This window comes from Rana temporaria, chromosome 4 (genome assembly GCF_905171775.1).
Source record: "Rana temporaria chromosome 4, aRanTem1.1, whole genome shotgun sequence".
Lineage (NCBI taxonomy): Eukaryota > Metazoa > Chordata > Amphibia > Anura > Ranidae > Rana > Rana temporaria.
The window spans coordinates 279,632,653-279,704,741 of NC_053492.1; the positions used below are offsets into that span (position 1 = coordinate 279,632,653).

The window sequence follows — 72,089 nt, forward strand, 5'->3', positions numbered from 1 at the left end:
CTTGGTTTCACTTATCCTTGTTTTCACTTTTCTCACATATTTAGCCCACAGGGCGTTTTGCACACTCTCCTAGAAACCTGTTTTCTGGGCAGCAGCTTTTTGGCAGAAATAATACCTGACACATGTAAAAGTGTGTATTGTGTTTAGGCGCATTGACAGGTGCCAAGCACATGGGCATTTATTAATTTCATTGGGCAGAATAATAATTTATTCTGGCCACTGAAATTAATTGAAGCTCAAGCTCTAAACGTGCCTATTGTTAACACGTTTATTCACTACTATTCAGTTCTGAGTGAGTGAATAACTTGTATAGCGCTACAAATGCGAACTGAATCGCCTCAAGGCGCTTGGTACCCATTTCCTTCTTTTTAGCCTTCAGAATAGGTGGGTCTTGAGTTTTTTTTTTGAAGGCCTTGTGATTCACTTCCGTTTGGATGTTAGTTGGTAACGCGTTCCACAGTCGAGGTCCTTGGACTGCAAATCTTCGTTCTCCTTTGGTCTTGTAGCGGGCCTTGGGGATTTGCAGTAGATTTTGGTTAGTTGATCGAAGGACGCGATTGGGGTTGTGGTACTTTATTTTCTCACATAAATATTGGGTGATTCCTTGTACACATTTGTGCGTCAGGCAGAGGGCCTTAAATGTGACTCGGTCCTTTACGGCCAGCCAATGGAGGGACCTTAGGGAGGGAGTGATTGATTCCCAAGTTTTTTTTCCTGTTACCAGTCATGCCGCCGTGTTCTGGACCACTTGTAGACGAGCAATCTGGTATTTTGGGAGTCCGTGGGAGACTGCTGTGTCTTCTTTCGGGATGAAGGGAACGAGTCTTCGTAGCAGACGCAGAAGATGGTGAGATCCGCTGACTACTGATTCTATTTGTGCATCCATTGTCATGTCAGAGTCAAAAGTGACTCTAAAGGTTTTTGACTTTGGTGCTTGGGATGATCGTTTGTCCCAAGATGGGCAGTGGCGTCCATGTCATCCTAGCAAGTCTCTTTCGGTTTCTGTGGAGTAGAAGGAGTTCTGTTTTTGATCCATTGAGTTTAAGGTGACTCTCCATCATCCAGTTGTCTATCAAAGTGAGGCATTGTTCTAGTATGGGGTATTGGTCCTTTTTGTTGCCGATACGAAAGTAAAGTTGAATGTTGTCAGCGTAGGAATGGTAGAGTAGGTTCTGGTTACTTATAATTTTGAGGAGTGGGTGGAGATAAATGTTGAATAGTACAGGCGACAGGGGTGATCCTTGAGGGACTCCGCATGACACGGTACGTGCTTCAGAAGTGAAAGGTCCTAGTTTCACTGTCTGGGATTGATTTTCCAGGAATGATGAGAACCAGGGTAGATTCGAGTCTGCAACTCTAGCTACTTCTGCGAGGCGAGTCAGCAACATTTTGTGGTCTACTGTGTCAAAGGCAGCACTAAGATCCAGCAGTATCAGAAGACATGATTCTCCTTTGTCTGCTGCTTCGAGAGCATCATCCCAAATTTTGAGAAGTGCTGTTTCTGTCCCGTGACCTGGACGAAAACCCGATTTGTAGTGGGTCCAGTAGTTTGTGGGTGTCTAAATGGTGTTGTAGCTGTTGTACTACTGCTTTCTCAATAACCTTGGAGAAGACGTTGAGGCCGGTTATAGGTCGACGGTGGTTTGGATCTTTTGGGTCGAGTTTTTTTTTTTAGAAGGGGTTTGATTATGCCTTGCTTTAGGGAGGTCGGAACCATACCTTCCTTAAATGAGTTCTGAATGAAGAACGAGAAATTAGGCACCACATCCTAATATTAAATAGAAAAATATAGGAGAATTGGGGGACTTTAAACGTACTTATAAACACAAATTATTTAAACGTTTTTAAACATTTATTTTACATCGTTAAAAATCAATTGATAAAATTGATGGGTTCACTTGACACATATATCACATTTCATATATCACAAAATTGATGCTTCTACTCGACATGTTTTGCCAGACTTGTTACACAGCTTTTTCAGGAGTATATGCACCTAAAAAGCAGTAAATAATTCATAGGAAATGTGTACATATTGTACATAATCAACTTTTTTAACCTTACATATAAAATTATTCACTTATTTTATACTATATACAGCCCTCAAAATTTCCGCTCGCCTACTAGCATTTGGCGAGTGGATTTAAGCTGGGGGGCGAGTGATGACAGGGCTGCATGACCAATCTTCCTCCAATCTGTGCCTACACTTAGGCCCCGTACAGACGAGCAAACATGTACGATGAAACCGGTCCGCCGGACCGTTTCACCGTACATGTCTGCTCGGGGATTTCTGTATGATGGCTGTACACACCATCATACAGAAATCCGCGCGTACTCGATATGCGGCGACGTGCGCGGCCCTGCCAGTTCAATGCTTCCACGCATGCGTCAAAGTCATTCGACGCATGCGAGGGATGGCGGCCGCTCGGACATGTACGGTAGGTCTGTACAGACGACCGAACATGTCCGACGGGCAGGATTCCAGCGGGCGTGTTTTAAAACATGTTCAGAAATATTTGCCCGCTGGAAAAAGGCCCGGCGGGCAAATGTACGCTGGAATCCTGTCCGCTCGGGCCTACCCACGACCGAACATGTCTGCTGAAACTGGTCCGCGGACCAGTTTCAGCAGACATGTTCGGTCGTGTGTACGGGGCCTTAGAGTCCCAATGAGATTGGCGGCCGAAGAGAAAAGGTGCATGCTCAGGAAAAGTAGTCTGTTGAGCCGCGCACAGGCAGAGCAGTACACAGGTGCTCTCCTTACAATTCTCATTAAGCCATGGGACCTAACAGTATGACCTCTCTGAGCCTGCCCCCATCCCCCGGGCACAGACCAATGTAGCTGGAGAGCAGAAAGTAATGAGTGAGGTGGAGGATAGCAAAAATGACCACTCCGGTGCAGCGCTCACTGAAAGTTGCCCTGACATGAGAGCAGCAGCCTTCTAGTTTGTGCAGTTTTCTCCTCCTTGTGCTCTATGTAAGTGTCCAACAGTTTAGCCTGAGCACTGTGAACAGACTGGTCTCAATGTGTGCTGTGCGCTGTCAGTGTGCGCTGTGCTATGGTGTCAATGGCTGTGCAGTTGTGTGAATCTCAGCGCTGGATTGTACTCCCTCCCGCTGTGCTGCAGCTCCTCTCCTCTCTGCCAGCCTGAATAAAAGGGGGAAGTGGGGACATGCAAGCGTGGAGCCGCACACACAGGCTCCTGATTATGAGATGAGAGAGAGAGAGGATGGATGGGAGTTTCAGAGGAGACAGCAAGAGAATGGGGAAGAGACCCAGTTCTAGTGCCCTGTCCCTCTGGTCTGCCCCCAGTGCCCTGTCCCTCTGGTCTTCCCCCAGTGCCCTGTCCCATTTTGTTAAAGTTGTTGTTGGTAATATTGAATTTTGTAACTTGATTCTGCATAAAACATTGTCATTCCATGAGATAATCTACGAGGGCGTGTTTACGGGTGCAATTAGGCGCAGGGCAGTGTATGAATTAGGTGGGGCAACTGGTGGCGAGTAACTCTTGAGGCCTGGCTAGTAGCGCAGGACTTGAAATTTTGAGCCCTGATATATATATATAGAATGTTTTAATTGTATTGTGTATCCAGCAAAACATTGGCAATTTCATAGATAATATCTACATTTATTACTACATACCTGTAATTTTTTTTTTATGATAATTGATACCCATACAATAAAGATTTGGACAGCTGAATAGGCAACCACAGAGGGGTTATAGGGTCCAAGCTATTTGTAGAATATTCAAAATTGTGCTTATATACACACTCCACAATATTCAAACACAATTATATAAGATGTAAACTTACAAGGAATCTTGAATTCCTAAATGAACCTCAACAGCAAGCTGAGACTTGATTTAGTATCTCTCTGAATTACCCAACCCATAGGGTATGAGGATTCACAGACCTAACCAAAGTGTACTGAACATTAATAAAGACATATGCTGCCATTATTCACAATTACATTTATTATTAGTAAGTTGTATAGTTTACATATATATATATATATATATATATATATTTATTTATTAGGGCTGTTACTGATAAAAAAAATCGATTAATCGAACACAAAAATTTTAATCGACTAATTTCGATTAATTATAACGCACATACATTTTCCGTACCCGGAAGCAGCGGATATTTACAAACAGCAATACACAAAAGTCCGGCGCTTATGGAAAACATATAGCAGACTGTCTCAGGATGGTTAAGAGAAGAAATAAGTAATTTATTCAATCATAATATAAGTAAAAGTGAATGAAAATGATTCCAATTAAAAATGAAGCACTTGAGAAACCACCTGTGATCCCTAGAGCAGAGGGAGGGGGCTGATGGGTCCCAATATGAGATATGAGAATGATGTGACTTGAATGGGAAAACGGGCTAGCCGCCGGTACCTTTTAGCTAGATGTAACTCGAAAGGCATGCGATCCAGCATGTGGGGGGGCCCTCCAACATGCGGAGCGCGGATTCCAAAGCCGTGTCTTCGGGAGAGGGGAACCAGGAAGCTCCGTTCCGTCCTGTGGGATGACGTCAGTCCCGCTGAAATGCCAACCCAAGTCCTGGGGAAGCCGTAGAGAGATGAGGAGAATGCACCGTTGAGAGCTCCTTATCGCCAGGGGATGGATCACTGCTTCTCTTTGCTGGTCTCTGGTGAAGCGCCGGACTTTCATGTAGTGCCAGGAGGACCAAGATGAACACCGCTCCGGGAGCTAGGACGAAGTCGTGGCCTTTCCTATGGCCGAGGCAGCAGTGGAGCTTCGCGGATTAGTACCGATCAAAAGAATTAACGATTAATCGAGGAATTAATCGTTAATTTCCGCAGCCCTAATATATGTCTCTCTGAATGGGGTAGCTAGGTTTGTCAACAACAACCTCGATTGTAGAGTATCCCCAGCAACATTGCCCCCTCCAGGTCCAGTAAACTGTTTATTAGTTAAAACTATTGTAAATGGCAGTACATGATCAAAGAGGGTCTCTCTAATTACTATTTTTCTGTCTATCAGCTTGTTTCCTCGTGGCTCCAGCACAATGGCTGTTGGCTGGCCAGCCAGCCTCTTTATACACTCCATGCCACCCAATGTATAAAGTCAGGAATGGCATGCAGATGCTCAGTATCCCATAGTGCATGAAACCTAGAGTAACCCGGTCACCAAGAGCGAGGCTTGGATTTGACCAAGCCTCACTATCAGGACAAAGGCAGAAAGAGGCCGTGTTATGCTCAAGGCTGACCCTGCACCCCCATCTATATGTAAATCCGATAAGGGACATCCTGCAAGAAACACCACGCATATAGAAGCAGGATAGATGCCACATCATTGTGCCAGTATATAGCTTGGACCCTATATCCCCTCTATCCAGCTGTCCATATGTTTATTGTATGGGTATTAATTATCATCAAAAAAAGTACAGGTTTGTAGTAATACATTTAGATATTGACTATGAAATTGCCAATGTTTTGCTGGATACACAATACCAATTGAAACATTCTATCTAGATGTGTTTAATTACAGTTACACGCGTTTAGAAGCATCAATCGTTTTCTCTATCCTGCCGCTAAATGCCTCTACCTCTAAACTACTCTAAAAGCTTAGGTGTGCATAAACACATAGGCTAACATGCAGGGGTGTTTAAAGGTAGGGAAAAAAAAAGACTCCCCACACCAGACACTCCTAGGAGCAGCTGAAGTAATGTCCAGTGGGCATGATGCCTTAGGGCGTAACATGGAGCATGTTGATGTCTTCATTAGGACCCATAAGGCTGCATTTTTTAGGTGTGAGCATCAGATGAGCAACCTAAAATAAAAAGAGAAATAAAAACAGTCTGTAGAAAAAAAAAAATCTGTAAAGCATAGTATAACATGATGTGTGTGTGTAAAATATATATATATATATATATATATATATATATATATATATATATATATATATATATATATATATATATATATACGGTATATATATATATATATATATATATATATATATACATACATACACATGTGCATCTTATAAAATTATAATATCATCAAAAACTTAATTTATTTCAGTAATTATATTGAAAAAGTGAAACTCCTATATTTTATATAGATGCGTTACACACAGATTTATATAAAAAACAAACAAAAAGCTGCGCCAAACTAAAATAAGTAATAAACCCCTACTTAAAAAAAAACAGAGATTAGCAGAAAGTCCAAAAGAGTCCTTATGCTCATAAGCAGAAGCTACTGATGTAATCTTCAAAACATTCAAAGACAATGGTTCCTTAGGAAGTTGCTAGTGCTGAAAAAATGGATCTTTCAATCACCCGGTGACATGTATACATATCGTGAAGTCCCTCCACCGAGAATAATGAGCCTCTTACCAGATGGCAAGTAACCAGAGCAGTTGGCTATAGCCCAGCCACGGCCTTTGGGTTCCCCAGGGATCACAGGAAAAAACCAACAGCGTCACGACCGTTTGTGAATCAATCGCTCCAGTGCAGGGAATTATATAAAAGAAAGGACGCATATAGCGTAATACCGCTGGGTAACAAGTTTTAATAAAAAGTATTGTACTTACAGCAGGTTGAAATAAAAACAGCATGTGTTTAAAATGTAAATGCCGGCCGGCATGCAGGAGCCCTCCTCCCGAGCGTGGTGACGTCACTGGCGTAGCCTCCCAAACGCGTTTCGTCACAAGGGGACGTTCTCCTTGTGACGAAACGCGTTTGGGAGGCTACGCCAGCGACGTCACCACGCTCGGGAGGAGGGCTCCTGCATGCCGGCCGGCATTTACATTTTAAACACATGCTGTTTTTATTTCAACCTGCTGTAAGTACAATACTTTTTATTAAAACTTGTTACCCAGCGGTATTACGCTATATGCGTCCTTTCTTTTATATAATTCCCTGCACTGGAGCGATTGATTCACAAATGGTCGTGACGCTGTTGGTTTTTTCCTGTGATCCCTGGGGAACCCAAAGGCCGTGGCTGGGCTATAGCCAACTGCTCTGGTTACTTGCCATCTGGTAAGAGGCTCATTATTCTCGGTGGAGGGACTTCACGATATGTATACCGGGTGATTGAAAGATCCATTTTTTCAGCACTAGCAACTTCCTAAGGAACCATTGTCTTTGAATGTTTTGAAGATTACATCAGTAGCTTCTGCTTATGAGCATAAGGACTCTTTTGGACTTTCTGCTAATCTCTGTTTTTTTTTAAGTAGAGGTTTATTACTTATTTTAGTTTGGCGCAGCTTTTTGTTTGTTTTTTATGTTTACTGTGTACTTCGCACGTTAGCTGCTGCCTTAAGATCATTGTGTTGCAGCACAGTTTTCTTGTTTTTTCCTACACAGATTTATATATTTCAAGCAAAGTCAGTGCAGCCCTCTACCAGGAAATTCTATAGCACTTCATGCTTCCCTCTGCTGACCAGCTTTATGGAGATGCTGATTTCATTTTTCAGCAGGACTTGGTACCTGCTCACACTGCCAAAAGTACTAATACCTGGTTTAATAATCATAGTATCACTGTGCTTGATTGGCCAGCAAACACGCCTGACCTAAATCCTATTGAGAATCTGTGGGATATTGTCAAGAGGAAGATAAGAGACACCACACCCAACAATGCAGACGAGTTGAAGGCTGCTTCTAAAGCAACCAGGAATTCCATAACACCTCAGCAGTGCCACAGGCCGATTGCATCCATGGCACGCTGCATTAATGCAGTAATTCATGCAAAAGGAGCCCTGACCAAGTATTGAGTGCATACTATACTGTACATGGACACTTTTCAGTGAGCCAACATTTCTGTAAAAAACTTTTTTTTTTTTTTTTTTTTTATATTGGTCTTATGTAATATTCTAATTTTCTGAGATACTGAATTTTGGATTTTCACTAGCTGTAAGCCATAATCATCAAAATTAAAAGAAAGAAATGCTTGAAACATATGACTCTGTGCGTAATGCATCTATATAAAATATATAAGCGTCACTTTTTGAATAGAATTACTGAAATAAATGAACTTGATGATATTCTAATTGTATGAGATGCCCATGTGCATATATATATATATATATATATATACATACATATATACACACACACACACATACATATTCACACACACATACACATACATACACACACAGTATATAAATATAATATATATATATATTCACTATTTACACACACATATTTACACACACATATAAATATATAGGGCCAGATTCACAGAGATCTGCGGCGGCGTAACGTATCGTCTTTTCGTTACACCGCCACAATTTTTCAGCGCAAGTGCCTGATTCACCAAGCACTTGCGTGTAAACTTACGGCGGTGTAACGTAAAGCTGTCCGGTGCAAGCCCGCCTAATTCAAATGGGGCGTGTACCATTTAAATTAGGCGCATGCTCCGTTTTGAAATTTCCCGCCGTGCTTTGCGCGAAATGACGTCGCCCCGACGTAATGTTTTGAATGGCGACATGCGTAACGTACTTTCGTATTCCCGGACGACTTACGCAAAAAAAACAAAAAATTTAAATTCGACGCGGGAACAACGGCCATACTTTAACATGGTCTGTCTATTGTTACACCACCTTAATAGCAGCCGTAACTTTGCAACGCGAAAAGCCGACTAGCGACGACGTAACGAACGCGCGTACCTTCGTGGATCGCCGTAAACAGCTAATTAGCATACCCGACGCGGAAAACGACGCGATCTCCACCCAGCGGCGGCCGAAGTTTTGCATCTTAAGATCCGAAGGCGTACGCCTGTCGGATCTTAGCCAAATGCCGTTGTATCTTGTTTGTGAATTACAAATTAAGATACGACGCAGCAAATTTGAAAGTACGCCGGAGTATCAGCAGATACTCCGGCGTACTTATTCTGTGAATCTGGCCCATAGTATAAATTCAGTGTTAACCACTTGCTGCCTGCCAACACAAGATTTACTGCTAGCGAGCGGCAGCTGCAGGCACTGCAACATACTGGTACGTCATGGTGCACATGGTACTGCACACAGCGGATCGTGTTGCTCAGTAACTGGCCACTATGAGTGGCCAGGTATCAAGTGAACGCTATGATTGGGCATACCAATCACATGATTATAATGAAAACAAAACAGTCATGAATGGATGCCATTCATGATTGTTCTGTTTACTATTGCGATGCTGTGATTCACCGACAGCTATCACATGGTGCCAGTCACAGCATCCTGTACGATGTGATTAGGTGTAGCCAATCACAGATCACAATATTAAGCAAGCTATCATGAATGAGATGCATTCATGACAGCTAAAACTATTGCTTACAACAGTGTTCATCAAACTTATAAGCAATAATAATAATAAAAAACACCCAGTTAGTATCTCTGATCACCGCCACACCAGTCAAATGAGTAGATTGAATTGCACTGGTGACAGTATTTATAAAAAAATATATATATTTGAAAAAGAAAACAAATTTTATTTCTTTATTTCTCAAAAAACTGTGACAAAAAGTTACAACTCCAAAAAACGCCCCATGCCTCTTACTAAATACCTCAGACTGTATACTTTCCAAAAAGGGGTTATTTAGGGAGTGTTTGTACTGTTTTGGCATTTTAGGGCCAAGAAATGAGATAGGCCGTCAGTACATCAGGATTGATCAATTTTCAAATACCGCAGTTTGTGGACTCTTTCACACGGACTAAATAATTTACACATATTTGGGTTATTTTTAACAAAAGATATGTAGTAGACTACATTTTGACCTAAATTTATGAAGAAAGATTATTTGTTTGCAAAATTTTATAACAGGAGCAAGGAAAAAAATAGTTCATTTTATTGAAACAAATGGGTGGGAAGGGTGTGATATGCGATATTCACTGGAATATCAAGGAAGTATACTATCCATTGGGATGCTAGGACGATACATTGTATTCTAATCCACAAAGTAGTTTACACTACCAACAAGAGCTGGAAAAATACAGTACATAATACTGTGAAACCAAAGTTTTAGCAATGCTATTTACAGTGCCTTAAGACACTGTTGATATGTTTTTTTTTTTTTTTTTCATTTGTATGTAGCTTAATTTATGATAGTTCTACCTATGTGAATAACAATAAAAAAAATATTAAAGATAGGAGATTTAATAAATAAACGAGGTACAGTCCATATAAATCACAGCTGATCTTTAGACAGTGGCATATGACTGCCTGTTAAAGTGATATTAAACCCAAAACCAAAAATGTATTATACAGCTTTCCAATCATTAGATGTGTTGACCGCATTGGTTTCTTTTTTTGGCCATTTCCCCTCAATTTTCTTTTTTTTTTAAATGTTTTATTTAAGAAAGTGAGAGAGGCAGCTTTCAAATATACATACATATGCAAAATAGGAAGTATACAAGGGATACAATGACAGTGAGTTACAATTGCAACAGATTTGTGTCAAAGAGGGCAAATAAGAGGACTGGAGCCAATCATCAAAATGTAGAGGTCCGGACAAATATCAGCCGTGATGTAAACCGGGAGCCTGGGTAACGTTTCCTAGAGCTAACAGACCAGCATGTTATAATTTAATTCCAGGAGGTGTTTTGCGCATGCGCAGTAGGAAACCGGCTGTGAAGCAGAAAGGCTTCACTGACAGTTTTCCTTAAGATGAATGGCAGCAGCAGCACTCCACAGTTGATCTGAAAATTGTCTGGGGTGCCGACATTGTGATCTCCCTGGACAGGTAAGTGTCCTATTATTAAATGTCAGCAGCTGAGGGCGCATGCGCGGCGCGAGACGGGACGGATGCAGAGAGAGTGAGCTCCGTCTGCCCGACTGAACCAGGCATAGATCCCGGGGCTATCTAACGGCGAAAATCGCCCAAAATTTCTCCATCACCCCCGCGGAACAACGTGAATGCCCTCTGGCAACAAGAGGCGAAATCGCCGCTCTCCACACCACTTTACCAGCTTCTTGCTGGAACAGGAGAGAAAGATGTCCCAAGATGGCACCGGCCCACACGCGGCCTCCTCCAGCTCCTCACAGGCTCCTGCCCTGCCTTCACCATACAGTGAGTACTCCCAGCCACTATCTAAGGCTGATCTGGATGCCAGCTTAACTGCTGTATATGAGAAATTAGTGGGCAAGTTTGAGCAGGAGATACACAAATCCACCTTCGCCCTCTCACAAGAAATAGCTAATTTAGGAGGCCGCACTGACATACTGGAAACCAAACATGACGAACTAGCTCTCGCACACAATGATCTGAGGAAAGATTATGAACTTCTAGCAGATAGTTTCTCTTTCATGCAGGCACACATGGAGGATTTGGACAATAGAAATCGTCGCAATAATATAAGAGTGCGTGGTGTCCCTGAATCGATCACCGATCTTACCCAGGCCATTAACACACGATTCCATAACTTAGTACCAGACAAACCAATATCTGCATTTGCCTGCGACAGATTGCACAGAGCTTTATGCCCTAAACCGACTCCTGACAAGCCTCCTAGAGATATAATTATGTGCCTTAAAGACTATCTCACCAAAGAGGACATAATGAGGGCCTCCAGGAACACCCCAAATATTAATTTAGACGGAGTCAGACTACAAATCTACCCAGACATCTCCCCTGCAACTCTGGATCGCAGACGCAGGATGAAGGAGGTTACCAGTGTCCTCCAATCCGCCAGAATAAAATACAGATGGGGTTTTCCATTCAAACTGTCCATAATGCACAACGGATCCACGTACACTGTGTACAATGTAATTGAAGGAAAAGACCTACTGATCAAACTAGGTCTCTTAGAGCAAGAACCCCAACAGCGCTTTCCTGCGACCCCAAGATCATCTCCCATCTGGTCGACCCCGTCCTCAAGACGCAACCACAGAGATCAGAGGAGATGGATGCAGCACCCTATTCACAACCAGGCTGCATAGTCTGCTCCAACTATCACAGTCCTGTTCTATTCTAGAAGCTCTACTGGACCTTCGTCCTTCCATGCCTACACCTTCGCCGTGACTGCACATGAAAACCCCTCTCTCCTCCCCTTCTCCATTTCCCCCCCCCCCCCTTTTTTTTTTTTTCTATTTTTACAGATACTTCTTCGATGTGAGGAATCGTCCTGAATCATTACCTTGGGGACTCCCTCCTGCTGACCAGACCTTGGTAATGAACAACATAACAAATCTGCCTAATGACTGAGAACTACGCCTACATACCAGCTGTGAGTCTACTCTACACCTCCGTGGCTCACTCTGAACTATGTTGTGAGTCACTCTACTTCTCAGGTCTGCTCCCTTTGCCAGCAATGGCTTCCTGATCCATTCTCCCATGGATCCCCCCTCACAGACTTCCTACCCAACCTAGCTGGCGTCCCCCCTACATCCCCTAAGTGCCACCTGGCACCTTTCACGTCAGTTTCCCAATGGGGCATCTCCTTTACCCTACCACCACTCCTTGCCTCCCCCCCCCCCCCAGATATCCCTCCCCGCATCCTATAGCACACCGTTGATAAACACGGCCAGGTGCTCCCTTCCTTCCCCTCACCCCTGTTTTTCAATGAGGTTGCCCTTATGGGCCTTATATTATACATAATTGTTCCTGGTGTTCCATGATATAATATTGTGATTGTCATTTAAGCCATTTTTGTAGGAAGTAAGATTTATATTTAATTATTACTTATTAATTTTTAATGTGTAATTTTTTATTTTTTATTTCTTATCTATCTTGCCCTGCAAGGATTGCTTTCTCACTCATACACAGTAATTATAACAGTGTTTAGCATCCGTCTGCCACCTAGTGGACACAATTGAGTTTCCTGCTTCTTTAAGGTGAAATGATCTATTATTAAGATCAAGACTGTTCTTCTGTTATTGCCTTTTCCCCTGTTATGGGGATATTACTGTAGGTCTAATATACTATAGCAATTTTTCTTGCTGCACAAGATTAAACTTTTTCATGCATGGTGCTATGCATTACACCATGAAACTTACCCATGCTTACATATTATACCAACTGTGGATGTCAATGCGCTGCCAGAGGAGTAATCTATACACAGCAGTACCTATTGGGAACCACCGGGTGGCGCTGTCTGAGCGGCAGCTTTGGAGTAAGTGAGGCCGTTGATCTGGCTGATCTGGATGTCAGTTCATCCATATAGACTGCGGCGCATGCGCAGTACGGCCGTTTCCGGGCCCATCTGCGCATGCGCGGCAAGTCAGATCAAACGGATGTGATGTCAGGGGTCATTAGACCCTTCACGTCCGGGTCACCCTATGGAATTAAGCACCGGCGTGTGTGTTTCTTTCACACACGCCAGGAACCTGGTGACAGAACCCCACCACCAGAGAGGACGCTTAACCTGCATATTGCAATAGGTATGTTGAACCAAGTGCCTTTCCTCCCTTATTTTTGCTCCTTATTCCCTGGTTCCTTTTATGTGGCATGTATATGGCTTATTATCTGTGGTGCCACTTTGCAGACCAGGATCTCCCCCACCATATGACTATCTCTCTTTTTGAGTAACTGATATGCCTTAGGCTTTCCTTTTGTATTAGGATACCAGCCTTATTATAAAAGATACCTGTTTGTAATTACTTATTATTTATTGGGTGAGAGATATTGTGGTCCTGCCATGACGCCCCGGTCTCGCCAAGCCCCACACCAGGGAATAGGGAATAACAATATAATCTCTTTTACTCTGCATTAACTGTGCAGTAATATGTATTACTATCAATTTAGGTGTGTGACTTCCATATGTATGCCACACCAGGCACTACAGGAGCCTCTGCTTCGTCATAACCTCTCTGTATCCATCACTATGGTCATATAGGAATCTAAGCGTTGCTTAACCACAACAATAGGTATGCTACTTAATAATTAAACCATATCTATTATATACTAATTACCTCTCTTTTTTCTTTTGGGACCTTTCCTATTTAAGTGTGCTGATGGATAAGTTATATTTCATCAGTAACACCACAGATATATATTTCTATGACTGTGGTATTAGTTCCCTTATGCGCATATATATATGCATATATATATATATATATATGTTCTAATATATATGACCCATACTAGCTATTCTTATTATTATCCTTTTAGATCTTGTTATCCAATCTTGTAAACACTGCAACCTATCAAGGGTACGGCCTTACTCAGAACCCTGTGGATCTGACTCCCACAGGGGGTGAAGTTGTTGCCCAGACGCGCTTTTGCCCGGTGTATTTTTCCAACTTCCCTTAGTCCTGCTCCGTGTGTATCCACTGGCGTTATTTGACATTCCACAGTTACTGGTGAGCATCTATATGTATATATAATTTTTATGTATTTTTTCATTCTTTATGACTAATGAATCACATGAAATGTACACTATATACCCTGTTTAAATTATATGTGACTAATTTATTTTTGTTTACATATTATCAGATAAGAGTATGTCATAGATGTGTGCGGCGCCCAGAAGACGCGTAGTGCGAAACATGTCGGCGACCAGCCCTCTACTCATCTAATTATTGTCACATCTTATCTGCAACAGGGCAATCAATGATTTCTGTCATTGTATTTTTTATTCATTTTGTTTTCGTGTATTTATATTAAATTTTGATACTTTTCTATATATGTTTCTATGTTACATTATTAGCTCACCTATTTCTGACACGAAACACCACTAAAAGTCCTACACTACTGACATGGTTTCATTACCTACTCAGTGCGTTTTTCGCTTTATATGTGATGTTTGTTTATACTCATATATATATTCGGCTGAAACTAATACTTACCTATTATTGTCAGTTCATTTATTCTCACCCTATTCGCCTGGTTCATCCGCCGTTGTTGGATTGTCCCCCGATCCCCCTGTGTGGTTTGCGGTCTGGCCCTAGACATGGGTTTGTCCGCTGACCTCGCCGGTGGATTTTGGACATATTTGTCCACTGTTCTTTTTTTGATAGTACTAGGGGTCCCCCCTTTCCCTAGTCCCCTTCACTGGCACTTTTTATCAGCCAGCTTAATTGCCTTTTTGGCATTCCTTTATATAAGAGTAATCTCAGGAAGACTTTATTTTGTGTTGTTATTTTTTCTCCATTTCAGTGCAATGTTCTTCTCATTGATCATATCGATACATACTATGTTTAATATTTCTGTATACTGTTCTCCCACCAACAATTACTTGTATAGACTGCTCTTTCATTATCTGATGATTATAAATGTATATATTTTGGGTTGTTCTCACGTCCCAGTCCCCTCCCCCCCCCAAGTCCATGACATCATCACTATACGCCTACAACCCCCCCCCCTCCAACTTAATGGGTCTCAAAATATTCTCTCATAACGTCCAGGGCTTTAACTCCCCTAATAAGCGCAAAAAGGCCTTTAGACACTACAAAAGATTGGGCGCTGATATTATTTTAATGCAAGAAACCCACTTCGCTACTGCTAACCACCCCCAATACTTCGATAAAACTTTTAATCAGCTTCATTACACCACATTCTCTAATAAATCACGTGGAGTCGCAATCTTTATAAAGAATACTGTTATATTTGAAATACACTCTGTTTTTAAAGACGTAGAGAGCCGATTCATTATTTTAAAGGGCAGTATTAACCGTCGCAATATAACCATTGCTTCATTATACGCCCCTAATGAAGCTCAAACCTCTTTTTTCACTAAATTTTTTGACACACTTGACCTCTTCACCTCCCCCCACATGATCATTGGTGGGGACTTTAATCTAGCGGCACACCCCACACTTGACAGAAACAGAACATCCCCTTCCTCAAAAGCATTTACTAAAACCATAAATAAAATTCTAAACAAATCCCAATTGATAGACACATGGAGAGCCCACAACATTGGCATCAGAGGCTATACACATTACTCTTTCCCCCACGACTGTTTTGCCAGATTAGACTATGTATTCTGCACCCCTATCCTTTTGGCCAATTCCTCCAAAGCGTCCATTCACCCCTGCCCTTGGTCTGACCACAACATTGCAGCCTTCGAGACATCCCACATCGGACTTGCTCCAACCACATTCAACTGGCGTCTTAATGACTCCCTCCTTTCTGACCCAACTACTTACCAACAGATTAGAACCCACATTGAAAATTATTTTCAAGAAAATATCCCTGGAAATGCTCTCCCATCTTCCACCTGGGCTGCTCACAAAGCGGTCCTGAGAGGCCACATTATCAGTATAGCGGCGGCAAAACATAGATCCAAACTCACAGACATAAAGTGTCTCACCAGAGAATTGAATGTTCTATACAATAAGATTAACTCCTCCCCCTCCAAATCCTTAACGGATCTTATCTACTCTAAACGTCAGACCCTTAATACTCTCCTCTCCGAGGACACAGAAAAATCACTCAGATTCTCTAAAGCAAAATTTTTGCTTCATGGTAATTCTGCATCCGCAATGTTTGCCCGCAAACTAAATCAAGATGCCAAACCCCCTCACGTTTTTAAACTAAGAGACCCAATGGGAAATATGGTTACCCACCCTCAAGATGTCCTACAAATCTTCACTACATTTTACAAAAACCTTCTCTCTGGCCCCCAATCTCACCCAAAAGTTTCGGCCATGGACTGGCTGAATTCTTTACATCTCCCTAAACTAAACGAGGCCCAATCCTCCTCATTAAATGACCCATGCTCAGAGACAGAAATTGCAGACTTAATAAAATCCATTAAAACTTCAACGGCCCCTGGCCCAGATGGTTTTTCAGCCACCTATTATAAAAAATACTCCGCCCTACTTGTACCTAGTCTTACTCGTCTCTTTAACTATGTACTTCAGGGAGGCTACTTTCCAGAAGAAATGTTGCTAGCAAACCTATCCTTAATTCCCAAACCCCAAAAAGACCATTCCCTTCCCCAGAATTATCGCCCAATCTCAGTCCTAAACAATGATCTCAAACTATTCGGTAGACTACTTGCTAACAGACTCTCCTCAGTAATCACTTCACTCATCCACGTTGACCAAACGGGTTTCATCCCAGGACGACAAATCGTCGACAACATTAGATTAGTCACTAACGTTATACAAGACGCCAACCTTCGGTCCCACCCCTTATGCCTTCTCAGTCTCGACATCCACAAGGCCTTCGATAGCGTTAACTGGTCCTACCTCAACCACCTTCTCCCTAAATTCGGCATCTCACAAAAATTCATCCATGGCTTTAACGCTCTATACCACTTCCCTAAAACCAGAATAAAAATCCCCGGCAGTAATTCCGACTTCTTCCCTCTTAGCAGAGGTACTAGACAAGGTTGCCCCCTATCCCCCCTCCTCTTTGCTCTAGCCATTGAGCCTCTTGCCCATGCTATCAGGTCAAATCCAGATATCCAAGGTTACCTTAAAAACTCCCACCAATATAAACTAAGTCTATATGCAGACGATGCCCTTGTGTTCTTAACAAACCCACACACCTCCATCCCGAATCTCCTCTCCGTTCTCAACAATTTTCACAAACTTTCTGGCCTATCCATTAGCACCAACAAGTGCTCCATTCTCCCTATCAATTGCCCCCCCAATCTTACGAACCTATTGAAACAAAACTTCAATTTTATATGGTCCCCCACCTCTTTTAAATACCTCGGGGTCAACATAACATCCTCTCACAACCAACTCTACAAATCCAACTATCTCCCCCTGTTTTCAAAGATCAGCGCTTTACTCAAAGTTTGGTCCTCATATCATATTTCCTATCTAGGTAGAATATGTGCCTTTAGGATGACTATACTACCCAAGCTTTTATACTTCTTTAGGGCACTGCCAAATAATGTCCCCAAAACCCGTTTAGAAGCTCTACAAAGAGAAATCAATAAATTCATATGGTGTGGCAAAAAGCCTAGATGCAGCTACTCTCTCATGCACCGTTCCCAGACCAGTGGTGGCCTTGGCCTACCAAACCTATGGCACTACTATTTAGCAGCTAAACTAGTACAAATAGCCCAGTGGTTCTCCCCAGATGCAAATATCCCCTGGCTCCGTTTTGAAATATCCTCGATTCAGCCCTTGTATCTTAAAGGGATTCTGTGGTCTGGGGTAGCACACTCCCAAACTCTTTCCAAAAAAAACTCTATAGTTGCTCAGATGTTTCAGACATGGAGAAAGATTAATGTTAATCTACTCCTCTCCTCCTCTACCCCTCCCCTCGCATCATACCTAGAAGACCCCAGATTTTCATCTTCCCCCACAGACATGTCTACTTTCAATAAGTGAATTGCTGAGGGTCTTACCACTCTCAAATCACTCACCTCTAACTCATCTTTTCTCCCCTTCTCTACACTGCAGACCAGACATAATTTCCCTCCCTCCGCCTTGCCTCAATACACACAAATTCATACATTTTATACCAAATACTTCTCCACGTGCATTTCCCCTCCTAGCACCTTATTCGAACATATCTGCATATCCAACCCCAGAGACAAAGGCCTAATATCCTATCTCTACAAATATCTCAACTCCATGCACCAACCTGAAAAATCAAGCCCCATGGAGCGTTGGGAACTCGAGCTCAACTGCTCCTTCTCTGTAGACCAGTGGTTGGTCATGACAGATAACCTAAGGAAAACTAACCGTGCTGCAGCCTTCAGGGAGACCCCCTTAAAGATCTTCACCAGGTGGTACATGACCCCTGCTAAAATTCACTCCTTTTACCCCAATGTCCCCTCGAACTGCTTTAGAGGCTGCTCTGACATTGGCAATTACTTTCACATATTCTGGGAATGTAATAGATTACAACATATATGGCAAGCAGTTGTAGACAGTCTAGAGACCTCTCTTAAGAAAAAAATTACTCTTACCCCTCATGTTTGTCTATTGTTTGCCACGGTCCCTGATGTCCCCACCCCTTGTAATAGATTGATCCACTCCCTTATCAGCGCGGTACAATGGATGATTGCATGCAACTGGAAATCACAGTCCCTCCCATGGCCTCAAGTCGTTTCCAGAATGGAATCCATCAAACTCTCTGAACGCATCCACCACACCCTATTCGATAGCATGCATATTTTTACTAGTAAGTGGCTCTACTGGTCAACACCTTCTATATAATTCTCTCTATAATCTCCTTTCACATGCAGCACTTCTAAATCAACATATCTACCCTCCCCCATGATAATACTGACTTAGAGCATTCTATATTGATTTACCCTGCTGTTCTCTGCTGCATATTTGATCTCCTTTGTCTTAAAGCGGGGGTTCACCCTGTTAAAAAAAAAAAAATGTTTTTTTTTATTAGACCATTACTTTCGGCATCGTAGCGCGAGCTACGGTATGCCGGTCCTAAATTTTTAATCCCCGTACTCACTGTGCTATCGTTGATTGAAGAATCCGGGGAATGGGCGTTCCTATGGTGAGAGAAGGTGATTGACGGCCGGCCCTGGCACGTCACGCTTCTCCGGAAATAGCCGAAATAGGCTTGGCTATTCACGGCGCCTGCGCATAGCCTGTGCGCAGGCGCTGTGAATAGCCGAGACCTACTCCGGCTGTCTTCGGGGAGCGTGACGTGCCAGAGCCGGCCGTCAATCATCCTCCCTCTCCATAGGCACGCCCATTCCCCGCGGGAGTCGGATTCTTCAATCAACAATAGCACAGTGAGTACGGAGATTAAAAATTTAAGACCGGCATACCGTAGCTCGCGCTACGATGCCGAAAGTAATGGAATAATGAGGTGAAGGAGGGTGAACTACCGCTTTAAGTATACAAGTTGTTGTTCTCCTCCTTGTCATACTCTCTATATGTCATCCCCTTGATCATTGTCTCCATCTTATTACTCCCCTAATTGCTGATCCCTTACACACTGCACTGTATTGTACTGTTTTATTACCTGTCTTCCAAATAAAACTTTTTCGTAAACAAAAAATAAATGTCAGCAGCTGTATTTGCAGCTGCTGACTTTTATGAATTGTTTTCCCCAGGGGGAACACTGTTTTAAGAAATACTTATAGGTCTCTTCACCACACCCACCCTGAAAGTTGGCAGACTCATGAGCTTGTCTTTCTGCCACTATGCTAGGACTGCAAGCAGCTGATATAAAGTTAAATAAAAGATTGGCACCATATTGAACTTCGAAATACATTTAAGGATATATTAATCAACATAGAGCTGCATTAATCTGTGTGTCTTATTTGCTTGGAGTTTAGGTTTAAAGGGAACTTACACAAAGAGTAATTTACAGGGACTACCAATGCTGACCTCCATCTAAAAGTACTAGTTGTCTAGCTGTCTCTAAACGTTTTGAGTGAATGACCTGGAATAAGAATGTAGCAAGTGAATACCTGATTTTCAAAACATACTGTCAAGAAGTTTAAATGATTAGAGACAGCAATATCAATTATTGAATTCATTTATATACAACAGTGTCTTCAGCCTTACAGGGTGCAAATTAGCATAAAATAAATTTGTTAAATAAAACCACACAGACTTGATTAATTTCCTGAGTTATTTTAAGTCTATGAAGAGATTTTTAAACATAATAAAATTACCAATAAAAGCATGGACTACTTGATGATAAAATAAATACCAATTTATTCACAGTTTAGTCACTAAGAATCATATATATATATATATATATATATATATATATATATATATATATATATATATATATATATATATATTTATATTTATATACACACACACACACACACACAGATACACACACGAAATCTGATTTATCGCAATACATACACATATAAATGTTGAGTCAACAGTAATCAGTGCTATATATTTAGGCCTAGGTACTCATTCAGTACGTATCATCACCACTGTCTAAGAATACAATTTGGACTATACAGGTAGACAACAAGGTCCACCCCAATCAGTCCCTCCCCTCAAATTACCTGGAGCAGAATGTAAGGCTCAAGCTTATATCACTTGTTACACTGACAAAGCCCAACTGAATTACTTGATTTCTTCAGTGGAGATGACACCAGTGAATCGGATTTAATGCCACCAGTCTATCATACACAACGATGAAATACGCATTCAGTAAAATTCTGAATTGAGATAAAAATTGAATATTTTTTTTTTTTGCATAAGTGGTTATTAAATTTTACCTTACCAGCAAAGATAATTGTGGTGGAATATATGACCACACCCAGGGATACATAAGGGTCGAGAGGATGTTTAGATCTAGAGAGCATGTGTGTCTAAGAAAGCGTCTTTCGTTTGAAAGACTGTCCTCTTTGGGTCGAGAAAGTGATTCTTTTCCTCTCTGATCTTTCCACTTTTATTCCCAAAATTCCCTTAGATAAGGACTAGTCTAAAAGGTGTAGTTCAGAATATTTACACACATCTGATTGAAAGGCGTTGTTATTGAATCGCCTAAAGTTTACTTAGATGTTGACTGTACCCGTTTACCAGATGGTGCTCAAAGACCATGAATTCCTCTTTGAAGACTCTGAAAATTAGATCTCCTCTGATCAACTCTATCTGGGACATTATATTTTTACCCATAGGTTAAATTTAGATATAATACCCTCATAATAGTTGGAATGGGGTTCCCCATTGGATAATATCACCTGTGATGTTAATTTTTAATATACCTTAATTTCAATCAAAGGACATTTGCTTAAGATGCATGACATATCCAGAGATCAATTTTGAGGTAGTAATAATATATAGTAATAGTATATTAATAATATTATTGTAATAAGACATAATTATTTTTTATTTTAAGTATTACAATATACTGTATACCATAATTCTTGTCATAATTGGGTCCTTTATATAGAATGTTGCTCTGTATATAAAGAAATTGAAAAGCATTTAAATACCTTATATGTATTTATATTTTTCCAATTGTGTCCCTGAAGTCTAAACAATTTTTTTTAAATTCAGAAATTGTTCTTAGTTGAAATATTGAAATAAAATCAATTCCACCTGAACTGACCTCTCCAGATTTTTTCTTCTGCGAAGAAATTCACAGAAACGTTCATGCTTTGTATACCAACTCAGTTTGTTAGCCATTTTATGACAGAGAAACAATGAAAAAAGCTGCACAGGCAAAGAGTATTGGTTCTTGCCAGCTAAATACATTTAGTCTTTCTCAGTTATAAACTGGTGGGTGTCTGTTTGAATATCCAATATTCCCATTGTTCATCAGCACTGAGTGTCTTTGGTTGCAATTGAGCCTTTCTATGTTTTTGAAAATCAGCCCTTCAAGGACCTTTAGCTTTCAGACTTGTAAACACCTGGGGCTAGATTCATAAAGACTTACGACGGCATAGCAGTAGATACGCTGTCGTAAGTCCAAATCCGCGCCGTACGAGCGGTATGCTCAAATTGAGATACGCTTCTCTGTTGCTAAGATACGACCGGCGTAAGTCTCCTACGCCGTCGTATCTTAGATGCATATTTACGCTGGCCGCTAGGGGCGTGTACGTCGATTTACGCAGGGAATATTTAAATGACGTAGATACGCCTATTTACGAACGTATGCTCGCCCGTCGCATGTAAGATACGCCGTTTATGTAAGGCGTTTTCAGGCGTAAAGATAAACCACCAAAAAGATGGCGCAGCCAATGTTAAGTATGGACGTTGGACAGCCGTCGAATTTAACGTTGTTTACTTCGTTTGCGTAAGCCGATTCAGAATGGGGCTGGGCGTAGGTTACGTTCACGTCGAAAGCAAGGAGTATTTGCGACGTGATACTGAGCATGCGCCGTACGATCGGCGCTTCATTTACATGTATGGTAATGAATCGTGAATTCATTACCATACAACATGCCCCCTACCTGCCTATTTTGAATTAGGCGGGGTTACGCCGGGCCATTTGCGCTTCGCTGACGTAACTTAGGAGGCAAGTGCTTTGTGAATAAAGTACTTGCCTCACTATGTTTCGTCGGCGTAGTGCAAATGGGATGCGCTACGCCGACCTAAAGATATGCGGCTGTACGTGAATCTAGCTGCTGTTGTTTTGGGTTCAAGTTAAAGCGGGGGTTCACCCTATCGACGGGAAAAAAAATATTTTTTTTTCTTTTACCTTTAAATCAGGCATTGTAGCGCGAGCTACAGTATGCCTGTCCCGAATTTTTTCCCCCCATACTCACCTTGTAGTCGTCCATCGAAGATACCGGGGAATGGGCGTGCCTCTGGAGACGGAGGATGATTGACGGCCGGCTCTGGCGCGTCACGCTTCTCCGGAAATAGCCGAAATAGGCTTGGTCTTCACGACGCGTGCGCATAGCCTGTGCGCACGCGCCGTGAAGAGCCGAGACCTACTCCGGCTGTCTTCGGGGAGAGTGACGTGCCAGGGCCGGCCGTCAATCATCCTCCCTCTCCATAGGCACGCCCATTCCCCGCGGGAGCCGGAATCTACGATGGACGACTACGAGGTGAGTACGGGGTTAAAAAAATCGGGACAGGCATACTGTAGCTCGCGCTACAATGCCTGTCTCGATGGTAAAATCAACTACGAGAGGGTGAACTACCGCTTTAAGTCAGGCTGCATATTTCATTAATATTATTTTAATTAATAATTTTATGCCAGAAAAACTCTGACAATACTAAAGGACTTTGATCAGCCAAACAGCTCCGACTATTTTTTGGGAAAAAAAGGGCTCAACAATGTCCTTTTTACAGAAAATACTAGTTGCATTTTTCCAACAATTTTAATACAAGCAACTTCGTATTCTCCCTTCGATAGATACCTAGCAGCATAGTATAAGATATAATACTGTAGTAGAATTTACCAATGAAGATGGAAGCCTCAGTATGATAGTATCCATCAGGCTGTCTTGCCTTGTCCATTGAGCAAAGATCAAGTCTGGACACTGTTTCGTCTCCAAAATAATGTTTCCTGAAGGTTCTGTACAAACTAGGGTAAATTATTACTCCCTAAAAAGAGAAAAATTAACATCACTCCATGTATCTTTTAAGTATGAAAATACTGTATACACAGAACAGACATATAATTCTGACCACCCACCTAATTTACAGTAGGTGTTGATGATGATCATCGCGGCGACGGCGCGACACGTCAACGCGGAGGGAATTCCGCGGGGATTTTGATCTCATGGTTAGTACAACCATGAGATCAAAATCCGCCAGAGGATTTATCCGCGGAAACGGTCCCCCAGACCGTTTCCGCGGATCGATCCTCTCGTGTGTACTAGACCTTAGGGTCAGGACCTAAAAAAAAAAGGGGCACTGCAATAACACACAAAATGAACATGTAAGAATAAAGGGCCAGATTCAGGTAGAAGTGCGGCGGCGTAACGTATAGTAGATACGTTACACCGCCGCAAGTGCCTGATTCACAAAGCACTTGCGATGAAAACTACGCCGGCGGCCTCCGGCGTAAGCCCACGTAATTTAAATGGGCGTGTGCCATTTAAATTAGGCGTGCTCCCGCGCCGGACCTACTGCGCATGCTCCGTTTCGGAATTCCCGCTGTGCTTTGCGCGCAGTGACGTCATTTTTTCGAACGGCGACACGCGTAGCGTAATTCCGTATTCCCGGACGGCTTACGCAAACTACGTTAATTTTTACATTTCGACGCGGGAACGACGGCCATACTTTATACAGCAATGCGATTGCTGTGTAAAGTTAGGGCAGGTCAAATAACGACTAAAATTGCGATGGGAAACTTGACTACGGACGACGTAGCGAACGCGAAAATCCGTCGTGGATCCGCCGTAACTGCTAATTTGCATACCCGACGCTGGAATACGATGCAAACTCCCCCCAGCGGCGGCCGCGGTACTGCATCCTAAGATCCGACAGTGTAAAACAATTACACCTGTCGTTTCTTATGGATATCTATGCGTAACTGATTCTATGAATCAGTCGCATAGTTAGAAACAGAGATACGACGGCGTATCAGGAGATACGCCGTTGTATCTCTTTTGTGAATCTGGCCCATAGAGAGGGCAGTTAAATTTACACTTGTATATTTTAGGCCAAATTTGGCGTGTGATCTACCTGATCTGCTATGATGAAAAGCATCCTCTGCATTTTTCCTTTTCTCAGCGAGTAGATATATAACAGTAATAATACATTATTCTATTTTCTAATACCAAAAGGGGGTTTATTTAGAAAAGGCAACTTTATGTATATGCTGGCTATAATATTGTATCAACCATTTCCTTTCAGTAAACTATATTTTTTACAGAACAATATTGACGGGTAAAACTTTTCCAACAACAAAAAATTAAAGAGTGAGATACTTTCGCTACTGAAGTCTTTTTTTTCTTGTGTCAGATGCTTGTACACTTACCATGCACACAACAGCAGGTTGCATGTCAGGGCCCACAATATACAAAGATAGCTTTAGGGAGGGCGTCTAACCTTTTATCTACTGGATATCCTTCATGGGGTCCATGAGGAGCTAGATACGGTCATAGAGGGCTTAGCTGATGTGTGGGATTTTAGGGACCCCCCTACTAGACACTTTAGGGTGAGCAGGCATCGGCTAGAAATAGCCTCCCTGCGTTTTGGAAAAATATCTGTAGCAGGCATGCCATCCTGATCAAATTCCTAAAAAGGAGAGGATTCTTCCCCAGCAGATTGCTCCTCCTCTGGTACTGCATCTGGCTCAAGGGCAAAGTTAAAGACTGAACTCATAGGGCAGGTAGATGAGGCACCGGGGTGATCTCAGCAGTCTAAGGCCTTAAAAGGGGTTGTAAAGGTATTTTTTTCCCCCCTAAATAGCTTCCTTTACCTTAGTGCAGTCCTCCTTCACTTACCTCATCCTTCCATTTTGCTTTTAAATGTCCTTATTTCTTCTGAGAAATGCTCACTTCCTGTTCTTCTGTCTGTAACTACACACAGTAATGCGAGGCTTTCTCCCTGGTGTGGAGAAAGCCTCTTGAGGGGGCAAGCAGGAGTGTCAGGATGCTCACTAACACACAGCTCCTTTCTTTGCAAAGTAGAGAGTGTCCTGACGCTCCTGCTTGCCCCCTCCCCCCTCAAGAGGCTTTCTCCACACCAGCAAGAAAGCCTCACATTACTGTGTGAAGTTACAGACAGAAGAACAGGAAGTGAGGATTTCTCAGAAGAAATAAGGACATTTAAAAGCAAAATGGAAGGATGAGGTAAGTGAAGGAGGACTGCACTAAGGTAATGGAAGCTATTTAGGGGAAACATTTTTTAACTTTACAACCCCTTTAACAAGGGCAGACATTCTGGCCATGAACTTACACTGTGACAGAAAATGCCTCTTTTCAGACGGGGGGAGAATGAGAGTAGCGTTAAAATGGGTTTGCAGAAGGGCCAGTGGAAGGCAGAGAGTCAGAATGGGGGCAACTATCAGAGGAGAGGGTACCAGGGCCCTGAACCGATGTGCTACAACTCCTAAAGGCTGCACTTTTCAGCCCATGTGATCCCTTAACTTTTGGCTCCAGGAAGCTATGCATGTGAACAAAATGTCCCCAATGGGGTACTCATGACCTCTGCAGCAGTGGTGTAGGGGGGATGCCTCAGTGTAAGCACCTGCAGGCTGCTGTAAACCAGGATCAGCAAAAGTAAATCACTATTAATGTGCTCACAGGAGATGTTGCTTGGCCAGTAAACTGAATCCAAACAAGAAGGGGCACAGTGCACATTTGCAGTTAACTCCCTCAAAACAAGACAGCACATGTTCAGATCAGCTTCAGGAACAGTACAAATTCATAGAGGAAAGAGTGAATGGCACAATAGTGGCACAATAGTGGCACCAACAAAAGCCTTCTAGCAGATCACTTCAAACTTTCTCCAAATCCCTTAACTCTGGTCATCCTAAAATGACTGACCATGTCGCTATAAGGGTTGACGGAGGTTTCTGCACATCTCAAATAGTGAAATCAAATGGGCGCCTTGGGTGAATGTTTAAGGGACTTCCACCCTATACTTATGTTCAGTATAAGTAATTTTTATAGGATAAGTTCACCTTTGGAACATGCCCAATGCTGCAGCTGCTGCCTGATCCTCCTCCCTCCTTATGACAGCAGTATGGGGAGAAGTTCTCTGTACTAGCTGTCACACTGTGTGTGAATGAACTACAAGCCCCTACACCCTTTGCGGCTGTCGGCTTGTAGTTCTCAATGAACAACCACAGGATTGTGGAGCACTGTTGTAGTTAATTGATTCTTCTATCAGTGTATCTGTCTGCCCATATTGGATGTATGGGTACACAGATACACTGACAGATCTGCAGCAGACCTGCATGGCACCAGCTTATTGTTTTTTTTTTTTTACCAAAAATAGGTAGAAGAATACGTATCGGCTTAAACTGAGGAAACATTTTTTTTTATATATTTTTGGGGGATATTTATTATAGCAAAAAGTAAAAAATATTGCATTTTTTTCAAAATTGTCGCTCTATTTTTGTTTATAGCGCAGAAAATAAAAACCGCAGAGGTGATCAAATACCACCAAAAGAAAGCTCTATTTGTGGGAAAAAAAGGACGCCCATTTTGTTTGGGAGCCACGTCGCACGACCGCGCAATTGTCAGTTAAAGCGACGCAGTGCCGAATCGCAAAAAGGGGCAAGGTCCTTTAGCTGCATTTTAGTCCGGGTCTTAAGTGGTGAAGGTATAACTAAAGGCAAAACTTTTTTTTTTATTTGTATAGAGTGGTGAGGGATTAGAACAAATGTCAGGTTTTGACTGCTGTGTGTAACACCATTGGGGAGATTCACTCCCTTTGGCTCCATTTACACTAATGCGTTTTTTGATGCATTTTGCAGAAATGCAGAGACATTTTTTAACATGGTTTTCTATAGAACGATTTTAGAAAGGGTCAGGGACTTTTTTCCTGCAAAAAGCAGCGTTTTGCATGTAATATAATTCAACGGACCCACAATCAAAACGCATGTACCGCATTTTTGCTGCGTTTTGTGGTTTCCTTTTTTTTTTTTATCTGTTTATAGTTGGTTGTTAAAAGGAAATGTAAAAAAAAAAAAAATGCAAAACGCAAATTGTGGTAAAAACGCTCGTTGAAAAACGCAGCAAGCACCGCAAAAAGCACTGCAAAAATGCTCAAAAGCAACATGCATAGGTGTGGAAATTTTTAAAAAGACTGTCTAAAAAGAAACCCTCATATCGGAAAGGGAAACAGCAGGCAAAAAAAAAGAAAAAGAAACATGTTCTAACCCTCACTATGTAATACAAAATGAAAAAACAAATTTTCGTTTTGGATACTGTATACTTTTAGGAGAAATCCAAACACAGAGTAGGAATACATGAAAACAATCCCTTCCTCTGTTCTAGATTCAGACTCACATTCCAACCACTTCAGCCACCACTTTTTGGCTGCATGTTTCAATGTACTTTCTTTCATATGCAAAGAAAAGCTCTGAGTAAATGCCCATTTGTAGTAGATAATATTTTCAATATAGAAAAGAAGGTAATTTTAATAAGTTTGGTTTACTTTCCCATAGCAAGATTAAAGGGTTTGAAAAGGATTTTTTTTTTATCTTACTAGCTTCCTTTACCTTAATGCAGTGCTGTTTTCATGTCCTCATTGTTCGTTTTTGCTCTCAAGTTGCTGTAATTCTTTTCTGATCTCCACACTTCCTGGTTGTCTGTTTCCTGATAACCACAGTACTGGGAGCTTTCTCTCTGTGGTCACTAATCATGGAGGTGTGATTACTGTGTGTCTAAAACCCCTCAGCACCAATCAGTTTTGTTTTCCAAACCATCACTGCCCTGTATTGGCTCTGTGGCTCTGTACATCACAGAAGCAGGAAACATGCAAAAACGAAACTAAAAACTGCAGGTACATTATATGATTGATTTCTATCTATTTTTAAAAGGAATCAGTTAACTATTATGTCTCTATACCCTGTAAACAGTAATTTCATCAAAAAATGTTCCTTTACAACTCCTTTAACATAAAATTAAAGGACTAATTTATTTTATTGGTATTTTCTTCCAATATCCTAGAAAAAGGTAAATGATAAAAAAAATACCAGCTTTGACAGGGATTCTTGGTGGGCAGGTAGCTATAACCTAGCTGCAATGACCATTCTAAGCCCTCCCTTCCTTTGCAGCACGAAAAAAAATGTAATGCAGCAAATATTTGACATTGCACTACCCAGGAATCCATCGATATCTTGCCTTGGAGTTGCTGTTACAGTTTTAGAACATCTAAGGTTGGTGGACAGGAGAAAGGCAGATTCATGCGGCAGAGATGATAGTGAAAAAACCTCTATAACCCCCCCTTTAAAGGACTTACCTGCTCTTGTAAGTCTGGTGCACTTTCCATATTCATAAGTGTCAAATGTGGTATAGAGCTGTTATTTACCACTTTAAAAAGCTCTTTGTCTTTGAATGTATTTTTTACAGTATCTGCAAGTTAGCGAAAGAAAACAGTGTTAAAAAACAACTGTGCAACTATATGATTAAAGTATTAATTCTTGGCACAAAACATAAAAAAAAAAAAAAAAGGAAAATTCCTTTTAAGAGAACTAGTTGCACATGCTGTTTAGGATGTCAATTTAGACTGGTGTGTTATTTTATTGAAGAGTAAGACCCCTTTCACACTGAGGAGTTTTTCAGGCGGTACAGCGCTAAAAATAGCGCTGCTATACCACCTGAAAAACTCCTGCCCAGCAACTCAATGTGAAAGCCGGAGGGCTTTCACACTGAGGTGATGCGCTGGCAGAAGAGAAAAAAATCTCCTGTCAGCAGCATCTTTGGAGCGGTATGTATACCGCTCCTTCCTCGCTCCTTCCCATTTAAAACAATGGGAAACCGCGGCACATTTCGGGCGGTATTAACCCTTAATCGGGCTCTAGCGGGGGTTAATACCGTACCGCTAGCAGCCGAATCCCGCGGCAATTCCGACGGTATAGCGCCGCTATACCGCCTCCGCGCCTCCTGCCCCAGTGTGAAAGAGACCTAAGTGTCATTAGTTATGTTGTCTAGGTAGTATTGCTTCAGTGTTCTTAGGAAGGCTTTGAAAACATAAGTATTGAATAAAAAAGAAGAAGATACCATGGGGGGGGGGGGGGGGGGAATTTATAATGGGTTATGACAGGGGTGTCCAAACTTTTTTCAAAGAGGGCCAGATTTGATGAAGTGAACATGCGTGAGGGCCGACCATTTTGCCTGACATTTTTTGAACCATTAAAATTTGGTCTAAGTGTGTTTGCCTGAGCACTAATACACTGCCCAACAAGAATTATCTTGCCTTTGTGGCTGTGTGTGGTGAAGAGATGAGCTTGGCGTGTTTTTTGGATATACCGTATTTATCAGTGTATAACACGCACCTTCACTTTAGGAGAGAAGTTTCAGGAAAAAGATGTAAATAAAAAACTGTGAAGCAAAATAAGGGTCATTGCCCGTCAATGCAGCCTCTCCATTGCCATGAAAGCAGCCTCTCCATTGCCATGAAAGCAGCCTCTCCATTGCCATGAATGCAGCCTGTCCATTGCCATGAATGCAGCCCCATCGATGCCCATCTGCAGCCTCGGAGTGGAGGGGGGGCGGGACGAGCACCAACAGATTACATACAGGAGAATCTCCTGTTTACACAGCAGCCTCTTTAATACAATGTCCCGCCTCCTATGATGGACAGAGGAGTTGTCCAATAGCAGCCCAGGAGACGAGACTTCCTATTACAGATGCCGCCGAGTAAACAGGAGATTCTCTTGTATGTAATTTGACAGCACTCATTCCCCCCTCCCTGTCCCCTCAGAGGCAGCGCCGATAAATACAGTATATATCCAAATTACCAGGGGGGCCACATTAAACTGGAATGGGGGCCGCAATTGGCCCCCGGGCCAGACTTTGGACATGCCTGGGTTATGAGTTAGGATCGCTACAGTAATCAAATGTAAATTCCTATCTGCCCAAACTTTGTTTTTTACTCGCCTCTAAATTTATGACTTTGTCACAGGGGCTGCCAAGATCTTCTCACTGCTAGATTCAGCAGAAGGGAACTATCAGAGCACAATGGGGTTGATTTACTAAAGGGAAATCCACTCTTCACTGCAAGTGCAGTCGCTGTAGATCTAAGGGGAAGCTCTGCTGATTGTATCACCCAATCATGCGCAAGCAAAAATGCTGTTTTTTATTTTCCTTGCATGTCCCCTCAGATCTACAGCGACTGCATTTGAAAGTGCACTTTTAGATTGGCCTTTTGTAAATAACCCCCATAGTGTCACTTCCTTTGAATGCAGGGTATGCCACTGGACAAACACTGGTTTGCAGTGAAGGTGCAATGCTGATAACCCTGTGAATTTTACACTGTGCCAAACAGCACTGTCACCCTGTAAAACAGGGGTGTCAAACTCAAGTTTATCGTGGGCCACAATAGCATTATGGTTGCCCTCCCAGGTTGCATCTGTAAGCCTATGTAAATGTATGCAGGGTTATGTACAGGGTGCAGAGTTCAGTGGTGGGCTATGTACAAAGTGCAATCTCAGGGGGACCCATGCACAAAGTGCAGAGTTCAGGGATGAACTAAATACATAGTGCAGAGTTCAGGGGTGCGCTATGTACAGAGTGCAGGGTTCAGGGATGTGCTAAATACATAGTGCAGAGTTAAGGAATGTACTATGTACAGAGTGCAGAGTTCAGGGATGCACTAAATACAGGGGTGCGCTATGTAGAGAGTTCAGGGTTGCACTATATAGAGTGCAGAGTTCAGGGGTGCACTATGTACTGAGTGCAGAGTTCAAGGGTGCACTATGTACAGCATTCAGGGGTGCGCTATATACAGAGTGCAGAGTTCAGGGTGCACAAGTACAGAGTGCAGAGTTCAGGGGTGCTTTATGTACTGAGTGCGGGGTTCATGGATGCACTATGTACAGAGTGCAGGGTTCAGGGGTGCGCTATGTGCAGAGTTCAGGGGTGCACTAGGTACACGGTGCAGAGTTCAGGGTGCACTATGTACAGAGTGTGGGGTTCATGGGTGCGCTATGTACAGAGTGCAGGGTTCAGGGGTGCGCTATGTACAGAGTGCAGGGTTCAGGGGTGCGCTATGTACAGAGTGCAGAGTTCAGGGGTGCGCTATGTACAGAGTGCAGAGTTCAGGGGTGCGCTATGTACAGAGTTCAGGGGTGCACTATGTACAGAGTGCAGGGTTCAGGAGTGCGCTTTGTACAGAGTGCAGGGTTCAGGGGTGAGCTACGTACAGGGTGCTAAGTTGGGGGGTGTGCTATGCACAGAACACAGGGTGGAGGAGTGCACTATATACAGGAGTTCAGGGTTGAGGAGTGCAAGGTTCAGCTCTCTTCACAGGCTGTCCACATCTCACTTCTACCCTTGCTCAGTTCTGACCTCTGCACCCCCATCCCCCACTTCTGTACACACCATACTCCACAGCCCCTATCTTTCCCACCCCAAAGCTTCCTCACATCTCACCTTGTCAAAAATTACCCAGCCCAGATCTAGTACCTCCTGCAGTGTAGGCGGCTCTGCCTCTCTCTGACTTGCAGCGAGATCATTGGTCGGCATCTGTGCACCTGGCACAGATGAGGATCACAGTACACCCTACCACATGATGCCCCACTCCACCTGTGACCACACTGCATCTGAATCTTCCTTGTCCCTGCCAGGAGTGCAGGGCAGGCAGGGATCTGTGAGAGCCGCTGAGAGAAAAGCTGTCCTTGTAAACGTAAAAGGCTTCTGTGTTTACAAGTCACAGTGGTGAGCAGGGACCAGAGGGCGAGAGCCAAAGGTGGCGGCGGAGTTCCACTACGTTCTGGCTGAAAAATCCCTGGGTGTGAGGGCCAAATAAAATCATCTGGCAGGCCAGATTAGGCCCACGGGCCTTGTGTTTGAAACATGTGCTGTAGAGGAAGGCCCATGGATTGGCAGGAATCAGGATCACCAAGAATTTATTCTAGACAACCTAAAGGATGTACTTTTATTTGTAAGAGGGGTTTGGCAGGATAAATGTTACTTTTTGGATATAGGCATAGATGTTGTTATAGTTCAGATTAATTGGGATATTTGCACTAGTAGGCAGCCTTTGTTTCTTAGACTTGCCTTTTGTTCCTTCCTGTTCTTGTTTGCATAAGTGTAGTCCTTTCTTTTCCACGTTATGTATGTTCCACATCCATTTTGACATTAAATATTATTAAATCATAATTCACTAATCTAAATGATTTATTTAATGATTTAGTTGAATTAGTTATTTATATAATGATGGATGTATATTGATCTATGACATTTTCTAGGATTAGGTGGGAATGGACAGTAGGAACAGAGAAGCAGTACAATGAAGAGAAGAAGTACTGAAAAAAACATCCAGAGAAAAATAGTGATTATCTAGGGAGCAGAGGCACTACGGGTGGAGTAGACAATCGGGAGAGGATTCCTGGAGAAGAGGAATCCACAATGAATGTAAAAGCAATACTAAATATGAGAGCAGAAAAAAGATCACAGTGGAAGGGTAACACTACAAAGCAGAGAAGTAATGCCCCGTACACATGACCGGTTTTCCCTTCGGAATAAACTCCGACGGAGTTCCGCTCAAGCTGTCTTGCTTACACACGGTCACACCAAAATCAGACTGTCAAGAACATGGTGACATACCACACTATGAGCCGAGAAAAATGAAGTTCAATGCTTCGACTTGATTCTGAGCATGTGTGGTTTTTAGTCCGTTGGAATTGCATACAGACGAATGGAAATTCCGATAGAAATTTGTTCTCTATCTAATCCCGTCCGGAATTTTCGATGGAAAAGCATACACACGGATGGAATATCCGATGAAAAGCTTCCGTCTGACTTTTTCCGTCGGAAATTCCACTTGTGTGTACAAGGCATATGAGAGGGAATGCTATAGTGAGCAATAGAGTTGAGGTAGGGCATGCATCTGAATGGTGTAGCACTAAATGTATGCAAGAATCCTCCAATACTGATAAAAGCAAACAGAAAGTGCCCTTCTCTTTTTATATTATAAAGTATACACTGAATAACTTTACCTTTGGTTTCTACATTTCTGCAACTACATAATATGAACACTAGATGGCCTCAGAACAATGTATTTCATATTGCTTTTTAAATGATTGTAGCTGTTGTTTGGGCACTAGATGTCCTTATGCTGTCTAGTCTTGTGCCTTTGTATATACAAAATGATATGTAGAACCCATTTTTTGCTTTTTACAAAGCCGTATGGATAAAACATCCATCTTCCTCCAGCTGCTGTGTTGCCGTCTTTGATGATCTAGTTTATTATTATGCTTTATTCACACTTGCACTGAGGGCCATATGGGGGATGACGCAATTCATCTTTATGGGATGCAACTGAGCAAGCATGGCCATTAGGGTTATAGTATTTCCAAGAAGGGTGTATACAAAGCTTGGGAAATCCTATGAAGGTATTAGATTCAGAAGGATGATGGACAGCAGAGAAAAATATACTTTTAGGAATGTGAATGTGCTTTTTAAAAGGGGTTGTAAAGAAAAAAAAAATGTTTTCCCTAAATAGCTTCCTTTACCTCAGTGCAGTCCTCCTTCACTTACCTGTTCTTCTGTCTGTAGCTCCACACAGTAATGTGAGGCTTTCTTCCTGGTGTGGAGAAAGCCTCTTGAGATGGGGAGGGGACGAGCAGGCAAGTCAGGACACTCTCTACTTGGCAGATAAAGGAGCTGTGTGTTAGTGGGCGTCCTGACACTCCTGCTCGCCCCCTTCCCCCTCAAGAGGCTTTCTCCACACCAGGAAGAAAGCCTTGCATTACTGTGTGGAGTTACAGACAGAAGAACAGGAAGTGAGAATTTCTCAGAAGAAATAAGGACATTTAAAAGCAAAATGGAAGGATGAGGTAAGTGAAGGAGGACTGCACTAAAGTAAAGGAAGCTATTTAGCGAAAATAGTCCTTTTACAACCCCTTTAAAAGGACTGTCTCACTGCTGACCAGAAAGTAACTACTTATCAAGCATATGCTGGCTACAATGGTTCCCCTATCACTATTTTTCAATTCGCAAAGTTCTAGTTTATACACTTATACTGGCCTCTTTCTAATGTTAAGAAAATAACAACCAGGATTTATGTAAAGATGTACCATGGAATACTATTTTCTAAATAAAAATGGAAATATGAAAGGGGTGCAACATATCAACAGATGCTACATTAAACACGAAATCTAAATTATCACGATTTACTGAGTGTTTTTTTTTGGAACCCTCTTACCAGTAATTTCTTTAAGAGTAGCTTTTGAAGGATCCTCCGCTATCTTTGCAAAGACAACTTGATTATTAAAATGAGATACACCAAGAAATTGAAGGACCAAATCTTTTCCCTGCAGAATGTCCTCGATCTTCACCTTACTCTCCAAAAGTGCATCAATCGCTCTAGGGAAGAAAAAAAATGATAAAATGCTCGTTAGAGCAACTCAACAGATGCATACGTTCCTTCCCTTCACTCCCTGGCCGCACTATTCACCACCAGACGCAAAGAAAAAAAAAGGTGATTGTTCCTCATGACAACAGTGGTGTTTGTAAATTGGCTTACTGAGATTGATACAGAAGCTATGCACGGATCCTCCTGGCCCTGTTGAGAAAGCAGCTGACTGGTATTTAACCAGCTTTAAGCTGCTTTTGCATTCCCATAGACTTGTATGAGGAGAAGGGCAATTCTGATGTGAACAAAAGCCTATTAATTTGTGTTCCCACCTGGTTGGTATTTTACTGGCCAAGATAGTAAAAAGATAACTGGACTGTAATTTAATTAATAGGCAAAATATAATAAGGCCAGTATTTTTGGGCCATCATGTTTGAACTAAAAAATGTGGGAGAGATATAATTTTGCCCCTGTATAATGTTTCCCTAAAAATAAGCCCGGGTCTTACTGTATATTCATTTTGGCAACAAAAGACACAGTAGGGCTTTTTTTCGGGGTAGGTCTTACCATGTACTTTATTGTCTTTTCTCGCCCTCTCCCCAGTGTGAACTGAAGTAAAATGCTTGTAAAATCCTATAACCCAGTGGTCCCCAACCTTTTTGGCACCGGCATTGTGGATGAAAATTGTGCCAGGGCAAGAGGGGGGGTATGTCTGGGTAACGATGCGGTTTTTCGCAGCCAATTTGTCAGGAAATGGCTGGTGTTAGCACTTCAATCATCACAATACCATGGTTAATATGGAGTCAGGATGATTGAAGCACATTATTTTTATTATTATACTGCAATATAAAATTATATAGTTCAACTCACCATAATGCAGAATCTGCTACCAGATGTGGCTTGCCACGGTGCCTGTCACCAGATGCAGATTGACACAGCCACATGCTATCAGATGCAGATTGCCACATGCCACCAGATGCAGATTGCCACATGCCACCAGATGCAGATTGCCACATGCCATCAGATGCAGATTGCCACATGCCATCAGATGCAGATTGCCACAGCCACATGCCACCAGATGCAGATTGCCACATGCCACCAGATGCAAATTGTCACAAGCCACCAGATGCAAATTGTCACATGCTACTGTCCTAGATGCACATTGTCACTAAGCACAGTGAGTTCCGCGTGAGAGAGAACAGTGGTGATGCGGGGCGGGCAGTGGAAGATGTCATCTCTCTGCTCGCCTGCTTCACCCCTAACAGTGTAGCGTCGGGGCTGTGTGGGCGAAAGTGCAGCACCTCAGCGCAGATTTCGCGGCCCGCAGGTAAACAGGCTGCGGCCCGGGGGTTGGAGACCCCTGCTATAACCCACTCTTCCCCGCAATTATATTACAGAAATGCACACATTGTACATTATACAGGCAGTCCCCGAGTTACGAACACAATAAGGACTGTGTGTTTGTTCATAATTAAAATTTGTGTGTAAGTAACACTGCATTTGTAAGTGCAACTTCCAGCTGTGCATGGATGTTGGATGTCCCGGGTGCTTCTGGGCATGCAGTTATGTTATCTTCTGACCATGCAGTACATGTAGTACTGCAGTGTGGGATGTGTACGGCACTGCAAGATAGCTGCTCTGAGGTATCCAGGATCAGCGTGGAGCACAGGAGGCTGGCATTGAGGTCGTTCATAAGTAGGAGTCGTTCGTAACTCGGGGACTGCCTATATACTACTGTAATAGAGTGGATTTGATTTTACAAGCATTTTAAACAAGGGCTTAATTTCGGGGCAGGGCTTATATTGCAGCCCTCCTGGAAAATAATGCTAGGTCTTATTTTCGGGGTAGGTCTTATTTTTGGGGAAACACAGTAGAAATCATTAGTCAGACCTCATCTGGAAAATGCAGTTTAGTTTTGGGCACCAGTTCACAAAAAGGGACTGGTGCCTAGAGAGAAGAGCAACCAAATTGATAAGAGGCATGGAGGAGCTCAGCTATGAGGATAGACTTGAGGAACTGAATTGGATTCTCTTTTGAGAGGAGGCAATAAAGGGCGGATAGGATCAACATATATATATACTGTAAATACATACAGTAAGTGGTCCATGTAGTGAACTTGGTGTTGAGTAATCCATGTTAAGGTCATCATAGAGGACATGGGGGCAAAGCAGGCTTCACCTCCACATACTAAACGGTTTCTTTACAGTAAGAGCCGTTTGTTCAGGGACTTGTTCTGGCCAGTTCAGTAGATTGTTTTTAAAAACAGCTGGATGTGTTCCTAAATGCACAAACTATAATAGGATATGACCATATATAGGTAATAACATTAGAGTTTGTTGATCTGGGGAATATTCATTTGCCATAGGCTGACGGAAATTTTTTTTTATTGTTGGAGCAAGTTGGACCATGGTCATGGTACACTAGGTTTTTTTTTTTTCCGCCTTCCTCTGGGTGAACAGTGGGTATAGTGTTCTGTATATGGAGGTTTTCTGTTATTGACCAAACTCCATAAACTTGGGTATTTTTAAATCAAACTTTATTACTATGTATGTGTTGCTCAAAGCAAACCTATTCCTTCTGGTGTCAATGTAAGTTTTAAAGTCCAAACAAGTCCCTATAGACAACATACACTGATTTTATTTCAGATTCCTTTATATATGAACCCCAAATTGTTACCATTCAGTATTAAAGGGGACCCATCTGCTTTCACGTCTCAAGTCTGTAGTCCTTTTTATTATTATTATTTTTATAAAGCTTTATTTTTTTTATGGTATCAGTTTTGTATAAAACGAGAAAAATAAATAACCAGAACAGCTCATTTGACTACAGAATCCTTACATGCTCACATCTTCTTCTCGGTTTATTTGCATCAGGCAGAGTGTAAGGTGATATGAGCCTTTGTTTTTCATCACTGAAGAAAATCGGTCATCCTTCTGTACAACACTATCTTGAAAAATCTGGATGTTTTCAAGAATCTAAGCATGAAAATAAAGTGACAGTTATCTCTCTCACTTGTAATCTATGTAACTAAGATTGCATTTTTTCTATCTGGAAACAAATTTGCAATTTTTTTTTCTCTGAATAACCACATGTAGAAAAGTAGGTCTATACTGGCCAATATGAAATATGAGCAGGGATGTCATAGGAAAGTTATACTCCATAGTTTACCTGTCAGCGGCGAGAAACCCCTCTTACATAGCTCCCTACCCTTCTATCTCACTACCGGAGAAGACCCTTTTTAACATGCCTTTGGACGCATCTAATAACTGCATTGCAGTACCATAAACTTTGATTGGGTTTGGGCTTCAAAAACCAGTTTCCAGTTGATTTTTGGACAATTATAATCTCCATGGCTGTTTCTCTACGCAATATGGCCCAGATTCACAAAGCACTTACGCCGACGTATAACACGTTACGCCGACGTAAGTGCAAACGTGCGCCGGCGTATGTGTGTGGCAGACCCACAAACCAACATGCGCCTAAAAACATGCTACACCCCGCTGACGTAGCTTGCACACGCCGGTGTAGGGTGGGCGCACATATGGGCATGGTGCTGCTCCCATTGATTAGCCATTCAAACATGCAAATGAGGGAAATACGCCGATTCACGAATGTGCGTGTGCCCGGCTCATGCTACGTGAGATGCGCGTAAGTTATTCCCCATAAATGAGGTGCAACCCCGCAACAGACATGCACAGGTCTGCACCAGGGAACACAAGCCAGCATATTGTGCGTTGGACGTGTGTCTGGATGGGCGTACGTTATGTTCACGGCGTATGCAGTGATCCGGCGGAGCTTAGGCAGTTGTGCCGGCGTGGTTGTGATCAGGCGCAGGGGAGTGCTGTGCATGCGTCCACGTCACGAAGCAATCGCAGTTCGTGATACGTACCTGTCTGGCGCTCGGCCCATCATTTGCATGGGGTCACGCCTTATTTGCATGGGTTCACGCCCACTTCCACCTACGCCGGTGTGCGCCTTCGAAACCCACGCCACGTTGGCACAGCGTTGGGAGCATTGGCTTGCTGAATGCAATGCTTGCCTCTCTGCGCTACGTTGGTGTAGCGTACAGTGTTTGCTCTACGGCAGCGTAATGTGCGCTTTGCCTCTCTGTGAATCTGGGCCATTGTGTCTTTGTTGAAATCTATCCCAATATACCTGTAACCTGTGCTGTTCGAATCAGTTTTCACACTTGGGGGAAATCAGCCTTATAAAATGAAGTGCCTTAAAGCCTAAGTTTGGATAAAAACAGAACGGAAAAAAAGGGATTTTTATTAACAGCTTACCTGTAAAATCCTTTTCTTGTAGTACATCACGGGACACAGAGCAGCATAGCCATTACATATGGGTTATATAGTGTACCTTCAGGTGATGGACACTGGCACTCTCCGACAGGAAGTTCCCTCCCTATATAACCCCCACCCATAGTGGGAGTACCTCAGTTTTGTAGCAAGCAATATGCATCCCAAAATTCCCCATAAGAGGGGTGGGAGCTCTGTGTCCCGTGATGTACTACAAGAAAAGGATTTTACAGGTAAGCTGTTAATAAAAATCCCTTTTTCTTTATCGTACATCACGGGACACAGAGCAGCATAGCCATTACATATGGGATGTCCCCAAGCAATGCTCCATGAGGGGAGGGAGACAACCAGAAAAAAACAAACAGGAGGTGCCACCGGACAAGAGGAGATTAAACTGCGGCCCGTAGTACCGCCTGCCCAAAAGCTGAATCAGCATTCCTCCTAACGTCCATTTGATAAAATTTTGCAAATGTGTGGACAGATGACCAGGTTGCTGCCCTGCAGACCTGGGCCATAGAGACCTGGTGATACGCTGCCCAAGAGGCACTCATAGCTCTAGTGGAATGAGCCTTAACCGATAAGGGTGGACTCTTCCCCTTCAGGCCATAGGCCTGTATAATTGTCTGCCTAATCCACTTAGAAATAGTGGCCTTAGACGCTGCCTGGCCCTTTTTGGGCCCTTCCGGCAGAATGAATAAGACGTCCGTCTTACGAATCTGGGCTGTAGCTTCCAAGTAAATCTTTACAGCTCTAACTACATCCAAGGAATGTAGTAACCTCTCTTCCTTAGAAGAAGGTTTTGGAAAAAATGATGGAAGAATCACATCTTGATTAAGGTGAAAATTCGATACCACCTTAGGCAGGAAGGACGGAAGCGGCCGCAAAACGACCCTGTCCTTATGCAGTAATAAATAAGGTGCCTTACATGACAAGGCTGCCAACTCCGACACTCTTCTGGCGGATGCCATGGCCACCAGAAACACTAGTTTCCTAGTCAAAAGGACCAAAGGGATCGCGGACAAGGGCTCAAAGGGCTGCCTTTGCAAGGCCGATAGAACCAAATTTAGATCCCAAGGATACAGGGGAGCTTTAATCGGGGGATTCACCCGAATAACACCTTGTAAAAAGGATTTCATTAAGGAATGGGCAGCCAAAGGTCTCTGGAAGAAGACCGACAAGGCAGACACCTGCCCCTTGATTGTGCCGACCGCCAAACCTTTTTCCACTCCCAACTGTAAAAACTCCAGGATTCTCCCAATGGTATATTTGCGGGGATCCCATTTCCTGGTTTCACACCAGGTAATATAGGCCTTCCACACCCTATAGTATATTAACCTGGAAACTGGTTTTCTTGCGTTTATAAGGGTGGAAACGACCTGCCCTGAAAGGCCTCTGTTTCTGAGAATCAGGGACTCAGCCGCCAGGCCGTTAAATTTAGGGCCTGTAAGGCAGGGTGGTAGAATGGCCCTTGTGAGAGGAGGTCCTGACGTAGAGGGAGGACCCAAGGCTCCTCTACGGTCATCCTTTTTATCAAGGAGTACCAAGGTCTTCGGGGCCACGCTGGGGCCACTAGAATCGCTGGCTTGCGTTCCCTTTGAATTCTGTGAAGAAGACGGGGTAGCATCCGTATTGGAGGGAAGGCATAGATTAGCGCAAACTGATGCCAAGGGCACACCAAGGCATCCGTCCCGCAGGCCAATGGATCCCTCGTTCGAGAGACAAACTTTGCTACTTTGGCATTGAATCTGGACGCCATAACGTCCACCTCCGGAGTACCCCACTTCCGGCAAATGACCTGGAACACTTCGGGATGGAGGGACCACTCCCCTGGAGACATCTGTTGGCGGCTGAGGAAGTCCGCTTGCCAATTGTCCACCCCGGGGATAAAGATAGCTGAGATGCAGGGGACATGGGCTTCTGCCCATGAAAAGATCCGATCTACCTCCCTTTGGGCTGCCTGACTCCTGGTGCCACCCTGGTGGTTTATATAAGCTACGGCAGTGGCATTGTCGGATTGTACCCTTACTGGGGAGCCCTGCAGAACCTCCGTCCAGCCCAAAAGAGCCAACCGAGCTGCTCGGATCTCTAAGACATTTATGGGTAGGGCTGATTCTGCCCTTGACCATTTCCCCTGTAGGGTTAAATCGTCTAGGACTGCACCCCAGCCTGATAGGCTGGCATCCGTGGTTACTATCCTCCATGAGGGGGGACTGAACGATCTTCCTTTCAGAAGATTTTTTGTGACTAGCCACCAACACAGACTCTGCCTTACCGCATAGGGAAGGGAAATGGGAAGATCCAAGGCCTGGAGTCTTTTGTCCCAGGCCGTGAGAATTGCTCTCTGTAGCCTCCGAGAATGGATCTGGGCATAGGGCACTGCCTCGAAGGTGGCCACTAGCTTTCCCAACAGGCGCATGCAGAGGCGTATAGATGGCCTTGTGCTGCTTAGGACTATGTGGATTAACTCCCTTATCGAGTCCACTCTGGACTGGGGCAGGAAGATCCGTTGTTGTCTTGTATCTAAAATCAGACCTAGATACTCCAACCTTCTTGTGGGCTGTAAAGCCGATTTGTCCCGGTTTAGCACCCAACCCAGGGACTCTAGGCAGTTTACTGCTAGCAACACTGCCCGATTTAAGCCGGCCGCTGAGTGGTCGACTACCAGAAGATCGTCTAAGTAGGCCATGATCAGAATGCCCTGTTCCCTTAGGATGGCTAATACGGGGGCCAGGATCTTCGTAAAAACCCGAGGGGCCGTGGCTAGTCCGAACGGAAGAGCCACGAACTGATAATGCCGATAGTTTAGGGCAAAACGCAGATACCTGTAATGGCCTGGGAAAATCGGAACGTGCAGGTATGCGTCCTTTATATCGATGGAGGCCAAGAACTCCTTTCCTTGGAGGGCGGCCACCACCGAACGAATGGACTCCATTCGAAAGGACCGGACTCTTAAAAAGCGGTTTAATGACTTTAGGTCCAGTATAGGCCTGACGTCGCCGTTTGGCTTCGGGACAACGAAGAGGTTTGAGTAAAACCCTTGCCCTTGCTCCCCTGCTGGTACTTCCATAATCACTCCTTGAGATAGGAGTCGCTCTAGGGCGGACAGAAGTGATGCCTGTCTTTGAGGGTCGCCTGGAAGTCTTGACGTTTGAAAGTGAGGAGGGGGGAACTCCCGAAACTCCAGCTTGTACCCCTGAGTCACTGAGGACAGAACCCATTGGTCGGTAACTTGGGCCCCCCACAACTCCGAGAACATCCGGAGTCTTCCCCCCACTCGAGAGAGTGGGGGCGCCCCTTCACAAGGCTGCCTTAGGGGCAGCCTTAACCGGCTTACGGTTCCACGGTCTCTTGTTCCCTGCAGCTTGCCCCTGTGGCCTGTTTGCAGTTGCGCGTCCAGGAGGCCGTCGATACTGCCTAGAGAATGAGGGCCCTGGAACTGGAGAGGTTGGACGCTTAAAAGAGGGACCTCGGAACCTTTTCTTAACCGGCAAGAGGGTGCTTTTACCACTAGAGATCTTTTGAATATATTTGTCAAGATCTTCTCCAAACAATCTCTCTCCTTGAAAGGAGAATCCTGTAAGGAGTTTTTTGCAGGGGGTTTCTGCAGACCAGTTCTTTAACCAAAGTAATCTTCTCATGTGAACCAAATACAGGGATAGGCGGGACGCCTGTTGGATTGAATCCTTGATAGCGTCTACCGCGAAACATAAAGCTCTAGGTAGATCGGCTAAGTCCTGAGCCTGTTGAGCCGGGAGGTCCTTTAGGGCCTGCTTGGCCTGGTCCTTTAAAGCCTGGCAGACGCCAATGGCAGCTACAGCTGGCTGGACCACTGCCCCCGCTGTGGCAAAGGATGCCTTCAGTAAGGTCTCAAGCCTTTTATCCACAGGATCTTTGAACATGTGAATATTGTCCACTGGACACGTTAAAGCTTTATTGACACATGATATGGCTGCGTCAACAGTGGGGACAGCCCATTTTTTCGCAAACTCCTCCTCTAAAGGGTACATAACTGCGAACCTTTTAGGAGGCAAAAAAATCCTGTCTGGCTTAACCCAGTCCTGAAATATCAGGTCCTTTAACAAAGGATGGACTGGGAACACCAGGTTGGCTTGGGGCGCTTTTAGGGAGCCCAATGAGGACACAGCGGAAGCCAGAGGCTGAGGCAACGGCATTTTAAAAGCTGACCGCACCATATCCGTTAAGGACTGAACCCACAATTTTTCTGCGTGAGAAGCTGAAAAAGGTTCTTCTATAGTAGAATCTTCAGAACCTAAATGGTCCAGGTGATCCTCAGCCTGGTCTCCTGTATCTTCCAATTCCTCAGTGGAAAGGACATCTTCCTCAGGAGATTCAAACCTAGGAGACGGGGACCTAGCCCGCTTCTTCCCGGATAAAGAGGCCGTAATAAAAGCGGCCATCCTTTTTTCAAATCCACCCAAGGTGGAGGCTAACATCTCTTCCGTGACATAGGAAGGAGTTGGTTGAATAGGGCCCGCCATAGCACCTAGCAACCCCGATGGCTCACCCAGGGCAGCAACCTCCGGATCCTCCGGGGAGGTAGGGGCAGGTGGATTCTGGAAAATATCCTCCGAGCCCGATGGGGAACCCTTCGGCTTTTTAACACCTTTAGCATTTTTAGCGTTCCCTGCACCCTTAGGAGCCATAATAAACAAATCTGAGATACTCCGCTAATATACAACTAACTGTAATAGCTGGAGAAAAACACACATTGAAATAAATGAGGAAGAAAATTAGGCTAGGGTAATGTTAGACAGAAACTAAACTTCCCAAAACCTAACAAGAGATAGCAATATTGAGCCCCAAGGGCTTAATCATATCCTAATATTGCTTCCCTTAATGCTGGGCTAAGAGAGTACCAAATACTAAAAGTACTCTGACTGCTACTTAGTACACCGGCTTTACAGAGAAAATATGAGCTTAAACAGCTCTTTAGCAAGGTGTGTACAAAAAAACGGCCACTAGGTGTCACTGTGTCAGCATAACATAGGCAAACCTATCCTGCTCAGCTCAGCATCGCTGCTCCGTGTCCCTTCACAGCCTTCAGCAAACTGACAGGCTAAATAGAGTTTTCCCTCTGATGTACAGAGGGGAGGGAACTCCTTGGGCGTCCCCCGCCCCCTCCACGCAGCGTCGGCGCCTATAACAGTGCGCGCGCACGCACGCGCGCGCTCCCGACGCCGCTCTACAGGAAGCAGGAAGCAGAAGCCATGTGGGGAGAGGAGCCCGGGAGCTGCTGGAGACACACAGACATCAGGAAGTAAGTATTTTAAACCTGACATGCTCCCCTTTACATTTCATGGAGCAAAAACACCTTGTAGCAGCAGCAGTCTATTAGCCCAGCCAGAGGAACAGTATACCTGGGTGTTTGAGCCATCCAGTCATGCAGACTTTGTGGTTTCTCTTTAGCCCATGCACAGAGGCATAAAAAAGGCTTTCCCCCAGAGTCCCCTGTGGGGAGCCCACTGACAAACCAAGTTCCGTAGGCCCCCCGCTTACCTTTCCACGCCGCAGGGTATTGCTCATGCAAGAGGCCCAATCTTCCCCCTTCACCGTGGGTATGGTCATAGACCTTCAGGGACCGGGGTCCAAGTCAGGAACACCACACACATGGACCTATACAGCACTACTGGCAGCAGGTATCCATAGGTTAAAAAACCCAGTCCTGGAACCCAGAGTCCAGCCCTCCAAGGAGAGGCATTATAGGCAAAACCCCATCCACGAATTGGGGCCCGGGTACCGTCCACTTTGGCTATGAAGCACCTTGGACGGATCCGGTCGGCTGGCCCTGGTCCCAAGGACAAACTGCAGGCACAACCTTCAACGTGCACCAACACCTAAGACACTGGCGAAAAAACTGAGGTACTCCCACTATGGGTGGGGGTTATATAGGGAGGGAACTTCCTGTCGGAGAGTGCCAGTGTCCATCACCTGAAGGTACACTATATAACCCATATGTAATGGCTATGCTGCTCTGTGTCCCGTGATGTACGATAAAGAAAAAACCCAGCACAAGCGACTTTACTTACTATCTGTGTGACATGTCTCCTGGTTTAGATAAAATCTTCCCCCAGCAAGCCCCGCACCTCCTATCCCAACCACCATATTATTTTTTTATTAAACTTAATTATATTGCATTTTTGGTATTTGTTAGGGAAATATCCAAAGATTATAAAACATTAGGCTGTGAACATGGTACTATATTTTCTACAAACATGGGACAGCACTCATTGGGGTTGGTTTACTAAAAGATTATCTAGGCTGTTCACATAGCAAAATAACAATCTGCTTTGCAAGAGAATGACATGAAACTGTGCCGACTTCCACCATCCAATCATTTGCAAGAAGGGATGAACTCAGTGTTGAGCCCAAACACAAGTATAGTCCGAACACTGGCTGCTCAGATGTTTGTCTGAACAACGAATGTTTTGGGTGTTCAGCACAGATGAGCGTGACAGATTCCAACTGTCATTGGTTGCTAAGGAAGCAGCGTGTACTTGCACCCTCCGCATCCTTACCAACCACTTACATTACTTGGTCCATTCACTTGTATGGCTATGTAAGTAATGGAGGGTTACATCAATGCCTACATTTGGCCACAATGAGGGACTTTTTTTTGTTTTTATTTTCTGTTATTTTATTTATTTTCGGACTTGTAAAACATTTGATATCTTTATTTCTAGGTTGAGTCTCTGTAGGTTACATCTTTGTTTTTGTACCCTTACTCAGTTATGTGGGGTGGTTTGGCAGTATCTTCTGGGCCTTCATATTCTGCCCGCAGACTCCCCCCAGGAAACGACCCCCCCCCCCCAACATGGTGCAAGTAATTTGGTATTGTTCGGGATAAAAGGGGGGTTGAATGCTCGTCCCGCCCCTTTTCTGGGGAGCCAGGCTGCATGCTTGGATTAATGGTTGGGAATGGATTTTTAGGGGGAGCACACGTTTATTTTGTGTGGAGATTCCCCTTAAAATCAATACCAGACGTCAAGGGTTTTTAGGCTGGGTTCCCACTATTGCGAATTTGATTTTCTCTGCATCCAATTTGCCAGGAGCAAGTGACTGGCTCTCAATGGAACCAGTTTACACAGCTCCTGGGTGGCCGCGGAGCACACAGCAGAAGAGTCCTGTGCGTCGTTGGTTCAGTTTCAGGTCCGAATTCAGCCAACAATTCAGACCTAGTTCGGACCTGAAACAGAGAACAGGGACGCACTGGATCCCCTACTGTGCCCCGCGCCGCACACAGTGTGAACCCAGCCTGAATGTTTCACTTTTTACCATTGATTTGGTATTTTGCGTATAGTGAATTTTCACCACATTCACTAAGCCATAGTTACCAACTTTCTCTCATTTGGGGGACTATACCTCTTTTTTTGCTATTTTGAGAAGTCAATATTAGGGAAAATAGAGGTCAAAACCGCATTTGTGTGGTTCAACCCATCATTTTCTGCATATTAGATCTTTGTGGTCTAAATAACCAGGGCCATGACAGGGATGTGTCTTTAGCCTACATCCCGTGTACTAAAAGGTGTCCCTTTTTATAATTTTAGAAAGTTGGGAAATATAACTAAGTAAAAATTGCCATGCGAAGTAAAAATTTAAGCAAAATGTGCTCTACTCAATAAACCCCATTGAATCAACTATGCCATGCAATGAGGAACTGGAAAAAGAGCACCTACCTAGCCACCTTCATTACACTGCACAAGGTTAGTCCTGCACTGGTCCTTAACACATACAGCACATGATTTCAAAAGAAAAAGTCTCAAATGTGTACTGTGAGTGTGGAATCTGTCTTGTGCTTATTGTCAATGGAGTATTGCCTGCATTCATCTTGTTGGCTTATACATCACAGGAGTGCCATATTTTACATTCAGTGTTGAAGATATACTGTACCTTTTCATTTGTAATCGGAAGAGAGACAAAATAATTGGCAACTGAATGTTTCTTTTTCTTTTTTCTTTTGCCTTCTTGATTCGAAAACATGTTTTAAATTTGTTCCTAAATAAAAATAGGTTTAATTTACAGCATAAGACTAAGTATCATATATGTTTTCCTAAACTTAGCATTCGTAGGAACTATAGCCCAGATTCTCGTAGAATGGAGTAAATTTGGGCTCCGTTTCTGCAGACGGAGGAAAATCCTATTTTTCCATCCGTCTGCCGATCGGATTGGATGAACACAGACAGGCGGTCCGTGTTTATTCGATCCCCCATAGAGGAGAGCGGAGATCTGACAGGGCGGTCCCTGCACAGTGTCATCTGCCGGCTCAGCGGGGGTCAATGGAGCGATTAAAGGAACAGATCCTCATGGGATCTGTACGTGTGAAAGGGCCCTTAGTGTATGTTTGTTCATCAGGTAATCAAGCCAGCAAGTCTGATGTTTTTCAATAGAACAAGCTGTCCTGCAAATGTATCAGTTAAGAGGGTTGGGACAAAAAAATTTAGCACTGACAGGGGTGCTCACAATGATCATTCTTGTAAAACCTTTATCCCAGGGTATGTGCCCTGGCAGCTCCTCACTAACAGTAGTGACTGCAGTATCACTCCTGTCAGAAGGAGCAGAGACCAGTTTCTACTGTAAAGAGATGGAAAATTCACCTTTAGTCCTTCTCTTTTTCATTCTATGCAGGTCTGGGACTCGTCCTGAAGGGCTGTGCCTCTTCGGTCGAATTCCAGTGGTGGATTGATAAGGGCCTGTATAGAATAGGTGATTTTCATTTCTCATGGCTTCTGAATATCTTTTTTTTCTCCCCCCCCCCCCCCTCACAAACACACTCGATTAATCACCTATATTGTTCTCTCATTTTAGTTAAAAAATGGTGGCAGTTTTGCCAGTTGTATGCTTATACGAAAGTTATTGTATGTAACAACTGTATGAATGTACACTTCTTCTGAATACAATTCTCCATTGTTATCATGTTTTTGAAAGTATACACTGTATTATGCTTTATTGTTCACCCAATAAAGATTCTTTTTTTTTTTTTTTTCACAAAGAATAGGTGATTTTCTTGACCATAAAGTAATTTGTCCAGTCTCCAGTTGAAGGTGCCTCCATCTGAGCATTTCCATTTCCAGCAGATCCTGCACTTTCTGCATTCGTTGTAGAGATCTACATCTGATATTACTACACGCACTGCTTTTGAGTCCAGATGTTTCCAGGGGGAGGGGGGGGCATCTTGATTATTTACCTGTCTGCAAATTGCTGTATATGTTGGGGTTGGAGCGGGACTTAGAGGAGGAAATTGATTTGAGCGACTGGTGGAAGTGCTCTCTTCGTACATACAAGGGTATCATGAACACAGTCCTGGCGGAGGGAGAATATGAGGTGCTTTCTAGATGGTACCTGGTGCCTGACTGCCCCTCAAAAATGTACCAGGGGGCTTCCTCTCTGTTTTCGGGGATGTGGTCTCCCAGAAGACAGCGGGGGGGCAGACATGGCATAGATCCCTGAGGATACTGCAGCGATCTTTCGCTGGACGTAGGAGAAAATACCTAGATTAGACAGGTATCTGCTCCCCCTCCCCCGTGAAAGGTGCCAAATGTGACACCGGAGGGGAGCAGGAAGCGCATCAGCACAAGTTCCATTTCTGGGTGGAACTCCGCTTTAAGTATCTCCACCTTCCAACTGACTGAGGAGTGTGGGTGGTGGAGGCGGGCGTTCAAAGAGTTATTTTCCTTTTGCTTTGTCTCATTCTTCTTCCATTCTTTTGTTGCTTTTCTTTTCTTTGTTTTTCTTCCTTTTATTTTCCCTTCTCCCCCCCTCCCCCTTTTCTTTCTTGGATTCGCACTTCCCCTTTTTATCTAGTTGTGTTGCTACCACTTGTGGTTACGCATTATGTTTACACGGCCCATTCCAGAGTGCCGGTGGGTGGTGGCGAAGTTTGGGTTCTAATGTTTTTCCCTGAGGGGGAGGTGTTCTGAGTAGGGTGGGTGTTTGTTCCCTAATGCCCTGTACACACGATCGGTTTGTCTGATGAAAACGGTCCATCGGACGAACCGAGCGTGTGTGGGCCCCATCGTTTTTTTTCCCCATCGGTGAAAAAAAAAATAGAACCTGTTTTAAAATTTTCCGATGGTTAAAAAAACGAAAGAAAAAAACAATCGTCTGTGGGGAAATCCGTCAAAAATCCATGCATGCTCAGAATCAAGTCGACGCATGCTTGGAGGCATTGAACTTCATTTTTCTCTGCACGTCGTTGTGTTTTATGTCACCGCGTCAGATTTTTAACTGATGGTGTGTAGGCAAGACTGATAAAAGTCAGCTTCATCGGATATCTTGATTTCCCTTTTTATACCTGTTCATAATGTTTTGATATGGACCACCTGAGTTGTGGATCCTATTCTTGGAAAAAATGTCAATAAGAAATATTGAAACAGAGAATTCACCTTCAGAGCTGCAGACTGCACTTCTTCCAAAGTAACAAACCCCCACCAGTGCAGATCAAGGCATAGAAAGTAAGTCAGTAATGTGGGAAAGATCAGCAGCAGGGAGGCCAAAGGCAATATTAGTGACTATACCTTTGTCTTCTAATGCCCTGTACACATGATCGGTTTGTCTTTTAAAAACAGACCGTTTTCTTCGGACGAACCGATCATGTGTGGGCCCCATCGTTTTTTTTCCACCATCGGTGAAAAAAAAATAGAACCTGTTTTAAATTTTTCCTATGGATAAAAAATGATCGTCTGTGGGGAAGTCCATCGGTCAAAAATCCACGCATGCTCAGAATCAAGTCGACGCATGCTCGGGAGCATTGAACTTCATTTTTCTCAACATGTCATTGTGTTTTACGTCACCGCGTTGGATGCAATTGGATTTTTAACCGATGGTGTGTAGACAAGACTGATGAAAGTCAGCTTCATCGGATATTCGATAAAAAAAATCCATAGATTCCATTAGATATCGGATCGTGTGTACAGGGCATAACTGTCTTTACTTTGGGTACAGCTTCCAGAGTTCAGTTCTTTTTTAACCACTTGCCGCCCGCCAATGACATATTGACGGCGGCAAAGTGGTTGTAGAATCCTGACTGGACGTCATATGACATCCTCAGGATTCTAAGCCGCTGCGCGCCCCTGGGGGCGCGCATCGCGGCGATCGTTGTTGCAGGGTGTCAGTCTGACACCCCGCAACACCGATCTCGGTAAAGAGTCTCTCACGGAGACTCTTTACCACGTGATCAGCCGTGTCCAACCACGGCTGATCACGATGTAAACAGGAAGAGCCGTTGATGGCTCTTCCTCACTCGCGTCTGACAGACGCGAGTAGAGGAGAGCCGATCGGCGGCTCTCCTGACAGGGGGGGTTCGCGCTGATTGTTTATCAGCGCAGCCCCCCCCCTCGGATCGCCACATGGACCACCAGGGAAGGGCAGATAAAAAAAAAAAAAAGCCTGAAAAAAAAAAAAGTCTGTAAAAAAAAAAAAATGCCAATCAGTGCCCACAAATGGGCACTGACTGGCAACATAGGTAAATCAGTGCCGCCCCACAGTGTCCATCAGTGCCACCCCACATTGTCCATCAGTGCCACCCTACAGTGTCCATCAGTGCCACCCCACAGTGCCCATCCATGCCCAGTGCCCACCTATCAGTGCCCATCTGTGCCACCCATAAGTAGCCATCAGTGCCACCCATAAGTGCCGCCCATGAGTGCCCATCTGTGCCGCCTATGAGTGCCCAGTGCCGCCCATGAGTGCCCATCAGTGCCGCCTATGTGTGCCCATCAGTGCCGCCTATGTGTGCCCATCAGTGCCGCCTATGTGTGCAGCCAATCAGTGCCACCTCATCTGTGCCCGTCAGTACTACCTCATCGATGTCCATCAGTGCCATCTCATTGGTGCCCATCAGTGCCGCCATATCAGTGCCCGTAATTGAAAGAGAAAGCTTACTTATTTACAAAAAAATTAACAGAAAAAAATAAAAAACATTTTTTAAAAAAAAAAATTTCAGTCTTTTTTTAGTTGTTGCGCAAAAAAAAAAAAATCGCAGAGGTGATCAAATACCACCATAAGAAAGCTCTATTTGTGGGGGAAAAAGGACGCCAATTTTGTTTGGGTACAGTGTAGCATGACCGCGCAATTGCCATTCAAAGTGCGACAGTGCTGAAAGCTGAAAATTGGCTTGGGCGGGAAGGTGCGTAAGTGCCTGGTATGGAAGTGGTTAATTCACCTAAAAGCAAGTTTCCCATCTGCAGAAGCCCTGTGAAGGTTATTCTATTTCATTTTGTTAATTCCCATTAAAAACATTAAGGACGAACTTGTGACAAGAATCTGGGGATTCTCCTGCTAGCACCTGTCATTTATTCACCCAAAGACAGTTATGAATGAAACAAAAACTACAAATCCCATCTGCCACTGTGACAGAGGTGCGGTGACATCACTTCACTTTTAGGCTACATTAGGCTAGGGCCGGTGTGAAGAGTGGCGGCAGGAATGAGAGATTCCTACTGTGACTCTCAGCAGGTAGGTGCGGCCACCAGGGTCTTTTTTTAAAATAACAAGTTGCCAGTGGCCGCAACTATTCGCGGCTGTCCACACAGCCAGCAATTAGCTGCGGTAATCGATTTGTGAGCGTCCAGCAGCAATCACCACAGGTAATCTTTGTCTTTGCAGAGAGCCACAATCCCTGCAGCTGCCGCCAACCTGTCATTATAAGGAAAGGGGCATTTTTTATTTTCCCTCACGCTGTCAGAGTGAGGGGAAAAAAAAGACAATCACCTGCTTTTGTCAGAGGGACATCGGTCCCTCACACAGAGAGCTGCAGCTGCCTCATCTGTGCCAATTAGTGCCATCTGCCAGTCCCACCACTCAGTACCCACCAGTGCTGCCTATTAATGCCCACCAGTGCTGCCAATCAATGCCCATCAGTGCCACCGATCAGTGCTGCCTATCAGTGTCACCTACCAGTGCACATCAGTGCTACCCATCAGTGCCACCTATCAGTGCCCTTCAGTGCCACCTCTCAGTGACCATCAGTGCCACCTCTCAGTGACCATCAGTGCCACCTCTCAGTGACCATCAGTGCCACCTCTCAGTGACCATCAGTGCCACCTCTCAGTGACCATTAGTGCCACCTCTCAGTGACCATTAGTGCCACTTCTCAGTGACCATCAGTGCCACTTCTCAGTGACCATCAGTGCCGACTTATCAGTGCCCATCAGTGCTACCTCTCAGTGACCATCAGTGCCAACTTATCAGTGCCCATCAGTGCAGCCTCATCAGCGCACATCAATGAAGGCAAAAAAATACCTGTTTTCAAAATTTGATAACAAACTATGAAAAAATTTTTTTTGTTCTTTTCAACATTTTTGGTATTTTTTCTTTTTTTTTGGGCAAAAAAAATAAATAAATATGTGGTGGTTAACCACTTGACAACCGGGCTTATTTTGGAACTTCTCTCCTTCATGTAAAAATCACAATTTTTTTGCTAGAAAATTAATCAGAACCCCTAAACATTATATATATTTTTTAGCAGACACCCTAAAATGGCGGTCATTGCAACATTTTTTCTCGCACGATATTTGCGCAATAATTTTTCAAACGCCTTTTTTTGGGGAAAAAAACGGTTTCATGAATTAAAAAATAACAAAACAGTAAAGTTAGCCCAATTTTTTGGTATAATGGGAAAGAGGATGTTACGAGTAAATAAATACCTAACATGTCACTCTTTAAAATTGCGCACACTCATGGCCAAACTTCGGTACTTAAAAATCTCCATAGGCGACGCTTTAACATTTTTTACAGGTTACTATTTTCGAGTTACAGAGGAGGTCTAATGCTAGAATTGTTACTCTCGCTCTAACGCACGCGACGATATTTCACATGTGGGGTTTGAACAGCGTTTACATATGTGGGCGGGACTTGCATGCGTGTTCGCTTCTGCACGCCAGATAACGGGGACGGGTGTTTTTTTTTCTTTTTTACTTATTTATTTATTTTTTTACACCTTTTTAAAAAAAAAAAAAAAAATTCTGATCACTCTTATTCCTATTACAAGAAATGTAAACATCCCTTGTAATAGGAATCAGTGTGACAGGTCCTCTTTATGGAGAGATGTGGGGTCAATAAGACCCCACATCTCTCCTCCAGGCTTACAAGCATGAAATCAGTGAAAACAAAATCACTGATCACATGCCGACAGCCGCGATTGCGGCTTTGTTTACTTCCGGGTACCGGGCGTGACGTCATAACGTCGCGCCCGGGCTGCCGACGGTCATAGACATGACCAGTCATCTCTATGCTTTCCAGGCAGTGCCGACCGATTCGCTCTCCGGGCCCCCGATGGCACGGGAGAGCACGGAGAAGCACCGGATGGAGGCGGGAGGGGGGGGGGACATCCCCTCCCGCTGCCTATAAGAACGATCAAGCGGTGGAAATGCCGCTTTGATCGTTCTTATCGTGCAGAGAATCGGTGACTGAAGACGGTGATATCTCAATGACGCCTGTAGCTGCAGGCATCATTCAGATATCACCGCAAAAATTTGAGGACGTCCCAGAGACGTCCTCGGTTGTCAAGAGGTTAAATACCACCAAAAGTAATCTCTATTTGTGCGGAAAAAAAATGATAACAATGTAATTTGGGTACAGTGTTGCATGACCGCACAATTGTCAAAGAGTGAGAGCCATGAAAGCTGAATTTTTTTCCCCCCCTAAATAGCTTCCTTTACCTTAGTGCAGTCCTACTTCACTTACCTCATCCTTCAATTTTGCTTTTAAATGTCCTTATTTCTTCTGAGAAATCCTCACTTCCTGTTCTTCTGTCTGTAACTCCACACAGTAATGCAAGGCTTTCTCCCTGGTGTGGAGAAAGCCTCTTGAGGGGGGGGGGGAGCAGGAGGGTCAGGAGGACGCCCACTAACACACAGCTCCTTTCTCTCTATCTGCAAACTAGAGAGTGCTCTGACTTGCCTGCTCGTCCCCTCCCCATCTCAAGAGGCTTTCTCCACACCAGGAAGAAAGCCTCACATTACTGTGTGAAGTGTTGTGCTCGCCCCCGCTCTTGGACTACAGGAGAGTCAGGACACTCTCTACATTGAAGATAGTGAAAGGAGCTGTGTGTTAGTGGGCATCCTGACTCTCCTGTTGTCCAAGGGAGGGGCGAGCACAACACTCCACACCAGGGAGAAAGCCTTGTATTACTGTGTGAAGTGTTGCGCTTGCCCCCTCTCTTGGACTACAGGAGAGTCAGGACACTCTCTACATTGCAGATAGTGAAAGGAGCTGTGTGTTAGTGGGCATCCTGACTCTCCTGTAGTCCAAGGGAGGGGGCGAGCACAACACTCCACACCAGGGAGAAAGCCTTGCATTACTGTGTTAAGTTACAGACAGAAGAACAGGAAGTGCGGATTTATCAGAAGAAACAAGGACATTTAGAAGCAAAATAGAAGGATGAGGTAAGTGAAGGAGGATTGCACTAAGGTAAAGGAAGCTATTTAGGGAAAATAAATAAATAAATGTACCTTTACAACCCCTTTAAGTGCCCAGTAAGCAAGTGGTTAATAATTCTGTATTTTTTTCTTTGTTTTTCTAATGTTTAATAACATTTAATTACAGTATGACTTGTGTCACAATTGTATATGCTAAATCATTTTTTTTTTTTAATATGCCATTTATTTATTTTTCTACGAAAGTGGAGTTACCCTCAGGCCTGGACGCAATGTTGGCGCTTGGTGTACGGATACATGAGAAGAGCCTGTCATTGCTTTGTGTGCTCCTAATCACAGGTGTGAACTAGCCCTAGCACAGTCTATTATATACATTTATTCATCACCCATCAATGCCTATGTGTATATGTACATTCACTACATGTAGACTGACCAGCTCCAGTTTTCATCATCCAGCATCATCAGAGATACAATGATTACCAAACACAATGGACTGTCAGGAGCAGATGACAGGTAGGCGGGGCTACAGTTAGCAATGCTGTTGACACTGATGAAAGCTGACCCGCCTGATGACCCCCCAAGTCCTGTCTAGCATCCGCTTAATGTACACTTAGCTCTGTACCTACCGAATGCCCGGGCTGCGTTGATAGCAAGATGACAGCTTCCTCCCTGAACGGCTTCTAGTGCACGGCACATGCGCAGTAGAAGCAGACGGTGGGCGACAGCAGACATAGACTGAAGGGAGATAGAAGTGTGTGTGATACTGATGGAAATGCACGGATCAGAATATCTCGTAGCTCTGTATACAACATGGCTTGTTGTGTTCATAAAATCTATGTTCTGTAAAGAGACATTGTGAAAAAAAAATTTTTTTGTTATATTCCAGCTTAGTATTTGATTAATGAGACCCTTGGGGCGTATGGGCATCGTCAATACAGGAAGTTGCTGGCAGCAAGACCATGCATTAAAAAAAACACAGGAGGCTATTGCTGCTTTTTGTATTCTGTAACGAGGACACAGGAGGCTATTGTCACTTGTTATATTCAGTAGCTAGGACCAGTGGTGTTACTAGGGTTGGTGTCTCCTGACCCGGGGGCGGAAAACAATGGTGTCAACCCCCTCCACCAACTATAGTCCCCCCTCAGGCCTCCAAACACCCACTTCAATCAGTATAGACACCCCCCCCCCATCAGTACAGATCCCCCTTAATCAGTATAGACTCCCCTCAGTGCAGACCCCCCCTCAGTATAGACACCCCCCCTCAGTACAGAACCCCTTAATCAGTATAGACTTCCCTCAGTGCAGACCCCCCATCAGTATAGACACCCCCCAATCAGTATAGGTGCAGCCCCCTCAATCAGTATAGACTAAGGTGACCAGATTTTTAAAATGAAATCCTGGGACATATTTTTTCTTTACTAGTAATGGCAGCAATCAGCGACTCGCTGCCGGCCTCACAGCCTGTCAAGTCTCACTCTTCGGGCCCCGGCTACTACTGGATGGGGAGCGGAGGAAGATCACTCCGCCAGGAAAGGCAAGGAGATAAGCAGGAGGCTGGCCAGGATTTGAGCCAAGGCAGAAGAACATGCGAGTGAAGCTGAATGAGCATGCGCCCGAAACTGAAGAAATATTCCCTCCGCTCCGACCAGCACATGATCATCAGAAAGGGGCACAGATAATGGGAAAAATACGGGGGCTTAGCGGGGGGGTGTAATTCTAATTTTTTTTATTTAATTCTGCACTGATTGTCTTTGAAATTGCCCCATGCCCCCTATTAAATCCAATCTGGGGACAAAACCAGGGACAGACTTGGTCCGGGGACAGTGTCCTCAATCAGGGGACTGTCCCCTGAAACTGGGGATGTCTGGTCACCCTAGTATAGACACCCCCCCTCAGTACAGAACCCCCTTAATCGGTATAGACTCCCCTCAGTGCAGACCCCCCCATCAGTATAGACACCCCATCAGTATAGACACCCCCCCAATCAGTATAGACCCCCCTCAGTGCAGACCCCCCATCAGTATAGACACCCCCCCTCAGTACAGACCCCCCTCAATCAGTATAGACTCCCCTCAGTGCAGACCCCCATCAGTATAGACACCCCCCTCAGTACAGACACCCCTATCTCAGTATAGACCCCCCTCAGTGCAGACACCCCCTCAGTGCAGACCCCCCATCAATATAGACATCCCCTCAGTGCAGACCCCCATCAGTATAGACAACCCCCTCAGTGCAGACCCCCACTCTCAGTATAGATACCCCTCAGTACAGACCCCACATCAGTATAGACACCCCCATCAGTGCAGACCTTCCCCCATAAATATAGACACCCCCTCAGTGCAGACCTTCCCCCATCAGTATAGACACTCTCAGTGCAGACCCCCCATCAATATAGACATCCCCTCAGTGCAGACCCCCCATTAGTATAGACACCCCCCTCAGTGCAGACCCCCCATCAGTATAGACACCCGCCTCAAGGCAGACCCCCCCATCAGTATAGACACTCCCTCAGTGCAGCCCCCCCATTAGTATAGACTCCCCCCTCAAGGCAGATCCCCCATCAGTATAGACACCCCCATCAGTATAGACACCCCCTCAGTGCAGACCCCCCATCAGTATAGACACTCCCTCAGTGCAGCCCCCCCCAACAGTAAAGACTCCCCCCTCAAGGCAGATACCCCATTAGTATAGACACCCTCTCAGTACAGACGCCACCATCAGTATAGACCCCCCTCAATGCAGACCCCCCCAATCAGTATAGACACCCCCTCAGTACAGACGCCACCATCAGTATAGACCCCCCTCAATGCAGACCCCCCAATCAGTATAGACACCCACTCAGTGCAGACCCCCCATCAGTATAGACACCCCCTCAGTGCAGACCCCCATCAGTATAGACACCCCCTCAGTGCAGACCCCCATCAGTATAGACACCCCTCATCAGTATAGACACCCCCTCAATGCAGACCCCCCCCCCCCCAATCAGTATAGACACCCACTCAGTGCAGACCCCAATCAGTATAGACACCCCCTCAGTGCAGATCCCCATCAGTATAGACACCAGTGTTGATTTTGGCTGCAAATTTCGATTTTGTTTTAGTCTTTTAGGACTAAAATGGCATTTTAGTTTTAGTCCCATTTTAGTCTTCTGCAAGTGTTTTAATTTTAGTCCTATTTAGTCGACTAAATCTCCAGGACATTTTAGTAGACTAAAATAATTTTAGTCGACTAAAACTAATTTTAGTCATCTAAAATCTAATGTGTGTAATTAAATTGTAATGCATTATTTAAGCATTTCTCTACAATTTCCAAACTCATTATATACTGCTGGAGTGAAAAATCGAATATGTTATTGTTAGTGTTATTGAGGTATGAACATGCACTAATGTTAATTGTGACGTCAAATTTCAATTTAGTTTTAGTCTTAGTCTTTTGACTAAAATGGCATTTTAGTTTTAATCCCATTTTAGTCATCTCAATTGTTTTAGTTTTAGTCGTATATAGTCTACTAAAATGGTATTAAGTTAGTCGACTATAATGTTTTAGTCGACGAAATTAACACTGATAGATACCCCCTCAGTGCAGACCTCCCCCATCAGTATAGACACCCTCTTAGTGCAGACCCTCCCATCCGTATAGACACCTCATCAGTATAGACACCCCCCATAGGGCAGACCCCCCCATCAATATAGACACCCCCCTCAGTACAGACCCCCTCCCTCAGTATAGACACCCCTCAGTGCAGACCCCCCCATCAGTATAGACACCCCCTCAGTGCAGACCCCTGCCACCTGTATAGACACCTCCCTCAGTGCAGACACCCCCCCTCAGGGAAGACCCCCCTCCCTCAGTATAGACACCCCCTCAATGCAGACCCTCCCATCAGTATAAACACCCCCTCAGTGCAGACCCCATCAGTATAGACATCCTTCTTAGTGCAGACCCCCCCATCAGTATTGACAACCCCCCTCAGTGCAGACCCCCCCATCAGTAAAGAGTTGTAGATAAGCATAGGGCAGCGAGCAGTGTTAGCTGTGCCGCTACCCACAGGTGTCACCCCTCTGCCCGGTGCAACCCACACCCCCTGCCCCCCCCCCCCATCGACGCCAATGGCTAGGACACAGGATGTTATTGCCGCTCAGGGTATTCTGTAGCTAGAACACAGGAGGCTATTGCTACTTATTGTATTCTGTAGCTAAGACGCAGGAAGCTTTTGCTGCCTAGTGAATTCTGCAGCTAGGACGCACAAGGCTATTGCCACCTAATAAATTCTGTCACTGCTATATTCAGTAGCTAGGACACAGGATGTTATTGTCGCTTAGTGTATTCTGTAGCCAGAATGCAGGAGGCTATTGTATTATACATCCCTGGGAATTACAGACCAGTTAGCCTAACATCAATAGTATGCAAGCTTATGGAGGGGATGATAAGGGACTATATACAAGATTTTAGTAATGAAAATGGTGTATCTGGATTTCTTAAATGCATTTGACACAGTTCCCCCATCAACGTTTACGGTACAAAATAAGGTCCATTGGCATGGACCATAGGGTGAGTACATGGATTGGAAAGGGTGAGTTCAGAGGGTGGTAATAAATGGGGAGTACTCGGAATGGTGAGGGGTGGGTAGTTCTGTCCTGGGACCAAACCTTTTAAATTTTTTCATAAACGACCTGGAGGCTGGGGTAACCAGTTCAATCTCTGTATTTGCGGACAATACTAAGCTAAGCAGGGCAATAATTTCTCCGCAGGATGTTGAAAACTTGCAAGAAGATCTGAACAAATTAATGGGATGGGCAACCACATGACAAATGAGGTTCAATGTAGAAAAATGTCAAATAATGCATTTGGGTGGAAAAAATATGAATGCAATCTACTCACTGGGAGGAGAACCTCTGGGGGAATCTAGGATGAAAAGGACATGGGGGTCCTAGTAAATGACAGGCTCAGTAATGGCATGCAATGCCAAGCTGCTGCCTAACAAAGTAAACAAAATATTGGCATGCATTAAAAAGGGTATTAACTCTAGAGATAAAACGATAATTCTTCCGCTCTACAAGACTCTGGTCCGGCCGCACCTGGAGTATGCTGTCCAGTTCTAGGCACCAGTCCTCAGGAAGGATGTACTAGAAATGGAGCGAGTACAAAGAATGGCAGCTAATAAAGGGTCTGGAGGCTGTTAGTTATGAGGAAAGGTTGTGAGCACTGAACTTATTGCCTGCTTTGAGAGCGGCTTTTCTTTTTCTTTTCGCTGATACTGAACTTATTCTCTCTGGAGAAGAGACACTTGAGAGGGGATATGATTTAAATTTACAAATACCGTGCTGGTGTCCCCACAATAGGGATAAAACTTTTTTGTGGGAGGGAGTTTAACAAGACACGTGGCCACTCATTAAAGTTAGAAGAAAAGAGGTTTGATCTTGAACTACGTAGAGGTTTCTTTACTGTAATAGCGGCAAGGATGTGGAATTCCTCTCCACAGGCGGTGGTATCAGCGGGGGGCATCGATGGTTTCAAAAAACTATTAGATAAGCACCTGAACGACTACAACATACAGGATATACAATGTAATACTGACATATAACCACACACATAGGTTAGACTTGTGTCTTTTTTCAACCTCACCTACTATGTATTCTGTTGCTAGGAGGCAGGAAGTTACTGTATTGCCTAGTGAATTTCGAAGCTACAGTAGGTGTTTGTGATATTGTGCTTTTAGCACGACAGCGTCGCGCTGATACTCGGCGACACGGTGCCGAGATCTCGCCGACATCTTGCACTCACTGGAATAGTGACAGCACATCCCAGCAAGCGCGTCATAGAAGCGACGGGAGATCCGACTTGGATTCCCGCCAATTCTACACGTGTGCGGCGTTTGTTATGAATCCTGAAGGGGAAGTCCCCGCCGGATTTTAAATAAAAATCCGGCATGGGTCCCCCCTCAGGAGCATACCGGGCCCTTAGGTCTGTTATGGGTTGTAAGGAGAGCCCCCCTACGCCGAAAAAACGGCGTAGGGGGTCCCCCTACAATCCATACCAGACCCGTATCCAAAGCACGCTACCCGGCCAGCCAGGAAGGGAGTGGGGACGAGCGAGCGCCCCCCCCCTCCTGAGCCGTACCAGGCTGCATGCCCTCAACATGGGGGGGTTGGGTGCTCTGGGGCAGGGGGGCGCACTGCGGCCCCCCCACCTCAGAGCACCCTGTCCCCATGTTGATGAGGACAGGGCCCCTTCCCGACAACCCTGGCCGTTGGTTGTCGGGGTATGCGGGCGGGAGGCTTATCGGAATCTGGGAGCCCCCTTTAATAAGGGGGCCCCCAGATACCGGCCCCCCACCCTAAGTGAATGAGTATGGGGTACATCGTACCCCTACCCATTCACCTGCAAGAAAAGTGGTAAAAACACAAATAAACCACACAGTGTATTAAAATATTTTATTTTTCTGCTCCGGAGGCCGCCCCCTGTCTTCTTTATTAGCTCTTTTACCAGGGGGGGCTTCTTCTTTGACGTCTTCGGGTGGGTGGGGGCCGCCGTCTGGTTCTCTTCCACCGCCGGGGGGGTGGCTTTTAAAAAAGCCCCCACCCCCCCGGCGGGTTTCCTCCGGCGTCTTCGGCGGGGCTCTTCTTCTTCCGCTATCCCGACGGGTCTTCTCCGCTATCCGGGGGGTCTCGCCGCTCTCCGCTGTTGACTCGTCGCACCCCGGTTCTTCGTCTCGCAGTCCGGTCCCTTCTTCCGTGCTGTACGTCTTCTTCCGCGCTGTGACGTCATGTTCTTCACTTCTCTTCTTCTCCCGATGTTGACTCGCCGGTCCTCCTCGCTGAAATGACGGATGCGCGCCTTGCATCGGACCTATATAGGCCTCACAGTCCCATCATGCTCTGTACCTACCCACGTGGTAGGTATCACATGGGTAGGTACAGAGCATGATGGGACTGTGAGGCCTATATAGGTCCGATGCAAGGCGCGCATCCGTCATTTCAGCGAGGAGGACCGGCGAGTCAACATCGGGAGAAGAAGAGAAGTGAAGAACATGACGTCACAGCGCGGAAGAAGACGTACAGCACGGAAGAAGGGACCGGACTGCGAGACGAAGAACCGGGGTGCGACGAGTCAACAGCGGAGAGCGGCGAGACCCCCCGGATAGCGGAGAAGACCCGTCGGGATAGCGGAAGAAGAAGAGCCCCACCGAAGACGCCGGAGGAAACCCGCCGGGGGGGTGGGGGCTTTTTTAAAAGCCACCCCCCCCCGGCGGTGGAAGAGAACCAGACGGCGGCCCCCACCCACCCGAAGACGTCAAAGAAGAAGCCCCCCCTGGTAAAAGAGCTAATAAAGAAGACAGGGGGCGGCCTCCGGAGCAGAAAAATAAAATATTTTAATACACTGTGTGGTTTATTTGTGTTTTTACCACTTTTCTTGCAGGTGAATGGGTAGGGGTACGATGTACCCCATACTCATTCACTTAGGGTGGGGGGCCAGTATCTGGGGGCCCCCTTATTAAAGGGGGCTCCCAGATTCCGATAAGCCTCCCGCCCGCATACCCCGACAACCAACGGCCAGGGTTGTCGGGAAGGGGCCCTGTCCTCATCAACATGGGGACAGGGTGCTCTGAGGTGGGGGGGCCGCAGTGCGCCCCCCTGCCCCAGAGCACCCAACCCCCCCATGTTGAGGGCATGCAGCCTGGTACGGCTCAGGAGGGGGGGGGGGGCGCTCGCTCGTCCCCACTCCCTTCCTGGCTGGCCGGGTAGCGTGCTTTGGATACGGGTCTGGTATGGATTGTAGGGGGACCCCCTACGCCGTTTTTTCGGCGTAGGGGGGCTCTCCTTACAACCCATAACAGACCTAAGGGCCCGGTATGCTCCTGAGGGGGGACCCATGCCGGATTTTTATTTAAAATCCGGCGGGGACTTCCCCCTCAGGATTCATAACAAATGCCGCACACGTGTAGAATTGGCGGGAATCCAAGTCGGATCTCCCGTCGCTTCTATGACGGCTCTGTCTCCATCGCGGCAAGCCAGCTCGGCGCTGGCTCCCGTGATGGGGCTCGTAGGTGGTCAATCTCGCCGAGAAAGAGAGCGAGATTGACACAAAATCGGGTTCACCTACTGTAGGACGCAGGAGGCTATTCCAGACTACTAAATTCTGTAGCTAGGACACAGGCTGTTGTACTTATTGCTGCTCAGTGTATTCTGTTGCTAGAACACAGGAGGCTATTGCTGCTCATTGTATTCTGTAGCCAAGATGCAGGAAGCTATTGCAGCCTAATGAATTCTGAAGCTAGGAGTAGGGTGCCCACGTGTCCCGGATTGCCTGGGATTATCCCGTAATTTACATCTTTGTCCCCGTTCCCCGGGCACCTTCATTCCGGGACAAAACAGTGTCCCGGAATGAAACTGACACTGGGAACATTCAGGAATGAATGGGACAGGGGGCGGAACCAAGCCGCCATAGCGATGGCCCTGGCTCCGCCTCCACTTCCTCCACCTACTCCTGTTCACTGGTTGCTATAGCCGCTTATTAGCCGTTATTCTGTAATTTGTGTCCGAAATTCAATTTGGATTCGTACGAAATATGAATTTTCGTTAGATTCATTAACTTTTCGTAAAATTACGAACATTCATTATGATGAATTTAAAAAGAAAACCCAGGAAGTCAGCAGTGTTGCTGACTTCCTGGGTTTGCTTTTTAAATTCATCATAACGAATGTTCGTAATCGTTACAAAAAGTTAACGAACCTAACGAAAATTCGTGTTCAAACCAAATAGAATTTTGGACACGAATTACGAACTAATGGGCTACAAACAAACCTAGGAACTCAGCACAGAACAGGGATGGTGGGAGCCCCTCATAATGAGCACAGCACAGGGATGGTGGGAGTCCCTCATAATGAGCACAGCACAGGGATGGTGGGAGCCCCTCATAATGAGCACAGCAGGGGTACAGCCCCAGGAGGAAGTCAGCACAGCACAGGGATGGTGGGAGCCCCTCATAATGAGCACAGCACAGGGATGGTGGGAGCCCCTCATAATGAGCACAGCAGGGGTACAGCCCCAGGAGGAAGTCAGCACAGCACAGGGATGGTGGGAGCCCCTCATAATGAGCACAGCAGGGGCACAGCCCCAGAAGGAAGTCAGCACAGGGATGGTGGGAGCCCCTCATAATGAGCACAGCACAGTAATGGGTGGAGCCCCTCATAATGAGCACAGCACAGGGATGGTGGGAGTCCCTCATAATGAGCACAGCACAGGGATGGTGGGAGCCCCTCATAATGAGCACAGCAGGGGTACAGCCCCAGGAGGAAGTCAGCACAGCACAGGAATAGTGGGAGCTCCTCATAATGAGCACAGCAGGGGCACAGCCCCAGGAGGAAGTCAACACAGCACAAGGATGGTGGGAGCCCCTCTAAATGAGCACAGCACAGTAATGGGTGGAGCCCCTCATAATGAGCACAGCACAGGGATGGTGGGAGCCCATCATAATGAGCACAGCAGGGGTACAGCCCCAGGAGGAAGTCAGCACAGAACAAGGGTGGTGGGAGCCCCTCATAATGAGCACATCAGGGGCACAGCCCCAGAAGGAAGTCAGCACAGGGATGGTGGGAGCCCCTCATAATGAGCACAGCACAGTAATGGGTGGAGCCCCTCATAATGAGCACAGCAGGGGCACAGCCCCAGGAGGAAGTCAACACAGCACAAGGATGGTGGGAGCCCCTCTAAATGAGCACAGCACAGTAATGGGTGGAGCCCCTCATAATGAGCACAGCACAGGAATGGTGGGAGCCCATCATAATGAGCACAGCAGGGGTACAGCCCCAGGAGGAAGTCAGCACAGAACAGGGGTGGTGGGAGCCCCTCATAATGAGCACAGCAGGGGCACAACCCCAGGAGAAAGTCAGCACAGCACAGGGATGGTGGGAGCCCCTCATAATGAGCACAGCAGGGGTACAGCTCCAGGAGGAAGTCAGCACAGCACATGGATGGTGGGAGCCCCTCATAATGATCACAGCACAGGGATGGTGGGGGCCCCTCATAATGAGCACAGCAGGGGTACAGCCCCAGGAGGAAGTCAGCCCCTCATAATGAGCACAGCACAGGAATGGTGGGAGCCCCTCATGATGAGCACAGCAGGGGCACAGCCCCAGAGGGAGGCAGCACAGCACAGGGATTGTGGGAGCCAATCATAATGAGCACAGCCCCAGAAGGAAGTCAGCACAGCACAGGGATGGTGGGAGCCCCGCATAATGGGTTGACGACTGCTATATTCAGAAAGATATTGTAGCCCGGGCCGTTAGTTCGTATTTCGTAATTCATGTACGAAATTCAATTTGGATTAAATACAAATTTTTATCAATATGGCAGTCGTCGACTCATTATGCTCATTATGATGGGCTCCCACCATACCTGTGCTGTGCTGACTTCCTGGGTTTGTACCCTTGCTGTGCTCATTATGAGGGGCTCCCACCATCCCTGTGCTGTGCTGACTTCCTCCTGGGGCTGTACCTCTGCTGTGCTCATTATGAGGGGCTCCCACCATCCCTGTGCTGTGCTGACTTCCTCCTGGGGCTGTACCTCTGCTGTGCTCATTATGATGGGCTCCCACCATACCTGTGCTGTGCTGACTTCCTCCTGGGGCTGTACCTCTGCTGTGCTCATTATGAGGGGCTCCCACCATCCCTGTGCTGTGCTGACTTCCTCCTGGGGCTGTACCCCCTGCTGTGCTCATTATGAGGGGCTCCCACCATCCCTGTGCTGTACGGACTTCCTGGGTTTGCTTTTTAAATTCATCATAACGAATGTTCATAATTGTTCCAAAAAGTTACCAAACCTTTGACGAAAATTCGTATTTACTCAAAATAGAATTTCGGACACAAATTACGAAATTCGAACAAACGGCAACAGCCCGGGCTACAATACCTTTTCCACATCTCAATATGGCAGTCGTCGACTCATTAAGAGGGGCTCCCTCCATCCCTGTGCTGTGCTGACTTCCTCCTGGGGCTGTGCCCCTGCTGTGCTCATAAGGGGGCTCCCACCATCCCTGTGCTGTGCTCATTATGAGGGGCTCCCACCATCCCTGTGCTGACTTCCTCCTGAGACTGTACCCCTGCTGTGCTTATTATGAGGGATTCCCACTACCCCTGTGCTGTGCTGACTTCCTCCTGGGGCTGTGCCCCTGCTGTGCTCATTATGAGGGGCTCCCACCATCCCTGTGCTGTGCTGACTTCCTCCTGGGACTGTACCCCTGCTGTGCTTATTATGAGGGATTCCCACCACCCCTGTGCTGTGCTGACTTCCTCCTGGGGCTGTGCCCCTGCTGTGCTCATTATGAGGGGCTCCCACCATCCCTGTGATGTGCTCAGTATGAGGGGCTCCCACCATCCTGTGGCCTGTGCTGTGCTGACTTCCTCCTGGGGCTGTGCCCCTGCTGTGCTCATTATGAGGGGCTCCCATCATCCCTGTGCTGTGCTCATTATGCGGGGCTCCCACCATCCCTGTGCTGTGCTCATTTAGTGGGGCTCCCACCATCCTTGTGCTGTGCTGACTTCCTCCTGGGGCTGTGCCCCTGCTGTGCTCATTATGAGGGGCTCCCATCATCCCTGTGCTGTGCTCATTATGCGGGGCTCCCACCATCCCTGTGCTGTGCTCATTTAGTGGGGCTCCCACCATCCTTGTGCTGTGCTGACTTCCTCCTGGGGCTGTGCCCCTGCTGTGCTCATTATGAGGGGCTCCCACTATTCCTGTGCTGACTTCCTGGGTTTTAACTTCATCATAACGAATAATCGTAATTATTATAACAATAATAAAACTATATTAACCACTTCAGATCCGCGCTATAGACAAAAGACGTCCGCGAAAAACTGTGTTGGCCGTGTCCCTTGGACACAGCCAATCACAGATCGTGCTGAATTGCCAATCACAGCGGCCATTCAGCATTCGATCTAGCCGTCCAATGGGAGATGATCTCAAATGTAAACATATGAGATCATCTCTCATCGCCGGCTTTCTCTCCTCACACACAGACCGCGTGTGAGGAGAGAGTGAGTTACAGAGCGATTACAGTGAGTGAAAAACACATAAATCACATAAATCAGTGCCCACAGTCCCTGCCAGTGCCACCAGCCAGTGCCACCAGCCAGTGCAATCAGCCAGTGCTACCTGCCAGTGCCACCTGCCCCTGCCATCAGTGCCACCTGCCCCTGCCACCTGCTTGTGCCATCTGCCATCAGTGCAATCTGCCATCAGTGCTACCTGCCAGTGCAATCTGCCATCAGTGCCACCTGCCAGTGCAATCTGCCATCAGTGCCATCTGCCTGTGCCATCTGCCTGTGCCATCTGCCCGTGCCATCTGCCTGTGCCATCTGCCTGTGCCATCTGCCCGTGCCATCTGCCTGTGCCATCTGCCTGTTCCATCTGCCTGTGCCATCTGCCTGTGCCATCTGCCCGTGCCACCTGCCCGTGCCACCTACCCGTGCCATCTACCCGTGCCATTTGCCGTCAGTGACACCTGTCAGTGTCATCTACAACAATGGCTAAACGATCTTTTTCACTCGGGGAGGCGTACGAAATTATTGCGGCCGATGGGAGCAACGGGGAGCTCCCCGATTCGGATTCCTCCGCAAATTCAGACGCTGAATCTGACGTTGACTACGAGCCAGTAGTTAGCAGTGGAACAGAGACATCCAAGGAGGAGGGGGAGGAGGAAGAGGAGGAAGAGGAGGAAGAAGAGGAAGAAGAGGAGGAGGAGGGTCCGCCTGTCAGACGAAGGCGTATTGCTGAGGAGGCAGGCCATCCACCAGCACCGTGGTGCCATCCACCAGCACCCGTGTTTCATCCATCAGAACCGCAGCACCTCGTCAAGCAAGGTCACGTACCAGTAGGTCCCATGCCAGCCTTCCCTATTCCCTTCAGAACCCCTTGTGGCTTCCTCCTAATTCAGGAGAAGCCAACATTCCCCCTTTCACGGCCCAGCCAGGAGTCCAAGTGGACACAGAAAATGTTGCCCCGATCGATTTTTTCAATCTAATTTTTACAGACGACATGCTTGCCTCAATTGTTTCCCAGTCCAATCTCTATGCCGAACAATTTATTTCCAGTCACCCCACGTCCTATTATGCCCGTCCCTGCGAGTGGAGACCCGTAACAGTGGAGGAATTCAAAAAAATTTTGGGCCTCGTATTTTGTATGGGACTAAACTATAAAAACGAAGTATGATCATATTGGTCAAAACGCCCCATCTATCACATGCCCGTCTTTTCCTCAAAAATGCCCAGGTCCAGATATCAAATGATCATGCGATTCCTACATTACAGTGACAATACCCAGTGCCCTCCCCGAGATGACCCAAATTTTGACAAACTTTATAAAATTCGGCCACTACTTAATTATTTTTCCCAAATTTTCCCCCAGTTGTTTACCCCGGACCAAAACATATGTGTTGACGAGTCACTTGTAAAGTTTTCTGGCAGGCTCGGCATAAAGCAATTTATTCCCTCCAAAAGGGCCCGCTATGGGGTGAAACTCTATAAATTATGCGACCGAGCCACCGGATATACGTATGCCTTCAACGTATACGAAGGAAAGGACAGCCAGCTACACCCCCCTAATTGTCCAGACTACATTGGGACCAGCGGGAAAATAGTTTGGCAACTCCTAAACCCACTAATGGAGAAAGGATACCATTTGTATGTGGACAATTTTTATTCAAGTTTGCCCCTGTTCCGAAACCTCTATAGAAAAAAGACACCCGCATGCGGTACCGTACGGTCGAACCGGAAGGGCTTTCCTCAAAGCCTTGTCACCAAAAAATTAAAAAAAGGGTAGACGGCGAGTTTACGGAATGAGGAAGTTCTGGCCGTGAAATGGAGGGACAAAAGGGATGTGTACGTTCTTTCTACCATCCACAAAAACACATTTGTTACCATCAGGAGGAGGAATGGGCAAATCCGGAAACCAAAATGCATTCAAGATTACAATAAGTTCATGGGGGGTGTCGACTTGAACGACCAGATGCTGGAACCGTACCTTTCCACAAGAAGATCATACCAGTGGTACAAGAAAGTTTCTATTTACCGTATTTATCGGCGTATAACGCGCACCGGCGTATAACGCGCACCCTAATTTTAAGAGGCAAGTTTCAGGAAAAAAACTTTTCAACAGCCCCTTTTATATTCCAAAGCCCCCCTGCACATTACACAGACCAAAGACCCCCCCTGCACATTACACAGACCAAAGACCCCCCCTGCACATTACACAGACCAAATACCCCCCCTGCACATTACAGACCAAAGACCCCCCCTGCACATTACAGACCAAAGACCCCCCCTGCACATTACAGACCAAAGACCCCCCCCTGCACATTACAGACCAAAGACCCCCCCTGCACATTACACAGACCAAAGACCCCCCCTGCACATTACACAGACCCCCCTGCACATTACAGACCAAAGCTCCCCCCCCCCTCGCACATTACACATAGATATGAGCATATTAAACATCGATCTCAGCACTTTACACGATTTTAGCACATTACAGGTTTTCAGCACACAGATCCTGTCCCATCAAGGTGGCACACTTGTTTTCAAATTGCCTGCACTGCTTCCGCCTGGGACTTCAGGCGAGTGCTGTATGGGTGGGGGGGGGATAGTCTGCCCTCCTACCTGCTTCTCTTGTCCCCAGCATGAGCCGCTCCGCTCCACTCACCCAGCTTCGGCGTCAGCAGTCTTCTATACTCCCCGCACGTCGGATCGGGTCTCCCGTTCCAAGACAGCGCCGGATCGGGTCACCACGAGTCCCCACGGGTCCCCGCGAAGCTGATCAGAGATCCCCCGCTCAAACCACACAGTCTCCTCCTCCTCCTCTCCTCCTCCAATCTGAAAGCTACAGTCGGAGGGGGAGGAGGAGCAAAAAGATGAGAGAAAGGACTCGCTGTGAGATAGGACGGCCGGCACGACACCCCCGCCCAATCCCCGCCCCCCCCCCCCCCCCCCCCCCATTGGCAAAAGAACATGTTATCGGCGTATAACGCGCACCCCCGATTTCCCCTTGATTTTAAGGGGAAAAAAGTGCGCGTTATACGCCGATAAATACGGTACTTATTCAATTTGGCCATGTACAATACTTATGTAATCTATCGGAAATCCACTCGAAGACCCAAATCCTACCTTTACTACCAGGAGGAAATCACCACTGCCCTTTTATACCCCAGCAACCCACCAGCAAACATTCGTTCCGATGTGGTAAGCCGTCTTTACGAGCGCCACTTCCCAGATAGAGTCCCTCCCAGACCAACAGGCCAAAAACGTCAAAAGAAATGCTGGGTGTGCTCCAAAGGAGGAGTGAGAAGAGACACCATTTATTATTGTGCCCAATGCCCTTCCCAACCAGGCCTCTGCGTAGTTGACTGTTTCCGCATTTACCATTCCTCACTAAATTATTAGTCCCTTCCTGCCATTTACCTTCACACCCCTTATACCTCTGCTTATGACCCTGGCTTGTTATTTGACCACGATTCTGCCTACCAATTTGGTTTATACCTCTGCCTGATCTGGAACTGACCCTGGACTGTTATTTGACCACGCTTATGCCTACCGATTCTGTTTATACCTCTGCCTGATCTGGAACTGACCTTGGACTGTTTGACCATTCTTTTTGCCTGCCTCTTGAACTGATCTTTTACCCTGCCAGTGGACTAGTGGGATTCATAGCACAGGGGTCTCACATATGTGAGGGGCTCCAGAATTGTTTTTCTGGATGAAGAAAACTATTGTTTGTTTTCTCATTCTAGATTAGGGTCTGGTTGCCCGGAGGCTTCAAAGAGATTTGGGTGGGAGAAGCCTCTACCCCTGTCCCCATTCTGTCCTGAACGAGGCCCTACTTCTGCCTGCTGCCTGTAGGACCTATGCCATCATGCCTGTGGTGACTATGGACAATATCCCTGCCTGTTGCCTGGACAATTGCATTTTCTTTTGCTGACCAAGTCCCTGCCTGCTGCCTGGACCAGTGCTATCGTCCCGTGGACAACTGCGCTACTAAAACCACAGGTACATTTTTTTGTTTACCCTTTGCTTAGCATAATGTATTTTGGGGTGTAATTCTTGTCATGTGCATGCTATGTGTCCCTAGAACACCTGTTGGTGTTCCTTGCATGTTGGGCCTCTGTAGGTGGTCAGGCTGTGAAAAAGTCCCACACATGTGGTATCGCCATACTCAGGAGGAGTAGCAGAATGTATTTTGGGGTGTAATTTTTGCTATGTACAGGCTATGTGTTGGCAATATCTTATAAATGGACAACTTTGCATAAAAAAATTGCGTTTTCATTTTTTTTCCACATTTTCCAAAAACGTTTGGAAAAAAATGAATCGTTCAAAAGACTCATTATGCCTCATAGATTATACGTTGGGGTGTTAGCTTTCCAAAATGGGGTCACTTTGTGGGCATTTCCATTGTCCAGGTGCTCCAGGGCCTTCAAAAGTGTAATATGTAGTCAACAAGTTAGATGTGTAATTTATGCTCCTAGAACACCTGATGGTGCTCCCTGCATATTGGGGCTCTGTATGTGGTCAGGCTGTGAAAAAGTCCCACACATGTGGTATCGCCATACTCAGGAGGAGTAGCAGAATGTATTTTGGGGTGTAATTTTTGCTATGTACAGGCTATGTGTTGGCAATATCTTATAAATGGACAACTTTGCATAAAAAAATTGTGTTTTCATTTTTTTTCCACATTTTCCAAAAACGTTTGGAAAAAAATGAATCGTTCAAAAGACTCATTATGCCTCATAGATTATACGTTGGGGTGTTAGCTTTCCAAAATGGGGTCACTTTGTGGGCATTTCCATTGTCCAGGTGCTCCAGGGCCTTCAAAAGTGTAATATGTAGTCAACAAGTTAGATGTGTAATTTATGCTCCTAGAACACCTGATGGTGCTCCCTGCATATTGGGGCTCTGTATGTGGTCAGGCTGTGAAAAAGTCCCACATATGTGGTATCGCCATACTCAGGAGGAGTAGCAGAATGTATTTTGGGGTGTCATTTGTGGTATACACATGCCATGTGAGAGAAATAACCTATTACAATGACAATTTTGTGAGGGGGAAAAAATAAATAAAAAAAATATTCATTTTGCAAAGAATTGTGGGAAAAAATTACAATATCAAAAACCTCATCATGCATCTTACTAAATACCTTGGAATGTCTACTTTCTAAAAAGGGGTCATTT

General features: G+C 45.3%; 1 protein-coding gene and 1 long non-coding RNA gene across 6 annotated transcripts; one reads left to right on the plus strand and one right to left on the minus strand.

Moving 5' to 3' along the window:
- Positions 1 to 4,209: 4,209 nt before the first annotated feature.
- Positions 4,210 to 55,598, minus strand: LOC120937272 (A-kinase anchor protein 7-like). 5 transcript variants are annotated; one of them, XM_040350340.1, is made up of 7 exons: positions 55,504 to 55,597; positions 47,394 to 47,498; positions 38,026 to 38,162; positions 35,038 to 35,198; positions 29,128 to 29,240; positions 23,664 to 23,808; positions 4,210 to 5,798 (listed from the first exon to the last, which is right to left on the minus strand). In XM_040350340.1, the coding sequence occupies exons 2-7, from the start codon at positions 47,481 to 47,483 to the stop codon at positions 5,773 to 5,775; spliced, it is 672 nt and encodes a 223-aa protein (XP_040206274.1). In that variant the 5' UTR covers positions 47,484 to 47,498; positions 55,504 to 55,597; the 3' UTR covers positions 4,210 to 5,772. The 5 variants fall into 5 exon arrangements, with proteins under 5 accessions (XP_040206274.1, XP_040206273.1, XP_040206276.1 ...); XM_040350339.1 differs by lacking the exon at positions 4,210 to 5,798 and adding an exon at positions 19,663 to 20,218 and having other exon boundaries at positions 55,504 to 55,598; XM_040350342.1 differs by lacking the exons at positions 4,210 to 5,798; positions 47,394 to 47,498 and adding exons at positions 19,663 to 20,218; positions 48,098 to 48,193 and having other exon boundaries at positions 55,504 to 55,587.
- LOC120937280 lies at positions 13,202 to 14,574 on the plus strand. Its single transcript, XR_005748697.1, has 2 exons — positions 13,202 to 14,253; positions 14,387 to 14,574. It is a non-coding gene; the product is annotated as an uncharacterized LOC120937280 (long non-coding RNA).
- Positions 55,599 to 72,089: the final 16,491 nt, after the last annotated feature.

Coding starts and splice junctions, on each gene's coding strand:
- LOC120937272 (XM_040350339.1), bottom strand. CDS start 47,483: ATGTTTTCGAATCAAGAAGGCAAAAGAAAAAAGAAAAAGAAACATTCA. Junction 38,163..47,393: donor TTCCGATTACAAATGAAAAG/GTACAGTATATC, acceptor TTTCATGCTTAG/ATTCTTGAAAACATCCAGAT. Junction 29,241..35,037: donor TACTCTTAAAGAAATTACTG/GTAAGAGGGTTC, acceptor GCTAACTTGCAG/ATACTGTAAAAAATACATTC.